This window comes from Diceros bicornis, chromosome 9, assembly GCF_020826845.1.
Source record: "Diceros bicornis minor isolate mBicDic1 chromosome 9, mDicBic1.mat.cur, whole genome shotgun sequence".
NCBI lineage: Eukaryota > Metazoa > Chordata > Mammalia > Perissodactyla > Rhinocerotidae > Diceros > Diceros bicornis.
The window spans coordinates 65390723-65462811 of NC_080748.1; the positions used below are offsets into that span (position 1 = coordinate 65390723).

The following is a 72089-nucleotide window of genomic DNA, read 5'->3' on the forward strand; positions in this document are numbered from 1 at the left end:
GCAAAATTTTTACATTTGCATGTATTCACCACTGAAACTATATTTGGCTTCTACATAGAATGTCTGAATCCTCAACTACTCATTTTCTAGAACTTAGAATAAAAAAAGGAGATAGCCAGAAGACATAGACAGATAATGCACAGATTGTATTGCTAGCTCTGGCTTTGGTCCAAGGCCCAGTGGCTTCATGAGTTGGGTTAGTCTGTATAAAGCTTTCAGAGCTCCTTTTGCCTAGACCACTGGCAAGCTTAAGAACAACACTAAAAGTGGAACTAATGGGTTTCTTGGCCCTTTTTCCACAGCCCTTTGCTCTAATCATGGTTTTTCTAATACTTACTTCAACGGTGAAGAGACAGCAAAGGGAGCTGTTCCTAAGGAAAAACTTATCAAAGACAAAAGGGAAAAAATCCATGTGTCCCTAAGGCCTAGAGCCTCAGACTGTCACATGCTCTCACTCTTCTTAGGCAGAGTCCCTTTCTTGTATTACACAGCCAGCAGTGTGGTCTTGGAGAGAAGTTCACAGAGAAAGAACTCGAAAAAACACACCCAATAGTCATGAATCAAATTTTTGAAGAGTTCCAATTTTGTGCAAAGCAAAAAATTCCTTCTAGGTAGGATAGACATTTTAGTTAATAAATATATTAATTAGGACAAAACTAAAAGTCGTGGTAAATCTTATAGGATAAATAAATAAATTCTATGGGAGAGAATAACAGGGAGATCTTTATGCTGGGTAATCAGTGAAATCCTCTCTGAGAAAGAGATATTTAAACAGAGAACTGGAGAGAACGAGAACAGAGAGGTGGAAGCACAAAATAGAGAATAAATTAAATCAAGAACCTTCTAATACGTTAACCAAATAATATCCTTGCATTATTCATCCAAATTAGCATGCCTAACTCTCTAGTAAGAGAAAAGGAAAAGAGCCTTACAGCATCTGTCTTCTTTTCCTCTTTCACCCTTTTGAGTTTCTACCTCCCGGATGGCTTCCTATAGTCTTTAAACCAATAGCCACTTTGCTGGTTCTCACTTCTCATCATTCTCTTCTTCAGTGATTTTCTCATATCCTGAGTTTCCCAAGGCAAGTTTATAGTTTTTGATATTTCAGCTGAAAGAATTAAAATACTAATGACCTCAAATTAAAAATTCTGTTGGGGACCAGCCTGGTGGCATAGTGGTTAAGTTCACATGCTCTGCTTCTGCAGCCCGGAGTTCACAGGTTCAGATCCTGGACATGAACCTACACACTGCTCATCAAATCATACTATGGTGGCATCCCACATACAAAATGGAGGAAGATTAGCACAGATGTTAGCTCAAGGACAACCTCCTCAAGCAAAAAGGGGAAGATTGGCAACAAATGTTAGCTCAGGGCCAGTCTTGCTCACCAAAAAAAAAAAAAAAAAAAAAAATCTGTCGTGACTTTTTCTATGAGTTATAGATAAATTTAGGCAACTTTCAACTTGCCATTTCCACTTATATGCCAAGGAATCATCAGAATATTAACAAGTAAGAAAACAAAATCTAGATTTCAATTTACCCTACAAGAAAATCTGTTCTCTTTTTCAGCAATCATACCGATATATACCTATTCATTCAATCCAAAAATCTAAGTCAAGGCTCTCCAGCTGCCATTTTGCCCAAGCCATCATCAAATATTCCCTGGACTTTTACAATTGCCTCCTAATACAGGCGTCTGCTCTGCTCTTGCCCATCACCATCCAGTCTATTCTCCCAACAGTACCAAACTTACAATTTGAAGCAAGAATTTGATTACGTTATGTGTGGAAGAACTACTAGTTTTCCAATGACATCTGTTCTTACCTTTGTTAATAACTGAATCGCTAGATTTGAGTTAGACACATGGCTGCCCAGCTAAGGACCACACATTCCATCTTTTCTTGTAGCTTAGTATGACATATGACTCAGTTTTATCTGCTTGTAGGGGAGCTGAAGTGATGTGTGCTACCTCAGGGTTTTGCACTGAGAAGGAATATGACATATCTCCTTCTAGTCTTTTCCCACTGGCAGGGAGGTAGTGTCTCTTAGAGTAGCCCAGAGATAGAAACCACCTTTTGAGAATTCCAAAGTCTTGGTAACAGACCAGGACCTCTCATCTCTGGACTGTTACAGGAGACCAAAAAAAAAAAAAAAAGCCTTCCAACTTTTTTAAACCATTGCCTGTTTGGTTTCTTTGTTATAGCAGTTTAGTCTGAATTTTAAATGTGGCCAGTTGTATTTTCCCAAAAACGACCGCAATCCTATGTCCTATTCTACATGTTCTTCTTACAATGAGACTGTGACACTCCTCCTATCAAGAAGTGAGGTCTATGCTCCCTTTTCTTGAATCCTGGAGGCCTTCTTTCTATGACAGAAACAATGATATGAGACTTCCAAAGGTATGCCATAAAATTCCACATGGTTTTCTTGAAATACTCATTCTTGTACCCAGGCACCACGATGTCACAAAACTCAAACCAGCCCCCATGGAGAGCTCATACCCAGGAGGACTTGAGACTACAAGAAGAAAAACATGGCCAGCACCCGCAGCAGCTCACCTGCTGTACCAACTGCAGTCACATGTGACGGCAAGTGTATGAGAAACCCCAAGCTACATTAGCTGTTGTTATCCCATAGTAGTCTCACAAAGATCTTGTTAGAGTAAAGCTTATCTCAGCAAGATTTGTAGTTGTGGCTTCTACCTAACAGAGTAAATACCCATAAATTTCACAGAAAGCCCACAAAGTCGTTGTGGTGGAAGCACCACCAGATTGGACTGAAAGGAACAGAGACAGTACAAAATGAAAACAGGCCTTTGAACTCCTGAACTTTTATGGGCTGGAAGAGGGCTGACTACTTAGCTACAAACATGAATTACATTTTATGGAAAGGGAAGGATGTTTCAGAAGGCAGAACCAAGATCCCAAAGAGAGAAGCTACAGCCATAAAGAATCATGCCTGGAAAGCAGCACTGTGACCCAATAAATAAACTAGCAACATTTTCTCATCTGGATTTAAAGATTATTATGGACAAGTGACTGCTCTGTGCCTCCTATCCGCCTGACACCCTTCAACAGCTATTGCAGTTTTCCCATGCCTGTATAACCATTGAATGTTGGGCATATGGAGGGCATAATGTGCCTCTTTGTTTCCGAGGGCTTCATGTCAAGGAAAGCTGTATTTGAGGAGATGTAACCAAGGAACAGCACTAAAGAGCCTCATCCACAGCTATACCCTATTTAGATGATGAGATCTGATTCCTTGATCTTGTTCCTGATGCTGTAATGGGATGAAACTTCTGAGGGTTCTTGGACAGGGTGAGTATATATTGCATGTGGGAGGGATGGAAATAATCAGTGGCTCCAAAATTCTTTCTTACTCCTTCCATTAAGAAATAGAGTCTACGCTTCTCCCTGAGATCTGGCCTCTATACACATAACCAATAGTGTATGGTAGAAATGATATTGTGCCAGTTTCCAGAACAAGGCTAAAAGAAACTGGTAGTTTACACTTCCTGTCTCTTGAGACCCTCACCTTATATCCAGCTACCATGTTGTGAAGAAGGCCAAGCAGTCCAGTGGGAAGGCCTGTCCGGAGAAAGTCACATGGAAAAGAACAGAAGCCCCTAGCCCTTAGCATCAGCCGAGCTTCCAGCCAACTGCCAGCATTAACTTGCAGCCATATAAGAGACCATTTTTAAAGCAGATCCTCCAGCTCCCAATTGAGCTGACCCAGATGATGTCATGTAGAGCAAAGACCAGCCTTCCTTTCACAAGATTGCAGATTGGTAAACCAAAGAAAACATTATTGTGGTTTTATGCCAATAAGCTTGCCGTTGTTTGTTAGAAAACAAGAACACTAATTATACTTAATTTCCTTGCTTACAACCCTCCAAAGATTTCACAATGAATCGGAAAAAGCCTCACAAGCCCAGATTACTTACCAGAGCCTAACCAACTCTTGACTTGATCTCTGACCACATCTTCAATCTCATTTCTTTCCACAATTACCATCTCGCATTATTTTGCAGGTCCAAGAGATTTCTTTACGATCTTCAATCAATCCAATATTCTTTCAACTCAAGGCCTTTGTTATTGTTGTCTTTTTCTCTGGAATATACTTTCCCTGATTTATGTGGTCCCTTCTCATTATTCAGCTTAAATGACACCTCTTCAGAAAAAACTTCCCTGATCATCCTAGTTAAATTTGTTTCCCTTACACTTCCTCCCTTTTACAGTGCCCAATTTTATTCCCTTATAGCACTTATTACTGCTGAAATTAACTATATTAATTCATGTGTTTATCTGTCTATACTATCAGATTTCAACCTCCATGAGCCAGAAACATTGTGTTCCCATTCTCTGCAGATTCTCCAAAACCATGTGTGACACATATTAAGGGTTAAAAATATATGTGAAGTGAATACTGAGTGAATAACAACCATAATTTATGTTTTGTTTCTCACTTATTTGTCACCTTTTCCTGTTACCTGGTGACATTAACATCTTACTCAGACTTAACAGTAAGATAAGGATATTCCAGAGTTTTCCACTGTGGCCACATGGTTCCATACATTTACAAAGGCCAAAGAATTGTATTATTTAAGAGAATGATGAGTTGAGTTCTGCCATGTATATGATTTTTAGATATAACTTAAATTGGCTGGAGCACATATAAAGTAATTTCTTTGCCTTTTTCTGTATTTTTCAGAAAAGTGAAACTAGGTACCTCTAAAGCTACAATAATCAAGTCAATGTGGGATTGACCTAAGATAGACGTAGAGGTCAATAGAACAGAATAGAGTCCAAAAATATTTAGGTTCCATAAACCTGCTGATTCATGAGTTTTAGATGGTTAGATTCGCAAATAACTAAATTTTTCTAAAAAGCATGGTAAGGCAGACTTTGAGTCAAATGGACTACAATTTAGTCTTCAGTTCACTTGCTGAATGATTTCAAGCAAATTGTAGACATTCACCCACATTACTGCATTACTCTCTCCCAACAGTTGAGTCCAGGACTTGGCCTTCTCACAAAACAGCTAAACTTATGATAATTTTTCCATCTCCTCCTTACAAACTGCTGCATATCCCTTTAAGACCATCTGCTTCCAGAACAAAGTTAGAACAAAATTTCACCCCAGACAATATGTAAATAGAGATGTCATTTTTTTTGTTGTTTTCGCTAACATTCATTGAGCACATACATTGCAAGAACTATTTTAAGAGCCTTAACTTATTAATGAAGTTAATATTCTTTTTCCATGAGATTTCTAGAATATAAATGAGCAAACTAGAGCATGATGAGGTTAAGTACTATATCTCAAACAAAAAAAAGAATTTAAATGTGACTGAATCGGAATTTCTACATTTTGTTTTTATAGATCTAAACTACTTTCTTAATCTGACATTTCTCCCTTTAATTTCGTTCAGGATATCTCTACTTGTGTGCTCTACAGCCAAAAAAATTTTAAATGTACAAAACTGAGTTCATTTCTATCCCTCAAAATGGATATATCTCTCCCTTTTCTTATATTTCATATGGGGTGAATGTCATAGCCAGAAATCTGTAAGTTCCTCTTTTATGTCCCTCATGTTCAAATCTGCTATCAAATTTTAGTGATTTTTGTCTTCTTAATAGCTCCCTAATGAATTCAATCCAAAGCAGTCCAAGATCTGTCTTAGTTTAGACCCAAGTCATTATGTGTAGAATTACTGTGACATACTCAACTAGTTTTCTTTATTTCCTCTGGATCTGATCTATTTCAGACATTGCTACAAAGTAATCTACTTAAAAATCAGGACTAGATAAAATTTGTCAATGATTCTTCACATTACATTCAATTGTTAATTTATTTTTAATCACTTTGTCTCTCTACTACAATGTGAGCTCTTTAAAGGCAAACTAGTTCTTTAATCTACTCCAGTATCTGATACTAACAAAGAGCTAAAAAAATTGTTTATTAAAACAATTTTAAAAATGAAGAGGGAATATGAATATAAACTTGTTCTTTGTAAACAGTGTAGAAACTGAAAGTAGAAACCTGGCTTATGTTTTCACTACATTTCAATTCTTTTGGGCAGTATCCAGAATGAAATAAAACTTAAAATGAAGGGCACACATGAATTTGAAATGAATATCTTTAAAGGATGAGTGGTGTAAGAATTGATTTTTTTGATTAAATATATTTTTTAAACAAGCCAAGAGATATCAGATGCTGAAGTTACCCCCTGCTTGAAAATCTTACCACTATTTAAATTTTGAAATCAGTAATAATATTTATTAAACATGATTATGATAATCATTATTATCATAAGTTGAGGAAGAGAGTTCTGCTTATTAAAAAAATCAGAAAATAACAGAACTCTAATAGGTATGAAAATCAGTCAGTAAAGGCACTAAGATCATTTAAAAATGAACCAAATATCTTATGAATTTAAGAAAAATCCAACTAGTGTCACTCATTTTGAAGAACTGGTAGAGAAAATTTGTTATCTCAATTGTAAAATGAACAATTTAAATGGCCTAGTTTCTTTTTATTAACTTAGATCTGAAAAGAGATAATGATTTCTTGCTTTGTTTTGTATTGTTTGCTTGCTTTTTATTCTCTCGGTTTCTTTCTTTGCTTCTTTCTTCCTTCTTTTTCTTTAATAAGAAAAACTACTCTGTCCAGGTATTTCATTATGTTAATGACAACTTTTATATAATAAACAATTATTTGATCATGAAAAGAAAGGATAATTTATCTACTTTGATCATTATCACAAAAATTAAAATTATTTGTGAAAACCAGTCCATTAGCATTGAAGTGCTCCATATATTTAAAAAACTTTAATTTTATTACACATAAGCTTAGTATAATAAAAAATAAATTTAACTATACAAATTTAGGAAAAACAAGAAAATGATATAATGTCAATTTTAGTAACATATTATAAAGGCAAACTAAGACTAACAAATGCTTCAGAAATTAAATTTTAATTTCTTTTACAAATTAAAATGAATAGATTAATAGAGTAATGACATTATTTTATATAGCATTCAATGTCAGGTCACATGGATAACTCTCTGAATGGATTATATGTAAAATGATACGCAAAAAGGACTAACATGTATTAACTTTGGTAATAGTCAAGTAGATAGTAATTAAAATAGGTTGCCTGAGAATATATTACTTTACTTAATTTTAAAACTTTTAAAAGTCTTCAATATGAGTCTCTTTTTTTAATGCTTATTCAATGTTTAATTTCAATTAGAATCAGCAATTATACAGCATCAATTTTTCCTGTTTGGGAGGGGCTATTAGTAATCTTTCCTATATATCTAATTTCACACAATTGTTGCCACGGTAATGACTAACTTAATTTTATTCTACCTTAGTTCTCCTTTAAAATCTACATTATTTTTTGTAAAGATTAATAAGAAGAAACAAAAGAGAAATTATTACTTAGAAATATTATGAAGATTAGTGTCCATGATATGCTAAAAGCATTATGCAATATGTAGCCTCCAGAGATAATATGAATAATGTCTTAAATCTCTGTTCCACCAATTGGATGATCTGATGATCCAGTTATTTTTAATGTATATATTCACATATGTAAGCATGTAATTTACATAAGTAATTTACATGTATATGCATACATGTCCATTTTGGAGAAGTACATAGTTTTATCCTCAGCCCTTTGGCTCTAAACGAGAAATTAGGGAATCCTCAAATTCCTAAGCTTTAGTGTTTATGTTCCATGATGTTTCTTAAATTATGTCAAATGTACAAAATCATGAAGAGCATAGAATCTCTTGTTGCTAGCCCATGAGACCACAGAGATAAAGTTCCAACTAGACCAGTCAGAAAAAAAAAAGCACAAAATTTTCCTGAATTTTAAAGCATGAAGTTACATAGGAGACAAGAAGGGACAAATATTCATGTGCAGAGGTGAGAAAGCAGGAAAATGAAAAGTACATTTACACAGTAGTTTGATGGGTTCATATATGAGAGTAGTTGAAAGTAATTGCAGGTATTAACGCCAGATTATGTAAGGTTCCCAATTTCAGAAAATAATTTGGAATTTATTCATTGGTCAAACCAGAGATAACAGGATTTTGGACCCCAAAAGTTGCATGATCAAAATTTTGCTTGAGGAGGATTCTTCTGAAAGCAATATAGTGGATAGATTGAGTGGGAAAACTTTGGAGGCAAATAAATCAGATAAAAATTTACTGTAATTCCCTGGATGAAAGGCCATAGGACCCTCGAGGCTGGTTTGTGGCAGCAGTAATAGAAAGGAAGGGACAGATTTGAGGCATTGTGTAAAATAAATTGAGTGAGCTTCCTAACAATTGAAAATAGAAGTAGAAAGAAAAGTGACATGTACCCGTGATGGCATTCTGGTGTGTGTTCAGATGAGGGATGACAGAAGATTTCAGCTCCTCGTAATATCCATCAGCCTTCACAAGCCGTCCTAAGTACTAATAACATTAATAATACTCCTTATAATAACATAATATTCACTTACATTTTTTTAGCTTTATATAAAGTATGAAAGAAAGAATCTTGTTAAATTTGTATTATCTTTTGTTGTTTTAAAAATAATATATAAAATGGTTGCTATAGAAAACTTTAAGAAAAATTTCCTCTCCGTGCTCCTCCTTCCTCCAATGTCACTGAGCCATGCTCTCTAATGTCCTCCTATACATAAACTCTGCAGCATCCCAGACTGGGACCCAGGCTAAATAACTGTGATCTTAGCGCTAATAATAACAGGACAATCACAGTCTTAAGGGACTTTATATCAAGAGAAATGTAGAATTTTTTCAAAGATATATGGAATTTTGATGCTGGCCCTGATATCAGTTCCCCCATGTTAAACCCAGCATAGATGGGGTTAAAACCAAAAGCACTCATACCCTTTCCCTGCTTATCTAAGTTACATTCATATGTAAATATTAGTTTTTTAAACCTTTGTATCCCTGAACTTCACAAGGCAGATAGAAGTTACAAATTGTTAAGAACCCAGGTGGCCTCACACTGGGCTTACACTGAAGTTTGGTCACTTATGTGTCTTTTGAAGTTTTATTACAGGGAAACTGATATCCAGAGAATATCAAGAGGCTGAAGCTTCCCAGGCCCCAACTCCTTGGCTTCCTGGCACCAGAATCCACCATCCACCATGGAGACAGACAACCAAGGACACCCACCTGCAGATCCCCTTATCTCGCCATCCTCCTCCCTGCCAGCAGCCTCACAAGGCCAAAAGCAGGCTGATGGGAAAGCGCTGACCAGCAAGGTTCCCCTCCCTACAAACAGTTGCATTCATCGCAATCTTTAAAACCCCTTGCTTCCCATCTTTCAGAGAGATGAGAAGAATTTGAGGGCTCACTCTCGTCTCCCAGCTGACGTCACCTAAAATAAAAACCTTTTTCTTGCCGTAAGCCTGGCGTTTCAGTTTTTAATTGGCTCCTCTTGTGTGGCAGGTAAAGAACCTGTGTTTGGGTTCGGTAACAGTTTGAGATGACGAGTCATAGAAATATCTATCAGGCAGCTAGAAATCAGGACCAAAGCTCAATATGAGATCAGAAGAGAACTAAGCAATTAATGAAAGGGTTAAGTGTATGAACTGAATTCAGGGCACAAAAATGTGTAAGAGATGATGGAAGGAATAACGTTTAGCAAGGCAGAGGATAAATATCAGTCATAGCAGCACGAGAAAAAGAATGTTGGTTCTTTTGGTTGGTACTAGAAGAGGCCAAGAAAAGAATTTCAAAATGGGGAGATATTGATCAATGTCAAATGATCAAAGTCAAAGAGAATGGTGATGGCACTCACGATGCCAATGTTCAACAGATATTTATTGAATATGCTGAAGAAGTGAGATCTCATAGAGAATTTTGAGAAATAACTTTCAATAAAAGAGGACAAACAGAAATCAAATTTCAGGTTCTAAACATTGTATAGTAAAGTACAATGAGTCCTTGAGGTCAAGTATATGTCTTGCATTTTAACCGTTGTATTTACTATAGTGTCTGGTGGTTATGGAGGTTAATGAATAATTGTAGATGATGGCAATAAATGAGAAAAACAGAAGAGCATTTTTTTAATTTTATAGAAAATTATCACTTACTAAATGAATGCTATGGACCAGTACTATGGTAGATGTTTTAAACACATTCATTGATTTAATTGTCATGAGTTCCTAAAGCCATTCTATAGAGAAGGAAAAATGGGTTTACACACTAAAGGTGATGGTTCAAGGTTAAAGAGATCATGAATATTAAAATCAAGTTTTAACTTTCCAAGTTTCAATGGCTGTATTCTTTGTATTGTATACGTCATATTTTTCAGGTGCATAGCAAGAACTACAGGAACATATGAACAGAGTCTGGGGAAGGTTTTTGAGCAGGTACTGGTGATAAATCAAGGGTTAAGGAAAAGTATAGCTGTGTAAAGAAGAAAGAGGAGGACTTTTGTTAGTAAGGACACATACAGAGACGTATTTAGAATGGAAGAAAGAGGGAAGAAATGGCAGCTACCTTGTGTGCAACTGTTGTAATTTATAACCTAGAGATGCTGTTGTAATTACAGAATTCTGCACAGAAATTTTTTAAAACCCATGTTTAATCCATGCATATGTGAGCAAGTTTAGGAAGAAAGCAATAAAGTATGGACTCAGAAAATTAGAAGGAACTAGACAGAACAGCTAAAGGAAAAATGTGAGAAATTTTAGAAGGAAAAAAATGTATAACGTGTTCCACATATCCTTTGTCATGTGATTTTCATCAAGTCTAAATTTAAGTTAAACATGTAACTGAAATGTAAAGAAAATGAACAAATATGCCCTTTATGTAAAGAAGAAATTGCACACTTCCTCTCAAATCCAGCTGGCTTGCCCTAAAATGGTGACATGTATGCATGCAATAAGATCTTAGATGACAATATATATTTATATCATTCAGCATAAATATTAATAATGAACTAATTCCAGTATAATTTATTTTTAGTTCAAATGCAGAAATGTTAAAACAGTATATCTGAGATAGGCAGGAAGCTGGATATGAGCTGGGAGCAAGGTCACTCTATCAGGTGCAGTGTCCTAATTACCAGACAGCAGCTCTTTGGATGTGCAGCACTTCCCCTGACCCTGATCAAGAGTAGCCCCAAACCTCATTATACTCTCATTTGCATTGTGGTTTTTGACCCCCCTTGCAGGCCATCACTGCCATAACAGTTCTGGAGATGCCTATGTAAGGAAAAAGTCTCCCCCTCCCGACATGAGGGTAGAGACAATGCCCCAGTGGGTCCATCTTCCAAGACCTTCACCCACCCCCAGGACCCCACATTGCAGAGCCACCGGCAATCACAACTTTGGTGCAGTTGCTCCCCTTGAGCCTGCCCACCCCTCCCCTTGGGGGTGTACTTTCACTTTGCTATGAAATCCTCCTCTGTTAAAACTTCTGCTGTGTGTCTACTCTCAAATTCTTTTGTGTCTGTGGACCAAGAACCTGGCACCTCATCACACCGATCTGACTGATGCCGGTGACGTATCTATTTTAAATATATTGATGAATAAAATATATGCAAATCTGTGACCATTCATTTGTCTATCATTGCTATACCAACAATCATTTCAAATATTTCTAAATATTTTATAAGACTAAACATAATCTACATATAATAATGAAACATGTTTTCATATTATAATTAATTAGAGGAAGTTTACATTGATAAAAAAATATAATTCCTGGAATTATATTATTCAGGTGCAATTACTTTGCCTGAATGAGATGTCATACTATATTCTTCTTCTGTCAGTTCAAAAGTGGATAGCATTTTTCATTTATTCAATGAAGACTATACCGCGAAATGGAAAAGTAGCAAATTGACTGTCATTCAGACTTCTGCCTCTGTAGTGGAAGGTGGATAGAGAAAGAATCAAGTTAAGAAAGGACAACGCATTTTTTCAAATTCTCTTGGATTCAGTGCTTAAACATTATGAATGCCTATTGTATGGATATTTCTTTTCTTTATGGTTGCTGTCAATTCCAATTCCTTTCACAAAATATTATATAAAAGGCCTTCAAAATACCAGAATGGGCTTGCTTAAAGTGTCAATTCTTTTCCACTTCAATGCACTCTAAAGAATTAAGACATATATATAGAAAGAGAGACAAGGAATTAAAAGACAACATATTTATTAAAATATTGCATATAAATATTAAATTGTATATTAAATATTTTGTATTCTTTGGAAAACTAATATCTATATACTGGTCAAGCGTCTTTACCCTTTACATGTAAAACTATTTTTAGAAGTAACTATTCTGGCCCATTTCTTGCAAGTTCTGTGTTCAATACATTTTGACCAAAGAATTATTTCAGAAACTGAACATTGGTATTCATGTTTTACAATGTTTATACTCATCATTGAAAGAGATTGTACGGCTAAAATGTTTATTTATAAAATGAAGAAGTTAACAAGAATATCTTTAAAATTGCTCTTAAGGAAACGGGGTTAATCTTCCGAACATTAAAATTGTCAACTAAGTTTAACAAACTATAAAAAGCTGATGATGTTTTAATAACGGTGGATTGTTAATATTGGGTTCTTGTCAATCTTGCCCAGGAACATGGAAACCAAGTCCTTCTTGACAATTCACACTGGGTTGAGTTCAATGCCAACTCATGATGGATGTTTTCAGTTAGCTGTTTTGAATAATTTTGCATTTTTAAGACACTGCAAAAGAACACCTTAAAGGAATTTATTCTGGGAAAAAGCTCACTATTCTTCCAAGTTTACATTACAATGAATATTTCAGTCCAAAAAAAATCACTAGGAAATATGTAAATAGAAACCACAGTTGCAAGTCTTTGTTAAATCTTCTATTAAGTGACTCTCTCCACCTGAATAATTTAGATTTTGAATCACTTAATACTTTTAAGTTCAAGAATTTGATCCAATAAACTTTTTTTATGTTAATTTTTCTGATGTATCTTAATATAGAGAATTAAACCAAGTTAAAATGAACATTTGGTGGTATACTTACTACAGAGAGAACATGTAAACTTGCCAAAAATGTCATTTCTTTCTGTTTCATTAAGATTAGACACTGGAAATATATTATTGGATATTAACTTAAGAATAATTATATGCATATTGTTATAAGAATATTTGTGTTCATTCAATATTTTTACTGGTTAGGAAGAAAAAAGAAGACACATAAACACCCTAATTATGTCTTTTTTCTCAAAGTTGTTACAGTGAACTTCAAAAGGTTTGACTATCATCTCTTTTGGCAAGGGAAATTTATCTATCTTTCTTTCTACCTACCTATCTATCCATCTATCTGTCTATATCATACTTATAACTACAGAGAGAGAAAGAGAGAGAAATTACCACTTTGAATTTGTTAGTACCGAGGTGAAGATGCCATTTAACTTGAGAAATATTTTTGAGCACTTACGACCAATGTAAGTAGCAGAAAACACAAAAGGAGTTAAGCATAATATTTGACATCAAGTACTTTATAAATTAGCAATAATTAGGCAAGTATACAATAACCATAACACAATGTGGTGTGAGATACATTGCAAAAGAAGTTCAAAATGCAATGATCGTTCAAAAGACAAAGAAGTTACATGCAGCTGAATAATCAAAAAAGGAATGAAGGAGGGTAGAAAGACTGATATGAGCATTGAAAAATAAATAGTTCTCACAATGAGAGATGAAGGGGAATACAAGCAGACAGAGAGAGCAGCGTGGGAGAGGCGTAAGAGAGAACAGGTATCTATTCAAGAACCAATCAACAGTTCAGTTTGGCTGTGCAGCATGATTTGTATAAGGGAAGCTGGGATAAATGCCTGGAAAGAAAGTTGGGTCTATGTTGTAGTTTGGCTTATATTCTAGTAAGGGGAAAGATACAATACAATATTTGATAAATGTAAAACTAGGATAATTTAAGGTAGCGATGGGGTCTATACAGGAAAAACAGAATAATTTAAATAGTAATAAATCCTATAATGGAAAATATTAGAGCATGACTTGGGGAGGACATAGTGGACTAGTTAGGGTGGTTCAGGGAAAATCTCTCTGAGGATTTAACATTTGGCTAAGACACAACTGATGAGAACTAGGAAATTGAATGAATAGCCAACATTAATGAATCAGTATTTAAAAATTATTTTTTGGGCCAGCCCCGGTGGCCTAGTGGTTAAATTTGGTGCACTCTGCTTCAGCGGCCCTTGTTCAGTTCCTGGGCATGGACCTACACCACTTATCTGTTAGTGGCCATGCTGTGGCAGTGGCTCACATAAAAAGAAAAAAAGAGGAAGATTCGTAACAGATGTTAGCTCAGGGCGAATCTTCCTCAGCAAAAAAAATAATAACAATAAAAAAATAAAAATTATTTTTCAATGAGGTTTTGATCATTTCATAATTCAATTTTAAATGTGATAAAGTCCATATGTCTTTTTCTAGAACATACTCAACAATTAATAGAGTTCTTCTGTGACTGAGGTCTAAAGAATCATAAGAATATAATTTATTAAATTACTTTATATTATACTAGGCTTCATTTTTACCTCTTGAAAGTTATGAAAACTCTACTTGACAGAAAACAACTCTCAACTAAGAATGACTAGCATCATATTTGCTCAAGTTCAAACACTGAATGATAAAATTAGGATGGACTCCCCCAATTTTTGATATTCGCCTCTAACTCAACCAAATCAGAGACACAATTTCTTAGAATACAGACATCTGTCCCCACTTCAATGTAAAAGAATCGCCAATAAAGTGAAGGTTTAGACTATCATTCTACTTGGTATATAAAAAATAAACTTTTTTCTTGTCCTCACAAGAAAATAGATTTAATGAACTTCAGGAAACCTTGCAAGAGAAGGAAAAAACATGATTCTCCTTATTTCCCCCTCCCCCAACCCAATAAGACATTCTTAGCATTGAAGGTGCTACTCATTGTCTAGGACATATAATGATGAGTTAGATCTATGAAAATGGAGAGAATGGTCAAAAAAGAAGAAAAAAGTTTTCTAATATTTCTGCAACTATAGTCTGAAAATCTTAATTAAGGGATTTCCTTATATCTTTTTTTGTCACTGTAGCTATGGTAATAGCGAATCAGTTCTCAAACCTGAACTAGTTACAAATGGTATAAAAGAATTGAAGTAAAAGGTTGTAGTTAATAGTAACTATAAGAAGCTTTTATTTTTAATTGCTTCAGGACTCCATTAATATTAGTTAATGTATTAATAATTATTTATGCAAATGGTTAATGAAAGGAGTACTGGATTTAGAATGAGAAGATTCTGGCAATGTCACAAATTAAGATCGATTTCACCAGAAAATAAAAATAGAAATAGAAATAATAACATCTCCTCTGTCTCACAAGGTCTTTGTGGAAAAAAAAAATGAGATAATATATGTCAAAGTTTTGGTTATCTCTAAATCACCATAAAAATGGAAGGAATTGTTACTCTTATTTACATAGGCATAGTTATAATTTTATGACATATTGACATCTTTATTTCGAAAGAATATGATTTCTAGAGGCTTAGAAACAAAGAAATTTTAAGAGCTGAATTAAGTCACAGGACTATGTTATTGAAAGTCCTATAACACTAACAAAACTATTTCTAGATTCATTTTTAATTTATTCATGGAATCAAATGCTCTGATATGCTTGTTATTTTTCCTATTCTCCCTCCTTTAATATTGTGGTTAGGGAAAAATAAAAACTTCTAAGAAGAGTAAACCATTGTGATAAATACTTTATTCAGAATAATTTTTTCTACCAAAAAGGCATTTTTCTATACACTTCCTTTGATCATTTGTCCAATGGTCACACTCTAAAAGGGGCTCAATGTGAATCATGGAGGTATAGGATAAAAACGGAACCCCTATTTATATTTATTTTGTTTGATGTTTTTGAATTTATTTTACAAATACATTTTGTAATATTTACAATATTTTAATTGATTATACTTTATATATGAAATATAAATAATTAACTATATATTAGTAATAAATAATTAAATACATAGCATGAATTTTAATTTATTTTAATAATAATTATGACCCTGGTTTCCAGCATAATTATGGAGTTTAAAAACTACTCAAATCCCAACAAGAGAAACTTTGAGAACTGTAGGTTTTTAAAGTCCAATCCTTAACATGATTGCATGCTCAGGTGCTTTGACCCAATAGCCAGACACTTACTAAAAGTTCTGGTGATGTTCAGACGAATAAGATACAGCTCATCTGATGCTAAAAATATTACATTCTTCTGGTGAAAACAGTCACATAAATTGGCAGTAACAATATGGTTATAAATGCAAGGATAGGAATAAACAGAGGATTCTGTATAGTGCGACCATATAATTTCTTATACAAATTGGGATACTTGAGAGTGAAATAGGTCACTATTAATAATTCACTTAGGAAAACAGATATAAACTGGGACTAAATCTGAAAACATAGGATTTATGTTCACCCTAGTAACGTGGGAGCACACATAATCACCCCAGATGTAACCTAGAGAGGAGTCAGGAAAAGTTTCAGGAAGGGAGTGACATCTACAGTGCACTAAAGGATACATCAACATTTAATCAGGGGAAAAGTGAGTAGGGGAAGGGGAAGAGTATTCCAGGATCTTGCCTCCAACTTTCCATTGATTAGCCTAAAAGCAAGAGAGGGCATCACCAGCCCAGACAACTGCAAGTCATGCTGAAAGACAGTGGCCTAGCGTGTGGTAAATGGCAGGGAGCAAGGAGGGAGATAAACCTGGATAGACAAGCAGGGGAACAAACTTCTCTCTTAGATAGAGCACACAAAACCTCTCACAGTGATCAAGCTATCTCCCCAAAGTCACACAGATCATAGTGATTGACTTGAAACTACAGGCCAAGGATGTATTTTCTATACTATGAGGATCTTGTTTCCCAATTAAACGTCCCGAATAACTGTTAAAAATAAAATATTGTTTTATGTTGAAATTCTAAAGATGGTTATATAAAATACTCACTTGAACTTTATCTGGTAAAAAGCATATGTTAATAGTTGTTCGTTGCCTGAGTATTAGCAAGAAAATGATTTCCAGTTTTTAAGAAATCTTCAGTTAATCATACTGTTTAAACATGGTAGTATCATTACCCAAGTATCCATAGACTTTGTGCAGTTTTTTAAAATAATAAGTACCTTAGATATTGATAAACTATCTCCAGAGTTCTGCCAAGAGTTCTAGAGTTCTGAGGCTTGAAGTGATCTTGGCCTACATAGATACCTTGGGACATTCAGTTAAAACACCGCGGTAATTAACCAGAGCAAGCTGTCGAGGAAGTCAGCTCTGATTAACTCAAGATCCTAGAAAGGTAAAGCCTAGATTTAGATTAAAAATGTTACATAAAGTGGACAAACTTGATAAAAATAACCCCTTTACCTCGTTTTTATAAACTTTTGCCAGCCACTTGGCAATCCTATCTAATTTACCTTATAGACACGCCCTGTGCCATCCAATACCTGAACATCTCTCATACGAACAGGGAGAACTCATATGGTAAGGGCATCTCATTTTTCAGTTCTTTTTGACTTTCTGGGTCCTCAGAGGTAAAATTTGTAATATCTAATAAATCTGAAATATCCTATAAGATTATTGTGATATAAGCAGTGACAAGGAGCTCTAGGCAAATACTTATATTTTAACGAGAGTTTTCTGGAAGCAATACTTTAACATAAATTATTGAATTTTCTGGTCTTACAATCTAAGATGTTGGGGAAAATATCAGGAGGCAATGGTCTTTTTGAACTTTCAAATTCTAGCGTTCACCTTTACAGCAATGGCCTTGACTTACTTGTTTTGTATTCGGTAACACTGGCATGGTATTCTTCACTTGGTGAGAAAGCAGAGATGTTGCAACAACTAGAGGCCACAAAGTGTTTTCAGTTTGCATCCCTCCTTCATGGATAAATGAGGAAAATGGGGTTCCCTAGGGCAGTTTCATGCAATGATATGTCTTAGGATGGCCAACTTTCTGAATGATTCACCAGCTAAGAAAGTTAATCCAATAGGAAATCAAGAAGGAGAAAATCTATAAGCCTTAAGTGACAGTTTTTAACCACTGCATGACATTATACTTAGCACAAACGTTTTCCTGTCATGCATTTAATAAGAGCAGAATGACAGAAACAAAACCTGCACCTAGAACCCTAACTAGCAGCTTTCCCCATAGTACACCTCAAAACCTAACAATTGTTGATTCTCTGGCCTCTCAAGAAATCCCGTTGTAGGAGGTCCTCTGGCTCCTGTTAGATTCAGGAGCCCCCTGAAGCTGCACATCTGACTGACAGTGGTTAAATTCCACCCAGACACCTGGCAGGCCAGATGAACTCACTGCATCCTTTGACAGCCAATTCAATGTTATTTGACTAAATATTTGTATCTCTGTGCTTTTGCTAGGAAACAAAAGTTATAACCATTCTGGTATCTGCTATGGGTTCAGAAAATCAACAACTTGCCTAATGTTACACGGTTAGCATATGGTAAGGAAGACAAAAATCTTCTAACTTGAACTGCTACTTGCTTGCTAATATATCTTATTGCTCTTTGTCAGGTGCAGGGCGCTTTTTGTGTTCTGAAATTTCTATTCCTCTCCTCTCTATTCAGGACACCTAGATTCTATTAGAAACAATGCCATCTACAAGCTTTATGACTTTTGACATATATCTGGATCTCAGTTTCATCACCTATAAAATATGTTAATTGAAATATGCATCTGATTTATATCAAAAAATATTTAAATCTACAGTATTTCTTTTCCTTCCTTCTCTTCATTATATTGGTAGATTTTCAAAATAACCATATCAACCCTTCAATGTAACTATTGATCTATAAAAAATACAAAGAGCATCTTAAATAACACCAGAGGCAATCAGTGCAATCCAGATCAGAAGAATCATCCATATTCGTCATCAGATCTTTTGCAAGGAAAAGACCAGGAAAGAGAGAGGCAAAGAGAGAGACAGACACACAGAAAGAGAGAGAAAAGAGAGAGAAAGAGAGAGACAGAAAGACAAAGGCAGAGAGAGTATACTAGGATAAGGAACATGTAGATTAAAAGAGGCTTAAAATATTAACAAATTGTTATATATGAACACTACTTGGATCTTAATTTGAAAAGCGACAACAAAAATTTGTGAGAAAATCAAGAAAATTTGTATTTTGGTTACTTGATGACATGAAGGAATTATTGCTAATTTTTGTGTGAAATAATTTTGCTGTTATACTTTAAAAAATGAATCTATCTTAGAGATGCATGCTGAAATATTTGTGGGGAAATGAAGTGTTGTGTGATATTTACCACAATATAAATCTGGGGATTGAATAGGTAGGAGTATAGATGAAAAATTAATTATAAAAGTTACAAAAATTATGAAAGGCCATGAGTTACGGTTACATGTTTAAATTTTTCCATAATAAAGGTCAAAATGTGCTTCCATCATTAAAAGTAAAGTATTGTCAATAAAGATAATATATGGAATTTTTACCCTAAATATAATTTTGATCTAGTTTAATAAATGATGAATCTGATTTATATATGCTAAAACTGACAGCTTAAAAAACAAATAAAGCATTCATGTAAGTAGTCAGCATTTTCAGTGCTTCAGATGTCATTGATCATACATCAAACATGACTTTTTACATGTCCTATTTATTTTCCCTTTATTAATCTGTTTATCCTTAATTTATTCCTCTTCTGAAAAGGCCAAGGAATCCTTTACTGCCTTTACAATATAATCAGAGAACTTTTACTAACACCACTTCAGGATGTAAATTGTAATCACAGATTTGTACTTAACCAAACCAAGAAAAGGCTACATACTTTCACTCACATTCATTCAATAAAAATTCATGGATCCCTAGGGGTCCTACATATTTTCTACTACAGAAATGCAAACTGGGTTTCATTTTTATTACTTAAATTCTAGCATAGTTTCCAGAAACATTTTTCACAGGAATATGAAAACTTTCTATTTACAAATAATTAATACTAAAGCTTCACTTTTATATAAAAATCCATCTAAAATATTGTTTTTCTAATTTAATTTAATAGCTTTATTTATACATTTCATTTTGATATGATTTCTTAGATGTAACAAATTGAAAAAAAAGTGAGTCAACATATAACGCGGATAAACAAAATGTGTCACTGATACCAATTACTTGTTCTGGTGATTACATGTTTTTTGTGGCAATAATATATTTTCAAATTTTTAGAAAGATTGCTTTACTCAATTTTTTAAAAATTATACATTAGATACAAAACCTCCAAAATTATAAATTCTAATTAATCTATATTTTTCTGAAACATTTTGCCATGTCATTCTATAGCTTTCATATTAATATTATTGCTCAAACTAATGGTATGACGATGATAATCATGTTGGAAAACGTATTATGGACCCATGTATATTAATTCCTAAAAGACCAGCCAAGCTAATGATGCAACAGTCCCATGGATTGTACCTGCCTGTCTTAAGGAATAATGATGATGGAAGATGTTTATAATTTATATGAAACATCATGAAAGCAAAATTATTTACTTTTTTCTCTAGTAATTTACATGTGTTTCTTATGCAGTTGCAAACCTCAAGAGTTTTCAAAGAGATATTGCCGCTTGCTCAGGAATACAATATTAATCGTAAGATTTTTATGTTATTGACGTACACTATGAGCTAGGAATTTTAACTAAAAACAAGGAGAGAAATTGAGAGGACAGACGCTTATAAATTTGAATAATTTTACATAAATTTTTAACCCAAGGAAATCTTAAATTAAGCCTACGTTAAATTATAGGAAATATATCAAGCAATATCAGGCATTTAGAATTGTTTCAAAATTATTAATGATTACTTTTTTTAAAAAGTTCAAAATCTAGCTGTCAATGTATTCCAATACCTGATTTTTAGGCCCAAAAGGTGTTCTAAAATAAATCTTACATGATGGAATCCACTAAGAGCAACCTCTATAGATCCATCCATTTAAGACTGTACAGGGGCCGGCCAGTGGCTTAGTGGTTAAGTGCGCACGCTCTGCTACTGGCGGCCAGGCTTCAGATCCCTGGCGCGCACCGATGCACAGCTTCTCTGACCATGCTGAGGCCGCGTCCCACATACAGCAACTAGAAGGAAGTGCAACTATGACATACAACTATCTACTCGGGCTTTGGGGGGAAAAAAAAAAGGAGGAGGATTGGTAATAGATGTTAGCTCAGAGCCGGTCTTCCTCAGCAAAAAGAGGAGGATTAGCATGGACGTTAGCTCAGGGCTGATCTTCCTCACAAAAAAATAAATAAATAAATAAAACTGTTTAAAAAAAAAAGACTATACAACAACCAGGTTCGTGGCCATGGCTATTATGGGGGTTCAGGGCAGGTGGCCCCAAAATATGTCATTTGGCATATTGATTATTTTAAATTAAAGTTACTTAAGAAACAGCTGATGCAAGAAGGATACTCTGACCATCCTTTGTCCCTCTGAAGGCAGGAAATCAATTACCATGTGAAGGGTACCCTCCCTGCACCTGGAAGGTAAAAGGCAGAGATAGGGAATTCAGGGCCAAGGGCCCAGAAGGCTATATAAACAAACTTTGTTACTTCTCTAATTTACTAATTTACTACCCCAAGCCCAAAACTCTTTGTTTTGTCAATTCTTCACAAATTATTTCTTTGTCTAAAAGGTATAAAAGCTGCCTGCTTTGGTCACTACTTTTGAGCCTCATACGTTTGGGGCTCCTGTACGTACAAAATTAGTTTTTTTCACCTGTTAATCTGTCTTATGTCACTTTTATTAGACCAACCAAAGAACCTAGAAGGGAGGAAGGGAAAAGTTTTCCTCCCTTATGCTATTGTGTTGGGGATATTTTGTGTTGGGAATATTGTGCTGGGGATGTAATTGTACAACATTCACACACGACTTAATTTGCAAAAACATTAATCCTCAAAATGGTTTCTTCTCTGCCATGATTTGTTCTTAAGCCAATATCTGGTGTGTAATCACCTGGTGTCATCTAATTAGCAAGAGGAAGACACAACATTAGATTTGAACACTGCAGAGAGCTTTTGTGCTAGAATATAGAGGAAGTAGGTTTGAGTCCTGGAACCATTATTGGGCAAATCATTCAACCTCCTTGAGTCTCCAGTTTTCTCTTTCGTGAAATAGCAATAAAAATATTTAACATTCATAGCTTGTCTGCTGATTTATTGAATTTTCCTCCAACAAACATTTATTGATCCTTTATCATAAGCTGCTTATATGACGCTTGATTTTAGAGACACAATTTCCATTAAATTTTAAAGTTCGAAGAATTCATGTTAGAATAAGGCACTAAGACAAATAAATCATTATGTCCTGGTATGATAAGTGCAATCACAGAGGTATGCATGGTTTCTCTAAAGCAAAGGAAAGGCAGATGTAAATTTTATGGCAGGGTAAGAGAAAATCTCTCCAGGGGAGTATCCTTGTAAGTTTTGAAGGACAATTGAGCAGAAGAGTTAGCTAGATAAAGATGAGGAGAGAAGGTGCAGACAAAGCGGAAAGCATGTGCAAAGACAAAGCCTTTCCTTCAGAGCCTGAGTATTAACTCCCAGCCTCAATTTAACTTAGACACTTACATATATATTTTTATCAATTCTAAGACACACATCTTTTTCACATTTTTACATCATGGAAATAAGGGTGCATTTTACAGTCAATGGTGTCTTATAATGACTATCAGTCAGATGACTATTGTTAGAAAGTTGTGTAAAAACTTTCACTGATATTTTCCATTAAGATCAAGCAAGAGCCAAGATCAATACATCTTAGATTTGGTGATATACAAATTTAGATAGAGATGGAGATGGAGATGGGAGAGGAAGATGGAAATGGGAGAGGGAGAGTGGGAGGAAGGGAGGAAGAGAGAGAATAGATATGTGTTGTCTCACAGTGAATTTCTATTGATTCTTTGCTATATTTCTCTTGTTCCTTCTCATTTACACTGGTTTACTTTTCAGCTACCATTCACAAATAACTTTTAACACTTTCTGATGGACTTGTGTGCTATTTTTCACTTTAAATTACTTATGGAGAAGAATTTAGCGTCCCCTCAACATATTATGCTTCTCTATAAAATAAATCACAAATGAATTTAAAATGCAAGCTAAACTTCTGTTCCCTCCCTAATGGTGATTTATAAGTGTATGTATAATCAACAACTGACACATCCTCTGATGCTCACTGCGCATCAAATGCTAGATGGTTCTAATCCTGTTAAAAGCAAGAGTTCTGCTTTCCTAAAATACTCAACCCTAGAATTTATTCTACATTAAATTTATAGCAAAGTAAAATGTAGAATATTCTGGTTCTTCTATTGGTTCATAAATTACCAGAAGACTTTTTTTTAATGATTAGAGGAAGTCTAATCAAGATTTACTTTTAACTCACAGTCTTCTCAAAATTCTGGTCTTTTTTCATATTAATTGAACTGTGAGGACATGGTTCACTACATTTTAAATACTTCTTTTTTTGTATGTTTCTCCAATAGACTGTGAATTCCCTGAGGGAGATATCTTATCCTTCTTGATACCATTTGTTTCTGAAAATTGACAAAGGACCTTTCAACATATTAAGGGACTGGTAAATGATTGTTAAATGTTTATTATATTAGAGAATTTAATTTTTGAAAATATAAACACACGTAAGCAGTGTTACTTGATAAAGAGCATACTGAGAGACTCATAAGTTAAGACTGAGAATAAAGAAATTTCTTCATTCATTTCACACATAAAACTCACAAACACATATTAATACTATACATCTAATCAAATCACCTAATATGGAAGGTATCTAAAGATATCTGACTCAGATGTAGGTAGTAATCAAATACACAGATGTTAAAATATAAAACTTTCACAAATTTTAATTAATTACAAAAAAGGAGTGGAATAAGACAAAATTACAAAAATTAGCACATGAACCATTGATTATGTAGATTTGACATTGTTCTCATGAACAGTTATACATAAAACCTGCTTGTATTATTCACATAAAACATAATTTAAAAGATAAGAAATTGACCTGATAATTTAATATTTACATTGGGGAAATAAAATAATTATACACACAATAATGAAGTACTTATATTTGGGGCGAGGGGGAGGATCCACATGTGTCATTGGACGCTAAGCAAACTTCCTATATAATTTATCCTCAAAAGCAAATGTAGGAAATGAGGTGAGATTAAGGATGAACTGTGAGCTTTGAGGATAAGCCTAGGAACTGCATATTAAAACCAAGATGAAGCGGGGCCGGCCCTGTGGCACAAGCGGTTAAGTGCCTGCGCTCTGCTGTGGTGGCCCCAGGGTTCGCCGGTTCGGATCCCGGCCGCGCACCAACGCACTGCTTGGCAAGCCATGCTGTGGCGGCATCCCATATAAAGTGGAGGAAGATGGGCATGGATATTAGCCCAGGGCTAGCCTTGCTCAGCAAAAAAAAAGAGGAGGATTGGCAGATGTCAGCACAGGGCTGATCTCCTCACAAAAAAAAAAAAAAAAAAAAAAAACAAGATGAAGCAAAAAGTAAAATCTCCCCAGCATGTCCTCTTGTAAGTTAGGCAGTATCATCTCGCACTTTAGGAATATCACGTTAGAAAGAATAAATAGTTATCATCCCTAAAGCAACTAATTTTCAAGCATTTTTCAAATTTGACCAGTAAATTTACCCAAATTTACTTCTTTTATAATCATTTTTACTCTTAAATTGCATTATCTTTTGCTATTATGAGTGCAATAGATTGTTTTAAAATAAAAATACATTTGCCTACTGACTGTACTTGCTCTTCAAGAGTCAATTTCTTTCTATAGGCTGCAAGTGTTGGCAGACACCCAACTCTTATTTTGTATCACACAACCAGAAGAACTTTAAAACAAACAAACAAACCAAAACTCATTTCAGAGTGTTTTATTTTGTGAAAGTATTCATCAGTCTCTCCCAACACTTCACACTGCAAATTCAGGAAATCTGGAGGGCAGAGCACTTTAGAATCACCTATTGCTCTTAGCAGACAAGGAAGGGCTTCTAGAAGTAATTGTTCTAACAGTTGCCAGGAGATTTCTGCAGCCTTTTAAACTAGCATAGAGCAGCTTTAATAGTCGTCTACAACCTGTCTGGTCAACAGATCAGTATTTACATGGCTATATATTTCTGAAGAGTCTCTTCCAGCAGGAGCCCTCTGGACGACTGGAAGAGTCTTTGGGCCCCAAAGGCTACCGCTACTGTGGCCCCAGGCTCTTCTTCTTCATTGCACTCAAGCTCTGAGCCCTGGGTTATTCTGCATTCTGCAAGAATATGGCTGGGGGTGCAGGGAATAAAATTTTAAACAGCAAAATAAAAACACATACACAAATATTTCCACTCAGGTTTTAGAAAATATCAAGGAAGAGATAAAATAGGCTTAGGGACTGTGTCTGAACACGCCATAAGAATATTGCCCCAAAATAGAGCCTTGGTATACATAATCAAAGTAACATAAATATTTATAAACATCTAAACTCCCAAAATGCAATAAAATCTGAATCATTGGATTTTCTCCCAGCAAAACCTGTCTATTAACTAACGTTTGGGTATAATAATAATTGTTATTTGAAAGGACAGGCAGATGTAGCAGATGACCATATTTATGTGAAAGTCAGTCAACAAATGGCTTAGCTGCTGGGACATATAAATATTAGTACAATATAGTTGCTACCTACCATCAAGGAAACTACAGATTAGTGAGAATACATGAAGAGTTTATTTGCATATATGTGGTATCTTTTGAAATTGGCAGCAAAAAAAACAATCACTGTTTTCAGGATGACATTCATGGTGAGTGCATTTTATTATGCTCTGATATTTGAAAATTTGATACTCCACATATGGTATATACATTTATCATTTTCACTCACTCTCTGCTAGTGTGTGTGTGTGTGTGTGTGTGTGTGTGTGTAAACCAGGCCATCCATCTCCACAGCCATGAGAGCAAAGTTATTATACAGCTTGCTGTCATGTGAAAAGCAGTATCTGTAAGTCAAAGGCACCAAAATTAATCTTTGTGGAATCAGACAAAATACCCATGGTCAAAATATTTTCTTCAAGAAGGAACAAGTTTTTTTCTTATATATGACTTTCGAGGTCATAATCTTGGGCTTCAAAATTGCACTTTAACAAAACTACTTCTTTAATAGAGGCATTTACAAAAAAGTAAACATATTAAATAACAGAATTCGAAGTTAGTAAGGTGTGCGCTTAAAATGTAAACTCAGGGATAACAGAAATCTTTTGAAATATACAAGCAAAAAATATACATATGTATATATATATTTTTAAGTAGCAATAAAACTGTAACATTTGTGATATATATTTGCATACGTACTGACAAAAATTAATACGTAATACCATAGACCCATAATTTGAATTAATGGTATGCATATATAATGTCTTATATACATGATAAACTAAGTAATTTACATTAGAATTTAATATCCTTGGTGACTTAAATTGACTGTCCTAAATTTCTCTAAAAAAGTAACCTTCAGGGGCCAGCATGGTGGCATAGTGGTTAAATTCTTGCACTTTACTTTGGTGGCCCGGGGTTCACGGGTTTGGATTCTGGGCACGGAACTATGCATCGCTTATCAAGCCATGCTGTTGCAGGCATCCCACATATAAAGTAGAGGAAGATGAGCACGGATGTTAGCTTGGGGCCAGTCTTCCTCAGGAAAAACAGGAGGATTGCCAATGGAGGTTAGCTCAGGGCTAATCTTCCTCACACACACACACAAAAAAGTAACATTTACTTTCATATCTAAATATTAACTATGGTCCTACAGACTTATTTGAAATATATCCAAATTATATGTTAATCATGAAGAGAGTTATAAGAATTGGTTTATAATTTCTTTAGTGTATCAAAATATTTCACATTCACACCTGACTTAATTTCCCTTACAATATCACTACAGTTTTTCATTATTTATGATGTTGTAAATTTAGGATACAAAACAGTAGTTTCTCCTCTATTCTGTCCTCCAGATCTTTTGGAACAACGTACATGTATGAGTTTTATAAAATTCATCACTAGAAAGTGCTGTCTGGCAAGCACTCCCATTTTTTTATTCCAGCAGCCAAAAAGAGCTGGTGAAATCTGCAAGCCAGCAACCACTTAATCTATGGAAGACTCCTGGTGCTATAAATCTGTAACTAATCAGGATCAGCTGATAATAAATGCAACCTGTCTTGAACAATGTCTATTCTGGGAAAAAACTCCGTTGCCATCCTACGTGGCCTCCTTCAACTCTTTGCTTTACAGCAGAGACTCAAACTATGTTGGGTCCTGTGACAACTAATAATATAACAACAAAACAATAATAATATCTAGCACTTATTTAGTGCTTACAATGTGCTGGGATGTGTGCTAAACATTTTGTATGAATTATCTCATTTAATCCCCACAACAAATGTAGGGATTATCTGATACAAATAAATTAATGAATATTTTAAGCAGTAACTATAAGGCAAAGATGGGACTGGGATCCTAGGCAATGTTTATCCAAACCTCTGTTTTTAATCACTGCACTACCTGTGAAGTCCATCACACACAGTAAAAAGCAACAATGCAATCCAAAAGGACTCATACCTCTGTGTTTGAAAACATTAAATGAATATATTTTAATAAAGAATTATCAGGACTGGCCCGGTGGTATAGTGGTTAAGTTTGTGTGCTCCATTTTGGTGGCCTGGTGTTCACAGGTTCAGATCCCGGGTGTGGTCTACACATCGCTCATCAAGCCATGCTGTGGCAGCGTCCCATATACAAAAGAGAGGAAGATTTGCACAGATGTTAGCTCAGGGACAATCTTCCTCGAGCAAAAAGAGGAAGATTGGCAACAAATGTTTACTCAGGGCCACTATTCCTCACCAGAAAAAAAAACAATTATTGGATAAAAGCCCAATGAAAAATATGTCTCAGTTTAAATCTATTTTTTCCTAAAGGATGATTTGAAAGAAAAAAAAAAACACTATACACTTCAGATTTTTGTTCAATCTCCTTATATAAAGTATCCATCCCAAATGCCATTTGGAAGAAACATTCTGCATTTAAATTATGTCTTCTGTTAAAATGTTATTAAATTCACAAAAAAATTCCAAAATATAATGTCCTTATAGTGCATTTGTTGATATCAGAAATGTACAGACATGAGTCCCCTAATAGAAATAAGGGTTCCCTAAGCATGACCTAACTAACATGCATAAATTAATGTGCATGTAACCAGAACTGCAGGACGCTTTCATCACAGGCCAACTTGATTTATCCCCATAAAGTTAACCAATGTTTTGGCTTGATTTTTTTCTATGGGTGAACACACATGGTAAGACTACAACTTAACAGCTTACCCATTGCTTACCTTGTATATAACAAAGTTCTTCAATAAACCGAGCTGATTTTTTACGATAATCCATTTAGTACATGAAGGTCTTATGCAAATAACATGGAATGCTGCCAAAGTAACATGGAACCTGTGGTTGTTTGTGTTTTATTTTTATTCTACGCTTTTCAGAATAAGTTAATTATCAAGTTAACTCCCCCTTCTGTTCACTCTAATGTCCACTGACCAGGGAGTCAGAAAATTGGGAGACCTGCCTAATTCTCCAATAACCTTTAATCAAAGGTGCACTTTGATTAAAACATTTACACTGTCTACATCCTTTAAATTAAGGTGTAGTACTTCACAATCTCTAAGGTCCTTGCCACTTTTAAAATTTAATGAAACTAGCTTTCCATTTTTCTTCATTATTTCTCATACCCACAACTCCAAAAACATACTCAAAAATTGACATTAAAAAAAGCTTCTAATTGTTTTTGCTTTTAGATGTGATAAAAACAATTTCCCTTGACATGAATCTTCAATAATTGACTAGATTTTAGGAAGCAGATTTTTACATTTAGGGACTATTGATCTGCTAAGTGAGTCAACAATTAAAGACTGAGACATTTCAAATAGGTTTCTTCATCCAACCATAAAGTTGAATAGTTACCCAAAGGTGAGCTAATGCACTTATTTCCATTTGGACCTCACCTAAACCATTACAGAAACAAAGATTTATAACCTTGTTTAGAATTTTTCAGATATTTTCCAAAAGTATATGAAGCTTTTTTTTCTTTAAAGTAATTCAGTCTGAATGACTTGTTATCTCTATATGGGCAGAGAGAGTACTAGAAGGCTAAACATTTTCAGCATAGTAATCATTTGTCCTTAAAACACTTGATAATAAATTGGGCTAGATTACCCCAAATTGAAAACCTTATTTGCAAATGTAGCTTGCTTTTCTATTACTCTGCTCAACAGTATTACACATTTCAGAAAAAAATTCAATCTATTCATTTTATCAAGTATAAATGGAAACACAAAATACCTGTTCATGCACGTATTTCTCCAGTCATGCATGCTCTCACACACTCACTCACACCCAGGACTGCTTTGCAGAGTTTGGTTTGTTCCTGTGGTCCTAAATCTCACACACCCGCTGCTAGCAGGTGTCTGCAGGTGTTTGCCTAGAAGAAGTTCATCGACAGTTTGTTGCAGCAAGAGTACTTTCTCTGGTAGTGAAAATCAGCTGCCAAAGCGCTGCAGGCTCAGTAATGTAGGACAATGATGCTTCATGTGCCGTGAATGCATAATTATTTATTATTGGTCAGGCAAAGATTAATCATGCTTCTGTGATATTTTTTCCATAGAAGAACTAATTATCAAATTGCAGTTTCCACAGATATTGTCAGTGTACTGGAAGCACTGCAGCTGTACTATGAGTCTCACGGACATTTAACTTCTGACAGCTGTGAATGCTTCTTTGTGAATGTAGACGTTGCTCTTTGACTCCGAGTTTCTGGAAGAACTCCAAGACGCATTCTCAAGTGCTGCTGCAGGCTCTCTGAGTGCATATTAGGAGAAGGTGGTCAGAAACCTCAGGAATTGCTAAAGTGGACAGATACTTGTATTTTTTCTCTACACATATTTATTTCATCATAGTTATAAATAGATGAAATGATAGTTAATGATAAAGCTAATACTTATAAACTTTCAATATTTGGAGATTTACAATTATGTCAAACCACTCCATGTATAATTTTACTTTCACTGAGGAAATACTGACATACCCAAACACTCAAATATTTTCTTTGAGTTTTATGGAGATACCTATGTGGCATTCATAGTGAAATTGGACTACTGACATGCATGATCAATAAGATTAAGGGGAGATGTTTAAAAATAATAAAATGTAGCTGTTTGTAGTGGATGTTAGTCAATTGTGAGTAATATTTTCACAAAATACAGTGGTTTATCAATTATTAAGAAATTTAATTCAGTCATGAGATTATTTCTTTTTCCTTTTCTTTTTTTTTCGGTGAGGAAAATTGACCCTGAGCTAACATCTGTTGCCAATATTCCTCTTTTTGCTTGAGGAAGATTGTCACTGAGCTAACATCTGGGCCAATCCTTCTCTATTTTGTACGTGGGACGCTGCTACAACATGGCTTGACAAGCAGTGTGTAGGTCCATACCCGGGATCTGAAACCACGAACCCCAGGTGACCAAAGCAGAGCATGCGAACTTAACCACCACACCACCCAGCCAGCCCTAGTCATGAGATTATTTCATTGAATGTATTCTTTTGAAAAAATTTAGAAAACATGTCTCATGCCATTTTCAATTTTAAATTATTTATATAACAAATTCATATCATAAAGGGCTATGGAGTTGTCTCCATAACCTTATGCATGAAAGGGTTGATATGACTCCTCCTCAAAGGAACCATTTTAGTATTTTACCATTGATTTTTTAGGAGGTATATAATGCTTGGTTTGACTTCTTGTTTATTAAATATAAAATAATTATTAGTCAAAAACTCAAAAATAGAAAAAAACTATTATTAGAGATATTTTCTACTTCAGGTGAAAGTATACTGTTTGTATTCAAAAACCACTGTTTTATGAACCTTATATTTGAGTTGACACTATGACATAATTTCTGGTAGTTAATAATGTCTTTGATACTCTTAAAGTAGATCAATATAGAGACAGTTTATTTAGAAATATTTTTCATGATTACCTTAAGATATCTGTTATTATTATAATATTTAGAAGAGGAGTAACATGTACCAGTAATTTGGAATGTGTTTATACTGTTCAATTTCTCAGAATACCTTTGACATTATAGAAATGATGAATCACTTAGAATGTATCTTTATTGAAGCTAATTACTGAGTATTAATGTGCATTATTTTTGCTTTTCCTTTAAATTGAAGTAAAAGTCCAAAAGTGTGCATTTGAATTAACATAGTTGAGTCAAAAAATGGATACTGAGAGTCCTTGTAACTCATATCATAGTCTGAATGTGCTATGCACTGTCTGTATGAAATATGGAATATCACCAATTGCCTTGAAACTCAGTTTTCTCATTTGTAAGAAAAAAAATAACACCTCATGAAGTCATTGTAGTAACTACATGTAAGAATGAGACAATCTACATAAAGTAGCTAGCAAAAAGTAAATGATTATATGTATGTTGCATGTCTGTTTACATTCTATTTACCTTTGATTTTGAATTATAAATCATGTATAAATCTCCTATTGATGCTGTTAACTGTGGCTGGTAAATCACATTACAAATTGAAAAATCTAGTCAAATATATTCCTATTCTTTGAGACAAATCAATTTAGGCCTTCCTTTCTTTATATACTAGATTACTTCTAAATGCTACCATATCAATACTTTAATGAAATACTTTTAAATGTAAAAATATTTAGAAGTAAATTCATGAGTATCTTCATACAAGTAAGTGGAAGGAAAGTCATTAATCAAAGTCTGTCTGCATAGCAATCATTACTCATATAATAGAGCAATTAAGGACACAGATTGATTGTACAATGAATCCTGCATCTTACACTGGTAATTCAAACCCAAATTGGTTACCTGTTCATTGGAATATGTAACAATCAATGAAAATTGTAGCATACTTTGTATATGTCATATGACAATGACTACAAATCTAGTGTCTTTATAAAACTTCATTAGCTTGGTAGAATGCTTGTGATCACGGGAAAAAAAATGCATCACATAATATTAAACAAAAATGAGCTGCCACAGATCTGTTTTTCATAAAAGGTACACTATTCACAATTTAGCATTTGATTACCAATATTTATTTAAATGAAGATAACTTTACATTTTAGGGTAAAGTGAATAATTTAAAGTCTACAATTTAAGAGTAATAAATATGTTATTTTTCTTCCAAGGAGATGACATTTCAATACTCATCATTTGATTAACCAGTGTGCTAGTCATATGGTTCATAGAAGAAAAAGCACAGTAACTTCTTTATATATGAAATACGTGATCCACCCTGAGAGATGTCTTCACAAATGCAAGTGCACGACTGATGCAAAGCCAGAGTCAAGAACAGAGCTGAGACCTCCGAGAGCTGCTCTGCTGTTCTGGATCACATGGCTTCCTACTTATTCTGGATTTAAGCTCTTAAACAATTAATGCTTCTTTTGAAGCTGTATTGATCTTGCCCATTGAAGAAGTATAATAGTGGAAATATAGGTCAATTTTATTATTAAGATTTTAGATAAATTGATTAAAAACAAAATTTAATCTCAAAAGTTACAAGTAGTTGTAACTGGGACTGGTTACCAACCTATTACATCTTTGTTTTAAAAAAATATAAATATGATCTTATTTCAACTGAGATTTATTCAGATCTTCATGGAAATTAGAGGCCATATTTGCATTCTATAAATTCATTAATTACAGTGTGCTGTCCAAACTCTGCCCACTCTAATTGTACAAAACACCACTAAACTTCAAAATAGAGCCTTTGTATTCAAATAGTGGAACACAAGAGTTCAAGTGCAGTTTTGTTACTGACTGACAGACTTTGCACAAAAAGCCTATTCTAGATAATTCCTGAAGCAAAACACCCATTTAGGACTTTCTTTTCCAGTTCTACTAAGATCCCACTGTGTGATCTGGAGAAAAGCACTTTAGAGAGTACTTCATCGTGCAAAAAAAGGCACTTATCTTCTAATGAAATTCTAAGGATATAAAATAATCTACCTTTCCTTCTTTATACGGGTGTAATGAGGATGTAATAAGGAATTCTGAAATACCTGTAAAATGCCTTGAAATCTTTAAAGAGTGGTAGAGGCCCTCAACCGAAAGCAATTTAAAAGAATTGAATGGAGATCCTCAACAGAATGTAAATCAGGCCCCTTGCCAAATGTGAATCATAATTGCCCTTATTTATTGACGGTGTCATAATCATCATCATTACTTATGAGTGCAGCTGTTCATATTGATTGAATTTCCAAGGTATTGCAGAAATTGCACAAGAAACACAGTTTCAGCCTTCTAGGGATTTATATTCTAGACCTGCACTGTCCAATATGGCAGTCAGTAGCCACATGCGGCTATTTAAATTTAAATAAATTAAAATTCAAAAAATTAAAACCAGCTACATTTCTATTGCTCAATAGTCACATGTGGCTAATGACTATCATATTGGACAATACAGCTAGAGATTACTTCCATCATCACAGAAAGTTCCAGTGGAAAGCACTCTTGGAGAGGCTTGGCAAATATATGCTACAAGAAATATTATTCAAGTATACAATTTATGCAATGGTATTTTTAAATATTATATTCCATTTATTTTGACTAGAGAATGCGAGTGGTTTGCCAGAAAATCAAAATGTCTCTGAAATCATCCAACTACCCTGACATGAATCAACTATCTCAAACATAATAGAGTTTACCACAATACAGGTACTAAATAAATATCTGTTGGATGAACAAATTCATAAATGGCAAGTATTTCTTGTGTATACAAAGAGTTTTTTGGAGATTATTTTTCTCACTATTGAGGGGTAACAAACAGAAAAAAATTCTTTTCTCAATAAGGAATGATAATCTAGTCCAGAAGAAAATGACAACTTTAAGTAGGAAATAGAACACTGTGCTAGGTCAGGTACTAGACAATGTTTACATAAGCAAGTCTTCAATGTTGGTTAGAGTGGATAGGGAAGATTTTTTTTTTTTTTTTTTTGCAAGGAAGATCAGCCCTGAGCTAACATCCATGCCAATCCTCCTCTTTTTGCTGAGGAAAGTCGGCCCTGAGCTAACATCCGTGCCCATCTTCCTCCACTTTTTATGTGGGACGCTCCCAGAGCATGGCCTGACAAGTGGTGCATCAATGCGCACCGGGGATCCAAACCAGGCCGCCAGCAGCGGAGTGCACACACTTAATGGGGGCTCCACGGGGCCTGCCGAGAAGATTTTTTTTTTTTTTGATGAAAAAGGGTTTATGGTGAATTCTCTAGAAAAATAGATAAAATATAAGTGAAAAGCCAGTTAGATGAAAGGGCAGTACAAACTAGTTTTGGAGTTGAGGGAAAGGCTGATTTATTTTGAGGGGATAGAGAGATTATAGGAGTCTCCTGTTGAGTGAAGTGTTCCAGTTGATAAAAGTTGAATAATTTAGACATTCTCGTATAAGCAATGGTCTTTCTGAAAATTTTGTGATGAAACTGTGTTTTAGGATGAGTAACTGTTTATCTTCGAAAAACCACAAAGGGTACAGAAAATATAAGCATAACATAATGCCTGTTGGAACTTGTTTCCTAAAAATGACTAAAGATAAGCAAGAACAAAGAATCAATAGATCCCAAGAGACAAATCATAACTCTAACAGAAAGATACACAGAAGCTAATCTAGCTATGTGCATATTTCCATTGGAATGTGCATATTTCAATGCTAGTATAAACCAGATGGCAGCAGCCTTTGTTCTAACAGGGCTTGATGATAGTTTGTATATTTTAAATATGTCACAATTACACACTCACTCATCTTCCTGCAGATAGCAGTAAAGATCTGCTGCTGACAATTTCAAGTATAATCACTTATCTTCTCTACAGAAACATTTTGATCTTTTCCTTCACCCCCTAGAGTATCAAATAAAACTAATGTTGCCAGTCCACAGTATGGTGTGTGTATAGTGAAAATAATGGAAGTTAGGTTCTATTAATTACTATTCTATTAGACAATATTGGCAGCTAAAAGTGAATGTCATGTATAAGAGTTATGAAGAAAAACCATTTTAACTAACCAATTTACACTCATATATTTAGAAACATATTCAGTGTCTCCATTGAAGGCAATACATCAAAAAAAAAAAAACAGGTTTGAGAACTATGGGACAGAATTATTTTGGTGAAGTCATTTTCAACTCTTCATCACCTCTCATATCATTCTTCCAAATATTATCCTTTTTTCAAGTACCATACATACTTTTTCTTTTTAATTTTTTATTGGAAATGTGCATGCAAGTTGAAAATTTCAAATAGTAAAAAATAGAATGCATGGTGAGAAATAAATCTCCATTCTACTCAAGACGCCCCAGTTTTCTCCCAAGAGGCAACCACTATTACTTGATCTGTGTATCCTTCCAGAAAGATTCTCTCCTTTTTATTCTCTCTCTCTCTAAACAGTGTATATAGATGATGCTATATACGCTATTAATAATGACAGAACCATATTCCTATATACAATGTTATTAAAGGCAGAAGAGTATTCCAAGCTATAGATGGATGCGTACCACTCTTCATTTAGTCAAACATGTAGGCTGTTCTTAGCCATTTACAAATGCAAGCATTTGTTACAATGGATATTTTCTTATACATTGTTTTACACATTTTATTTTGGTACCTCTGTAGGCTACTTTCTGAAAATATAATTGTTCAAAGGATATATGCATTTTAAATTTTGGTAGATATTTCCAAACGATCTTACAAAGAGGATGTTTTAATACATAATTCTGGCAAAAAAATATCAGAGTGCATTTATAAGGAACTGTATGAGGCAAGGAAGAAAATTGTCTATTTTATGCATATCTTTCTTTTATGCCTCTGAGACCATATTTCTAAGACTATAAATAAATAATTAAGTCTATAAGTGAATAAATAATCTTGGTGAAATTAGTTCATTTAGCTGGACATTTTGGATTTGATAAATATTACTGCATGATATGTTTGGCTATTGTAATTCCAAATGTATCAAACTGATCAAAAATATGTTATACAGCTATTTATTTTAGCAATTGTATACGGAAACAATCATAAATAATGACTCATGTTTTCCCCTCCAGGAGAAACTTTTCTCCTTTCAGGGATATGTGGTTTTTATAATTTCGATTTCAAAGACATTAAAAATGTAACTTAGATCTGAAAAATCTGGCATTTACTAAATAGGGTTGTATGGACTTGTTAACTATTACTATCCCAAAAGTTTTGGAGGAGTCTGGAATTTTGGAGGAGTCTGGAATCTGGCATTAGAATTCTATAATCTTAACTCACCAGTTAGGCTAACAAAAAGAAATGCAAGGTCTTCCAGCTTTAGATTTCAATGATGTTGATTAGGACTTATGAAACCTCATAATTAATACCAAAGAATTTCCTTGTTTATAATCTGTTAGTTTGCTTCATGAGGGACTATAATTCTTGACTAAGTATTTTAATATTCTAAAGAAATCCCACAGTGATACACAAATATAATATGATGAGATATTTTAAGAAATGCAATAATAAAAGAACTCCTCCAAAGAGTCCACAAAGCATTAAAACAACAATTCCAGGTAATAATAAATACAAATTCACAAAAATATACAGTCAATTTCAAGTGACAAGTATGCTAACTGCGATTTGAGTTTAAATTTTAATATGCAGGTATCAAATTACATCCATAATTTGCACCAATTATTGCCAAATATATTACCACATATGAAATGTATTTATGATGATACTAGATCATGAGCTAATTATAATACGCATAAATATATTCACAAACATTTGGACAAAGATTCTCAGCTCTCATATCCAACTCAATCAAATAAGGTTCAATTTAGTAATGACCTTAATTCTGGAGAGATCTATTTGATCAATCATTTCATTTTCTAGTTCCTAAGTGTGTTTATGTAATCCTGTATGTTCATTTGAGTATTGTGTGAAAGCATGTATACAAATCACATAACTATATTGTTTAGTATAGACTAAAACATGGATGTGTTTGTTCTTTGTTGTTCTTTGTTACATGATTCATTTATTTCTTTTCTAGGCAAACAGTCAACATTCAAAGCAAATAGGAGTCTACAGACTAATAAACGAGGCTTTTCCTTATTTCTATGATGTTTTCCTTCCCATGTTCTTATGTTCTGGTCTCTTCATGTCACAGTATTTTCTCAAAATTCACTTTCCTGCAGAGCAGCTTATAGAGACACCTAGCGGTACACGGTAATGGTGGCTTCTCAGGCCATCGCTAATATCGAGTTCATGGTAGAAAGTTGTCATCATTTACTTATTTGAACCACAAGAGGTAAACTGAAATATTTTCCGTTTTAGTGTTTCTAACAAAGTTATAATCTAAATTAATTGCAAACATGTTTAATACTTCTTAGCTCAACAAAATTTATTTTAATTAGGCTAATAAATATTTAAAATAAAAATAATACAAAACCAAAAATTAAAATTTGATATTAAATGCAATTGTGAAGATTTAGGAAAATAATAAAATAACGAACATAAATAGCCTTATTTCAGCTATTTTGAGAACCCCAATAATTGATCAAGCCCTGTCATACTCTTTCCAAACTTCTATAGTTTACGAAGAAAAACTATGACAATTATGTTTATGATTGAACTTAATATTTTTATGCCAAAAATTCTAACTATAATGAATATGTAATTTTAAAATTATGACACTTGAACACTTTCATTTTGAAAATATAAAAGTGATTTTATACTTTAAAAAATAAATTTTCTGAAATGTTTATATCATCTTAGAAGATAATGACTAAAAAAAACAAGGTAAAAAGTGAAGTTTAAGTTGTCTGCTTATATAATGTACCTGTAGCAAGTGGCTATCATTCCTAGGCCAAATGTTTCTAAATTTAACACGAAGTTCTATTATAAGATTTCATTTTCATTATCTGATATTACAGATTACTTCTTTTCTCCCTTTCATGTACATACCCTGAATTTAAACAAAACAAACAAAATTGTTTCCAAAGTATGAAGGACTTAACTAAAAAATATTTGCAAAACAGATTTAGAGGAAATTTCAAGAAATATTGCAAAACCTCAGAAGACTGCAATATTCAGTACTTTTAGAAAGCTCCTTCTAATTCAACATATTAGAGGATGTGGGAAGTATTTTGTCGCTGTATATATCAGAATCTATATTAATCCTATGTTTAATCAGGATATTATAACCACAGTATTATCCAAAATGTTACCAAGAAGAAGACAATATCAATTATCTTTAAGACAATTCCAAAAGATACTATATACTTAATTCCAAAACAAAATGGATAAAATATATTTAAGTGGTAAAACTACCCAGTTATCAAAGGAACAGGCACACGTGCACTCAGCCCGCATTGGGCCACTTACTATGATCAACTTTTTTTCTATACCTGGATGGTCTAATATTCCAAACACTGGAAATACAATTTATGAATGTAAAGACCCTCTTTTGGGAAGAGAAGTGTCTGGTTTCATGAAAAGACTCGGGAATACTTACTGTAGAGATGACGCTAGCGGAGTTTAGCAGGTGACTCTTCAAGAAACTCGTTTTCTATCCATACTGCATTTCTTTAGGAGTTTCCAGCTTTTTAATACACACCAAATGTATTCACGAACATTCTCTCTGCAAGTCGTTCACATTCCCTTGTATCGCCCAGACATACCTATAAAACTTAATTCTTAAAAAAAAAAAAAATTAGCGCCCTCGTTTGCGGCTAGGACGAACCACTCCCTCCTCCAGGGTCGGTTGCAGTTAAGTACAAGAGACAGCAGCAGGGGCTGGATTATTTTAAAAGGCAGGAGGAAGGCAGGCGATCAGCACAGGGCTGGAATCACCCGTCCCTGACCACCAACAAGCCTGGCACTGTCTGGGTTATTTCCACTCCTCCCTTTTTCAATCTGAGGATTGCACAGTCCCACGCTCGTGTTACGCACATGGTCCAAGACTCCTCTGTCTCCCACGAATGTGACATCCAAGGGGGGCTCCGGTTGCGCCGCCCGAGCCCAGGGACGCCTTCGCCCTCGGCTGCCATCTATCGGCCACGGAGCGCCCGCTTCGCCCCGGGCCCATCATGTCTGCTGCAGCTTGGCTCGCACCAGCCGCGCGACAATAAACAAGTGCACTGGACGGGGCCCTGCGCCCGCGCCGGAGCAGATGTCTCAGAGACCCCTGAGATGCTTACCGTGCTGCCACGTCCTCAGCGCCCGGGAGGGAAGACGCTACTTTCTCTGAGTTTTTAAGAGCCGCGGGGCTGCCGGGACACGCCACAGGCGTAGAACAACGCTGTTCCTGCCCCCCAGGCCCCCCAGAGGATGTCGGAGATAGAGAGTTCCAAATAATGACGACCGTGCGCAGCATCTGGGGAAGGGATAGAGAAAAACCCCTGCAAACACCGAGAGCGATGTAACCGGCAAGAGGATGCGGGAGCCTTACAAATACTAATTAGGGGCCGCGGCGGCGGGCTCGGCGCGGGGACAGCGGCGCCGGGATCCCAGCGCGGGGGTCGCCGCTGCGCGGGGGGCGGAGGACGGCGCAGGAGCCGCCGCCGCCGCCAGAGCAGCCGAGGGGCCGGTGCCACCTTCGCTCGCCCCCTCACTACCATGTACAGTGTGCGCTGCAAGAAGAAGGCGGGCGATGCATGCACACCCCCGCGCCCCGCTCCCTCTGGCTCGTCCCCGGGCGTGCGCCACTGACCAGGGGGGAATGTGGTGAAGACGGCGAGGAGGAGAGCCGAGGGGGGGAGGGGAGGGCCGGCCGGCGCGAACCCAGGCCGGAGGGTGCGAGGAGCCGGAGGTGGCTGGAGGGGGCGGCGGCCGCTGTTCGCTTGGAGAAAGTTGCCCCCTATGCAGATGGCAACTGTAAGTACTCGCCTGGGGGGTGCGGCGAAGGGTGCCGGGGACCCCGCGATCGCGCGGTGGCGCGGGTGGGAGCGAGTGTGCGAGTGAGTGTGAGCGGGTGAGAGCGCTCGGCGGGGCTGACCATCACGTTGGCTGGGCCGGCGGCGCCAGGCAGCCTTCTCCGCGTCCCCCTCCTCGGGTTCCGCGCCTCCCCGCTCCAACAGCTCCCCCCCCCCGCCCCGCCCGGCTCCGGCTCCTGGCCCCTACCGCGAGGCGCCTCTCCAGCCGGTCCTCCGCCGCCCCCTCCCCCTGCCTTCCCAGCCCGCCGCTCGCGATCGCCCCCCTCTCCCCCCGCAACCCCGCTGCCCGCTCCGACTACCGCGGAGAGCGCCGGGGAGAGCCGTTTGGGGAGCCCCGGAACCCGCGGTCGCCACCGCGGCGGCGGCCCCGGGCTGGCGGCGTCCGGGCGCCTCTTTCTTCCAGGCGCTCGCGCCGCACTGCTCGCAGCCTCCTTGCCCTGCCTGGGCTTCAGAAACCCCGTGCACACCCCAAAGAGGTATTTTTTTTTTAAGGGTGGCTATGATGAGTGGGCTCTGGAGGTGTCAGACGGGGTAAGTCGGTCGTTTACTTTGCAAAAGAGGCTCTTGTGTGTGTGTCTGTGTGTGTGGCGGCGGGGTGGCTTTCTTTCCCTCTCCTCCCTCCCCTCCTTCCTTCCTTTTCTCTCCCTTCGCTCTGGGCGGGGTGGGGGAGGGGGAGCCTCGCGTCCAGGAACTCCGGGTGCTCCTGCCTGGGCCGCTGTGGGAGCAGCTGTGCCCGGAGCCCGGGGTCCGGCCTGGGTGCTGGGCTCCAGCCCGCGCGGCCCCACGCTGCTTAATGCAGGGATGTGCACGCAGGGCGATGATCCAGGGTCTAAATTCTTTGGGAGAAACGAATACAGTTCCCCCGCCCCCGCCCTCCAAAAAAAAAATCTGTTAATCTGAGAATGTGCAGCGCACCGGCTAATTTACATCGGAGGTGCGTTTCCCAGTCAGAATGTCAGCCTTCCCTGGCTCATTCAACTTTTATTTTCTCAAATTTTCGGGCTTCTTTAATGGCAAGGAGGAGGGGAAAGGGAGTGGGGTGAGAGGAAGCTCTTCGACCCTGGCTAACCAGAACTGAATTAAAGTTGTAAACGCTCGAGTTTAATAGTGGCTGGACACAATTTGCCATGGGCTGTCAGAAGGGGTGGGAGGTGAATGGGGGCGGGGAAGCAGAGGGAGAGAGGGGGAGGGGATCCAACCCCCGCTGAATGGCTGTGCAGATTTGATCCAGTGGAGAACCGAAATTTCAAGGTAAACGTTTTGCTTTCATAGGGGATGTTGTTGCCGCTTTGAAGCAGGGAGATGTTTGCCTTGCGTTGGGAGGTCGGGGATACTTGCGAGGTTTATACACTGTGATTCCGACTCGTCTCGACACGTCTGGTTGGCCACACGAGAATGATTCGCAGGCACACTTGCACACGTGCGTGCGAATGCAGGGGTTCTTAATAACGCGCGGGCTGGAGTCGGCTCAGGGATCAAGATCTAGGTCTCCAGGCTTGAACCCGAGACTCAGAAACGTCTTGGCTTTAGTTTTGGGTTGAGATTCGACATCAGACTTCAGTGGTGGTGAGGCAAATGCAAGGTTGACCAGAGAAAAGGCATTGGTTCCCCGAGCCCAGCGTTTCTACCAAGTGTTCCCTCCCCCTCCCCCCAACCAACGCAACGCGCACACACACACACACTCGCTCCATTTATGTCCTTTCCTTTATGAGTGCTGCTGTCGGCGCGAAGTGGGAAGTCGAAGGAAGCCTTTAAGGGGACAAAAAGAAAGCAAGAAAGAAAAGGGGGGAGGGATCAGATTGATTCCTTGGGGAGATGAAATTCGGATATTAAAGCACTGACCTCTGTCACTTGCTGTTCCTCCCTTCCTCCCTTCCACCTTTCTATTTTGCCTCTTAATCAGCCTAAGTGCCCTTTCCCGGAGGAAAAAAAAAAGGGGGAGAGGAGGGGGGTAGTAGAGCATTGACAATTAAATGAAATAAGCAACTCTAAAGATGGGCATGGTGGCGAGGTGGTAGTTCAGTCCAAATCTTGCTAATTCAGTAGGGTTAGTTTTGCATACCGTGGCAAACAGACGCGGAGCCCGAGGTAAGGGAAGCTTTGGCGCTGGTCCTTGGTTTACTTTTAGCTGATTCCGGGTAAGCGGTAGGAACGTCCTCTTTAAACTCCAGGTATCGGGAGGTGTTCCGGGATTGCGGATGCCTTCGCAGAGTTCTTTGTAGTCCATCGTGCAGAACTATTTCAATGGCTTAAAGCTGCGGTTTGGTAGCGTCCCTGACAGGATCAATGAGGAGAAGTGGACGCAGGGCGCTCTCGGGGAAGCGCTGCTAAGTGGCACCGTGCATGCAATTAGGGCGCTGATGTGCTTAATAGCGTGGTAGTGAAGTCCACCATCAAAGCGAGCGCACTCTCCTTTTTCTTCATACTCAAAGCTCCCGAAGACAATTGGTGATTTAAGAGCTTCTTCTGGGTCCTTTTGATGCATTATCTTACATCCTTTTTGCCTCTGAAAAGTATTCTTTGGGTTCCCACCCTAGCATTTCGAGCGACAGTTTAAAATAGCCCAAGTATTGTGGCTCCTTGCTTTTCTGTGAAAATGGGAGACCTTCACGGTGAACTGTTAACTGTGATGAGGTTCTGAAAGAAAGGCAGAGGGGCTGGGTGTAGGTGAGGTGGGGAACGTTGTAAAATGGTGCTTCTTTTCTCTTAAATTAGAACCATGAAACTGAACTGACAGCCATTTTATGTATATTTATGGATTGGTTTTGAAAAGGGGGGGAGCGGGGAAGAACACTAAAATGGGACTTTATCTAACCTGCCTTTATCTTGTAAAGAGCAGCATGTTCCTGTTGTACTCATTAGAAAATGAAATCAACCCTTAAATCAAAACGAATATCAGATTTTAATAAAGTCTGGAGAATGTCAGTGTTCCACTGGGAGGGGGATCATTCATATCCCCTCCTTCTGGATTTCAGAGAAATAGATTTAGGGAAGAGAGAGACTTTCTGACCGGGGTCCGTTAAATTTTTGTCATATTCTGTTGTTTCCTTTTTTCCTCTCTCCTTTGCAGGAGGTAAAATGCACACTTGCTGCCCCCCAATAACTTTGGAACAGGACCTTCACAGAAAAATGCATAGCTGGATGCTGCAGACTCTAGCGTTTGCTCTAACATCTCTCGTCCTTTCGTGTGCAGAAACCATCGATTATTATGGGGAAATCTGTGACAATGCATGTCCTTGTGAGGAAAAGGACGGCATTTTAACTGTGAGCTGTGAAAACCGGGGGATCATCAGCCTCTCTGAAATTAGCCCCCCTCGGTTCCCAATCTACCACCTCTTGCTGTCTGGAAACCTTTTGAACCGTCTCTATCCCAATGAGTTTGTCAATTACACTGGGGCTTCAATTTTGCATCTGGGTAGCAACGTTATCCAGGACATTGAGACCGGGGCTTTCCACGGGCTGCGGGGTTTAAGGAGATTGCATCTAAACAATAATAAGCTGGAAGTTCTGCGCGATGATACCTTCCTTGGCTTGGAGAGCCTGGAGTACCTACAGGTCGATTACAATTACATCAGTGTCATTGAACCCAATGCTTTTGGGAAACTGCATTTGTTGCAGGTGCTTATCCTCAATGACAATCTCTTGTCCAGTTTACCCAACAACCTTTTCCGTTTTGTGCCCTTAACACACTTGGACCTACGGGGGAACCGGCTGAAACTTCTGCCCTATGTGGGGCTGTTGCAACACATGGATAAAGTTGTGGAGTTACAGCTGGAGGAAAACCCCTGGAATTGCTCCTGTGAGCTGATCTCTCTCAAGGATTGGTTGGACAGCATCTCCTACTCGGCCTTGGTGGGGGATGTGGTTTGTGAGACCCCCTTCCGCTTACACGGCCGGGACTTGGACGAGGTGTCCAAACAGGAACTTTGCCCAAGGAAACTTATTTCAGACTACGAGATGAGGCCGCAGACGCCTTTGAGCACCACGGGGTATTTACACACCACCCCAGCCTCGGTGAATTCCGTGGCCACTTCTTCCTCTGCTGTTTACAAACCTCCCTTGAAGTCCCCTAAGGGGACCCGCCAACCCAACAAGCCCAGGGTGCGCCCCACCTCTCGGCAGCCCTCCAAGGACTTGGGCTACAGCAACTATGGCCCCAGCATCGCCTACCAGACCAAATCTCCGGTGCCTTTGGAGTGTCCCACCGCGTGCACTTGCAACTTGCAAATCTCCGATCTGGGCCTCAACGTCAACTGCCAGGAGCGCAAGATCGAGAGCATCGCAGAGCTGCAGCCTAAGCCCTACAACCCCAAGAAAATGTATCTGACGGAGAACTACATCGCCGTCGTGCGCAGGAGCGACTTCCTGGAAGCCACGGGGCTGGACCTCCTACACCTGGGAAACAACCGCATCTCAATGATCCAGGACCGCGCCTTCGGGGATCTCACCAACCTGAGGCGCCTCTACCTAAACGGCAACAGGATCGAGAGGCTGAGCCCGGAGTTGTTCTATGGCCTGCAGAGCCTGCAGTATCTCTTCCTCCAGTACAATCTCATACGCGAGATTCAGTCTGGGACCTTCGATCCGGTCCCAAACCTCCAGCTGCTATTCCTGAATAACAACCTCCTGCAGACCATGCCCTCAGGCGTCTTCTCAGGCCTGACACTCCTCCGGCTGAACCTGAGGAGTAACCACTTCACCTCCTTGCCAGTGAGTGGAATTCTGGACCAGCTGAAGTCACTCATCCAAATCGACCTGCACGACAACCCATGGGATTGTACCTGCGACGTTGTGGGCATGAAGCTGTGGGTCGAGCAGCTCAAAGTGGGCGTCTTGGTGGACGAGGTCATCTGCAAGGCGCCCAAGAAGTTCGCTGAGACGGATATGCGCTCCATTAAGTCGGAGCTGCTGTGCCCAGACTACTCCGACGTGGTGGTTTCCACGCCCACGCCTTCCATCCAGGTCCCAGAGAGGACCAGCGCGGTGACCCTCGCCGTGCGTTTGAACAGCACCGGGGCTCCCGCGGGCTTGGGCGCGGGCGGAGGTGCGTCGTCGGTGCCGCTGTCGGTGCTGATCCTCAGCCTGCTGCTGGTTTTCATCATGTCCGTCTTCGTGGCCGCCGGGCTCTTCGTGCTGGTTATGAAGCGCAGGAAGAAGAACCAGAGTGACCACACCAGCACCAACAATTCCGACGTGAGCTCTTTCAACATGCAGTACAGCGTGTACGGCGGCGGGGGCGGCTCGGGCGGCCACCCGCACGCGCACGTGCACCACCGCGGGCCCGCGCTGCCCAAGGTGAAGACGCCCGCGGGCCACGTGTACGAGTACATCCCCCATCCGCTGGGCCACATGTGCAAAAACCCCATCTACCGCTCCCGCGAGGGCAACTCCGTGGAGGATTACAAAGACCTGCACGAGCTCAAGGTCACTTACAGCAGCAACCACCACCTGCAGCAGCAGCCGCCGCCGCCGCCGCCGCCGCCACCGCAGCCCCAGCAGCAGCCCCCGCCGCAGCTGCAGCTGCCGCTGGGGGAGGAGGAGAGGCGGGAAAGCCACCACTTGCGGAGCCCCGCCTATAGCGTCAGCACCATCGAGCCCCGGGAGGACCTACTGTCGCCGGTGCAGGACGCCGACCGCTTTTACAGGGGCATTTTAGAACCAGACAAACACTGCTCCACCACCCCCGCCGGCAATAGCCTCCCGGAATATCCCAAATTCCCGTGCAGCCCCGCTGCTTACACTTTCTCCCCCAACTATGACCTGAGACGGCCCCATCAGTATTTGCACCCGGGGGCGGGGGACAGCAGGCTGCGGGAACCGGTGCTTTACAGCCCCCCCAGTGCTGTCTTTGTAGAACCCAACCGGAACGAGTATCTGGAGTTAAAAGCAAAACTAAACGTTGAGCCGGACTACCTCGAAGTGCTGGAAAAACAGACCACATTTAGCCAGTTCTAAAAGCAAAGAAACTCCCTTGGAGCTTTTGCGTTTAAAACAGACAAACAAGCAGACACACACGGTGAACACATTTGATTAATTGTGTTGTTTCAACGTTTAGGGTGAAGTGCCTTGGCACGAGATTCTCAGCTTCGGCGGAAGATACTGAAAGGGTGTGCAATTTCCTTTTAATTTTACACGTGGGGAAACATTTGTGTAAACTGGGCACATCACTTTCTCTTCTTGCGTGTGGGGGAGGAGAGGAGAAGGGCTTTATGGAGGGCAATTTGCTGCCCGGGTGATTGTTAAAGGTCGCAGTCATATTTGCAGTGTTGGAAGTGCTAAAAATGAAGGAAGCTGGCAGCCCATGGATTCTATCCTTCCTCTTTTGCTCCCTTCCTCCCTTCTTCTTCTCCCCCTTTAAGCCGTGGGTGGGTCTAAATGGCTTTTGTGGAGAGATTAGCACACCCCAACTTTAATAGAAAGTTTGTTCTCTCTCTCTCTCCCTCTCCCTCCTCCGCCCCTTTCTCTGCCTCCCTGGCTCCCTCCTCGGTCATTCCTTTCCTTTCTTTTTAAAGGATGTGTTTGTATGCATTCTGGACATTTGAATTAAAAAACGAAAGTATTGTGATCTTGAAAAGGATCACCATAGATGTGGACAAATAATTAAAATTACAGAGCTATATGATCCATAATTGATTAGTCAAAATAACTTATTGATGAAATATACAAATATTTTATTGTAGCACCTATTTTTATATGCACATTTAGCATTTCTCTTTCCTTCACTATTTAGCCTATGATTTTCACAGAAGTGTCGCACTATATTAGGAGCTCCATTTCCAAAACTGAAGTGATATCAGGAAGGCATTTGAAATCATTAAAAATATGGAGAACTTAATGGCAAAATCTTAAAGCCAATGCAACCCACCTAATTGGATCTGTAATTAAAAAAAAAAATACAACTGTATCCCAGTGTATAAAACAAAAAAATTTAGGGCAATTAATTGGGCCATTCATTTGAGGGAGAATCATGTGCAAGTTTCGGTTTTCATTAGAGAAAATTTAAAAGTATTTTTATTAGTCAACCAAAATGATGTATTGATTTGACTACTATTGTAGCCTATTTTTGATTGTTTAACCAAACCCAGTTGCATTTGTACAGATCCACGTGTACTGGCACCTCAGAAGACCAAATGATGGACTGTACAAATCTCTATACAATGTCTTTATCCCTCTGAGCAGCAAGCAATGATGATAACCACAAACAGGATCTCTGTAAGATGGGGCTACTGTTGTTACAGTCTCATATGTATTCCAGCACATGTAATTTTTTAAATAGTTTCTGAATAAACACTTGATAACTATGTCAAATATGAGGGACTGAAGTAATGATTGCTTAAGGTGCAAAAGAATTAACTACATGTGATTGACTGAATCTCCGTTACTAACAATTTAGGACATAGTAGCTAACTTTTATTCCTAATAGAAAAAAATTTCCCCTAATTATCAAATTTAAAAAGTATATATATATATATATATATATATATATATATATATATATATATATAATTACGCCTTTGTTGGTTCAGGGAAATATGTCTTTCTAAATGTGTCATTTAATGGGTTTATTAATGAAATTTCAATTGTATACTTCTTTTCCTTACTGAAGTATTCATCTAATACATGGAGCATGGTAAGTAATATATTGCATATTCATTTTTCTCTCAATATTATGTATTTTGTCATGTCAGTATTATTTATTCAGTCTACAATTTTCCATAGTTTCCATATTTTAACTTGTGTAAAACTACCTTTAACAATTATGATGGGTACTTTGTCTCAAGTTGATCTATATTCTAAATGTTCAAAATGTTGGTGGGTATAAGCTGTTCACCTCTGAGTAAGGTTTGCCAGTGAATTCAATTAGTATTTAAGAGTAGGAAATGTTTGAATTAATCTGAAACTTAAAGAGCCATGTGCTTCATTGCTATTGGTGGATCTCCCCATAATCTCACCCAGAATGTGTACAATGTCAAGGGCTGTTCACAAACTTTCTGTTTAAGGAACACTTTCCGTGGCATTCTGCCACAAAGAGGCAGCATTCACCCATAAGTAAATTGACAGTAACTGCTTGAATTCAGATTGAACAGGTAGTAACAGTTTCTCTGAGGAATTAAAAAAAAAAATAGTAATGCTACATGGGCCACATGAAGTAAGCTAGCCCCATTCTGTGCACCATTTTCTCTTCCAAAAGTGTTTTTCAAAGAGAAAAGAAATAAACTTAATGATGCCATGATATTATCATGAAACAAAATGTATCTCTTACTCTTCATCTACCTCCTCCATATTAGACCCAAGATTGGAAAAGAAATATAAATACTAGCATTTGACTTCACAATTGGGGTTGCTATTAATTTTTCTTCACAATGGGAGTTATTTTTCTTTTAAAAATGTCAAAATCACTTCCTCGATATTATTATATGTAAATATGACAGTGTTGTATAAATTATAAAATATTAATGCAAAGTGGAATCCTCCATGTAACTGTTTTACTTCTTAATTGATGCAGAAAAAGTAAGAAATAAGAATTACATGAAATTAAACATGTAGTTCTCGACAATATAAGTAGCTTCCAAAGAAAGTTTGTTGATGTATTTTTCAAAAATTTACAAAATATTATTATTTTCAAACCAGCACTATTTCACATAATCTTGTCACATACTCTCTTTAGGTGGTTCGTTTATACCTCTACTCTTTCGAAGGTGTTCGACATTTTTTATTCTTAAAAATAACTATTATGAGTTATGAAAACAAGTTACTTCTAATTTTTAAATTATATTTTTCCCAAATGTATTAAGAGGATAAAAGTAAACTCATCCTTGCTCTAATAAACTTGAAAAATTTTAATATGTAGAATCATGAAATTGTGTAGAATTAAAAATGAATTTTTTTCTGCTTATACATGGTTTCCTGCCAATACATTAACATATACAACAGAATATAAGTTGTGTGGTTTTGAGTGTTTGATTTTTGTTTTTTCAGGTTGTTCTCTGAGTAAATAAGTTGGGTATATCAGTGGTATATGATTGGTTTAAGGAACCCTGCAAATTCTCTCCATATAATTTTGGAGAACAACAATATGTAATGTTTCAGGCATCAATTAAAATTTGGATGCAAACTAAGCTTACTCTTTGTGCTTGTTCTATTTGATATATTGCATAATCTCATACAAATATATTTCCAAGTGGATATTACAAAATCTTTATCTATATATGATTATAGTGTAAATACTTAAATTATCTCAGAGAAAGTAAATATATTCCATGTAAATGTAGATAATTTGTGTGCTAATATTCAAAATAATTTACAGCTAAACTATTGATTGAAGTTATGAGCTAATCAACTTTAGCATAAATTTCATACTTGGAACACATCTTTTGTTTAGGCAAGATTATCACCTTTACACATGTAAAGTGGGAAATTTTGGTAAATGTATCCGTATCTGTCCCTCACTACTGTTCTTTCAAACTCAGAAGGAAAAGCAAACTAGTGTGTAATGAAAATATCCACACATAATGTAGAAAAGGTTAAACTTAAGAACTTAATCTAAGATACCAGTTTCTTGCCCTATATTATTAATTCTATTCTTATTACTAAGCATATTATTCGAATTAAAAATATATAATTTTCTTTTCCTACTCTATTTTTTCTGACTCTCTTCCTTTTTCCTTCTATCTCCCCCCTTCCTCCTTCCTTCTCTTTTCTTATTCTTTCTCTTTATTCCTTTTCAGTAGGGCAAGGGAAAGAGTGAGAATAGTTCAGTCCTTGTTTGAAATAGCAAAAACTGGCTACTTAATTTCAAGAGCTCAATAGATTGTTCCCAAAGTCACGCAATTCCAAATTAATGAAAATAAAGCAGACCACAAATATGTTTCCAATTCATTTGGAAATACGCTCTTGCTGAACTTTTCAGATGGCTCCCAATTAAGATATTTGCAGGGGTGGCAAAATATTTGGTGTAAGTAATTTTAAGAATAAGTTTTACTCTGAAAAGGAGGAACTAAAAACAACGAAAGAACCAACTTGAATGCTAGAAGACAGAAGCATTTAATTAATTGATTTTTGAAAGGAACAAAACGTTGTGAAAGTGGTAACTAAACTGTTGTCAAATTAACTGTTTAATTTATGGATAATATTCCTCAAACCTCGTGAAGTTCTCTATTTTTTTTGCAACACAAATATATGACAAAATTAAAGTAGTTGGATGGACATTAGTCATGTGCATAAAAATAATTAGCTAACATCTATAACCAAAAGAACTTCATACCAGTTACTATTGCATTTGACAACTGTGCACTTTATCATTAATTTTATTTTAATTCAATTTAATGCCTTTCTATAACTATCCACATATATTTTCATCAATATATGTAGCATATATATGGCATACAAAATATGTGTTATCAAAGAGAGCATTGCATACTCAATTTTCATCTAGAGTTCTTTATATTTCATTTTTTAAAATTATTTCAAACTAGGCTTTCATGTTCTATGCTTTAGGCATGTTAGACTGGGGAAAGGAAAGAATTTTATGCAGTATAATGTTTGAGTGTGACAATAAACATAATACTCTTTTCTTCCTCTGTTCATAGCAGACCATTTGGCTTACAAGATACAGGTCAAATGTGTCTCATGGTAATTGTATCAGTATTATAAAATGAATAGTTTTTGTACTCATTTTTTAAAAGAACAACATTTAAGCTTGATTAAGTTTGAGTAATTTGAATTTCTTATAAAAAGTACTTCTGAAGATCAAAACATAAAGATTTCAGAGAATTGATGCAATGCAAATATGAAATAATTTGACTTTCTCATTTTATATTTACTGTCAAAATAAAAATGCAATGATATATTGCATAATGCTAAGTATATCAGATACATTTTTATTACATATTAGGAAAGTCAATTTATAGAAGAAAGTAATACAATATGTTGAATGAAAGTCTTCCAGAGGTTTTTTTCTTAATTAGGTATCTTTATCAGTGAACTTGAAGAAATATTAGATATTTCTACTATAAAATAAACATGTACATGTTTCAAAATTGCATATGTTTCTAAAAGTGGAAATGATGAAACAATGTTTTCAAGGATAAATTTTTTTTTAATTTCACATAAAGAAATGGAACTGTGGCTTTATCGAACTGAGGACTGATTAATATCTTGGTGTACTTTTGACAAACTTATTTGCAGAGCATTATGTTTTAAGAAATATTTTCAGCATATCACAATCTAAATTCAATTCATATTGAATTGTAATAGTTCAACATGGAATCATATATGTGCACATAGCAAAATTAGGTTACTTTTCAGTGTTCTGGAATATGCATATTTTAGATTTTCTTACAAATTTATTTCAACCAACAATAATTTCTAGCGTTTCCAACTAACACATTTTTTAAGATCTTATTGTGTGGTTCATTAAAACCAATCTTAATATTGGATAGTGAAACCAAAAATTACTGTATATTTTCAATTTGTAATTAGGTACATGCCTATTTAAATAAAACATGACGGATGGCAGTAACTCCGTTTTAATTGATTAGCAAAGTTCTTTGTCAGATACTACCATAAAGACTGACCAGCACATTGTATCCATGAGAGGGTCATCAGATTCATGTAGACCACAAGTTTAAATATTAAATATAAAAATTGATATGTAAAAATGATCAATAAATATATTTTACTTGTAATGCTATATATACATAAATTATCTGTACAAAAATCATGCTTTTTAACATTGCAACAGTAGAATAATTTTCCTATTTTTAAGTCCAAAGTCAAAAGGATGTTTCACTTCTGAAAATCCTAATAATAATGTGAAATTTATAGCTATCAAATTTATTTAAATCCTGAGTTTTAACATCAACTTTGAATCTCCACTCCCCAGTATAAAGTTCATAGTACACGTCTGTCTTAATATTACTGAATTCTTGCCCTTGTTAGAGTCCCCTTAAAGTATACAAATACACATAATATTTTTCTTTCATGTTTTTCTTTTTGTTTGACACTTAGGTAGCAAATATGAAAACAAGCAGTTATGAGCTAGCACTGGTTAAATTGTAAATTAAATTTCGTTTCACTCAAACGGTATCCCTCAATTCTATAATTATTCCAAATTTTTAAGGCTCGTGAAGAGTATATGTACGTCGGTGTCTCCAAATGTGAACATTCAGATCCAGAAATTACTTATAGACGTCAGAGAATATTCAAAATCATTCACCATACTGTCATTTAAACTCATTTGATCAGTATAATGATATATTTGTTACCTGGTTATGATTCAAGACCCTCAAGTCTTAGATGAAAATTAAGTATCTCCTAAGAAATTTAACAAGAAAAAATGTAAAAGATCAATATTGAGTATTCAGATTCTAAATTTAAAATACCTTCTCCAAAGTTAACAAAATTGTATACACAGAAAACCACTTATAAAGGGTCTTTGTATAAAATTATATACATTTTATGAAATTGCTAATTCCATATGGCTTGCATAATCTTTTGACTTTTAAGTTAACAACAAACTCTGTCTTCATTTGGGGATCTTCATCTGAGGGAAGATATTTTTTGCCTAGGATGCCCTTGAGTCATCTTGTTGTCCCATTATGTCTTTGGCCTACACTTGATTTAAAGGCTCTGTGCCCAACTTGAAACATATTGAAAATAGTCTCTACTATTATGTTTAATTCTTGCAACTCAAATCATTTCCCTCCCCCACAAAAACTTGAAAAGAAAAAGTTGATATTTTTCTCCCATTTGCTTACATGAATTTTAAATGTATCCTCAGTCAAATAAATGGCATTCTCTCATATTGTTAAATTAAAAATATGATTATTCCACGTCATTCCTGCTCTAACATTTCAAGTACTGTGTAAGCATGACTTAATGTGAGTGTGAAGATATGGATATTAAATTGTCACTATGGACTTATCACTCATTAATAATTATCCTCAATACACAGCATCTAAATAAAGGGTGAAAATTTCGTTGAATGTTAATGTACTTAAAATTACACACTTTGATTAACTGGGTAGCTCATATAGTTTACAAAATGCCACTAAAATGTGCTTATAAACACTAAAGCAATGCTCGTCAAGTGGTAATCTGCAGGCTAAATTCTGAAAAATCTGCGTTTTATTTGATCAGAACAATTTTATTTCCTTTTTTAAAAAAATAAATTCGAATTTGAATGTCTTTAGGCTGAATAAGCACCTCCCTCCATATTATCTTAACCTAGGAGCTTCATTATCTGCTGGACCATGAGCGTTTGAACTTTCAACTATATTTAAATAAAATTTGTTCCTCCAATACTAAAATTTATGTATCATAATCATGGATTTTTAGGCATTGTTCTCTAAGAGCTCAGAGTTTATTAATGCTTTATATATAATATATGAAGTAGCAGATTCTGTATCAGTTTATATTATAAAGAAATCAAAATTAAATATAAGAAAAATCAGAATGGTTTTACAACCAGAGGAAACTGGTTAACTCTATATGAATGTTCTATTAGAAAAGTAGAGGTAAGCGTTAAAGATTTCTGGTGACTTGGAGTCTCCCAGAACAGATTTTGTAAACTGCCCTGACTGACAGGCCCCTGGACATCCTAAGGGAAGGAGAGCTGAAGTCGTAACTTAAGAAATATGTTCTTACAGAGGGAACTTATAATCACAGCTCACAACAGAAGGTTTTCTGGAATATCTAACTGCTGATGTACTTGAAAGCAGTGCAAAAGGTCAATTCAATGGAAATATTTCGAACATCACCTATTATGAGAATTACTTTCAGTATGGAAGATATAACTTGGAAAATCTGATCCAATAAATTTAAGACCAAAAATTTTTTAAAAGCTGGAGACAGAATTACCAAGACTGTATTTTCAGTGTATTAGGACAAAATAATGAGTAGAGGAAAGATATTCTTCAATATTACTGACTGTGCTAGTGATAAATTGTTCGTAAATTGATGTGTATCTTGAAGAAGTATAATTAACGTATATCTAGAAGAAGTAAGAGATAATGTAATGTGATTCCCAAACTCTCCAAATCTGTTTATTTTCTTTTAAGTTCTTTTTTTCTTTCTTGGGGGGGACTTAACACCAATATACTTTGTAAAGAAATTTTGGATTTTGTCTTCTCTATTATTTTATTAATGAAATGTGAATTAGCTTTGCTATATAAATATAGTATCAGTTGGATTTGTATTTTTACTGTTGATTTGGTTTAGCAATCATGTAATCTTAACTTTTTCCTTCATTAAAAGTTTAATAAGCTGTGCCTGAAATAACAAAATAATAGTTGCATATTATTTGCTGTTATTTTATACCAATGGCCATGGTATAATATAACAGCAATAACATGACAATGGCAACAAGGCAGAAGGATGATTCTAAAATTCCGAATTATGTTCCTTTTTCCATTACAGATGGTGTCCTTTGGCAACTTTCTTTGTGTTTCTGCCTCATTTTCAATTTGTAAAAATTAGTGCAATGCGCATGGTTTGTGAAGAGCTTACAGAAATTTAGATTTCCATTTTCTCTACTGGGTGTATGTCAACTGTGATTCTTTCTAAGATTAGCAACATACTAATTAATTATCATTGCTATTTACACTATATACCTATGAAAGTTATGAGTATATCTTTCGGATGAAAACATCTCTCTCTACATATACATCACATTAGATTGAAATGTATTTTTCAATTTCTCCATTAATTGTTTTTTTATAAAATTAAATGGTCATTTGTAAATACTTTATAGTAAATTTAAAAGTACAACCTCTTAAAAGGAAGAACTTAGTGTAGTTTATTTGACTTTACCATATATACACTTACCCTTCAAAATGATAACATTGAGCTTTCAGTGTACTTTAAAAATATATGATCAGAATTTATTTCTCAAAAAATTGAATGCTGTTTCTAAATTAGCTGGTAGTTTTTTCTTACGTTTGCTTATTTTGTTTGCATTTAACATATTTTGGAATTACGTGTGAGGTAATTTCTGTTTTTTAGTTTTAATTGAAACAATCCTGGGAATACTTATTTTTTGTTAGATAAGATTCCATAATATCATACATAGATGTGTCAATAATCTATACTATAAATAATATTTAAGGATATATGACTTTTTTTTGCAACGTTAATTACAAAAAATAGTATATGTGACATATCATGTATCATTTTCATATTCTAAATTTAGCAACTACTCTCCTACATAATGATTAATAACATAGATAGTACTAATTTCCTTTTATCTGCTGTGCTATAAATTTAGTTGTTAAACCAATAAAAATTATTTCTATTCTCAATATTTTCAAATATCATTACAAATGCTATTTACCAGTGTCAGTAAAAATCTGAGTTCCTCCTCAAATGCTTAAAGGAATCTTTACAGATTATTATAAACAGAGAGCTCTAATGTCTAGAATTTAAGTGGTAGCAATGAGAAATCCACTATAAACATAATAATTAAATCATTACCTTCTCTATTAAGAGAACAGAAACTCAAGTACATTAAAATAATGTCTCAAAAGATTGAAAGGGTAGCAAACTGACAGTCATACCGAATTAAAAGGTCTTAGTAATGACATCTTACAACATTTATATTGTTCTATACAAATATTCTGTTTCTACTCAGTGCAACAGAAAATAAATTAATCCAGAATTATTTTGATCATAATTTTTCTCTCCAATGAAGTTGCTAAAATTCATCTAAATAAAGGTATAGTAGGAAAAAGAGCTATTTGGGATAACGGCTGTATCTATCACCAGATTCTAGAACTAAACCTTGCACTTAGTAGGCACTCCCCTACTGAATTAATAAATATGTATTTACAGATGTCTACAGACTAAGATGAATTCAGTGGATACTATGAACTTCCTAAGTTGCCTATCACAATACCATTTACCTTGGAATAAACTTCAAAGATGGCTAAAATATCAGCAAGAATGTTAGGTGACGGCTTAGTACTTTGGCATGCAAATTTATATTAGAAAACCATCAGGGATGCTATTCCTGATTTTTAAATATACTTATAATAAATACAAGAAATATTTTCCAGATAGCTCCACTTTTAGTCTACTTTTCAAAAAAAAGCTCAGATCATTAAGGAACAATGGAAATAAAACTTGAACACTTAAACATAAAACTTATTCCAATTTTTAATTTTAATTATTAATTTTGCTTTGTAGGTGTAATTGGCTAAGTTTTTAAACAGAAGGAAAATAATGATTGCTGTTTTGCTCTTACATTACTGTTCAGAACCTGCCTTAATTGAGACACTGGTGAAATTTTCAGGTATTTCACAGATGTGCTCCTGGTGTTTTAAGCCTGGTGAGGTGTTTATCTATTTAGGAAGCTTTTCTGGGTACTATGTGCTTTCCCCTGGGTGTGAGAAAATCAGTTCATCCTTTTAATGAGAATGTTATCTCCAGGGAAAAGTAATCCAGAAGGAATAATACATTCCTCAGGGCCGTTGCCTACATAGGGACACATTTTTCTCTGGGATTGATTGCATGTATATTTCAGTGGGAGAGTTTTAATATTTTAAAATGTCATTGCATTTAGTCATAAGGCACCGGGAACACAAGATACAGTATTTTTTGACTATATGTTGACATATTTTTTTAAGCTTTTTTATACATCAATTATAATTTAGGAAATTTTATTTATTGTTAAAATTTTAGCTGTCTTCATATTTGAGGTACATAAAATAAATAATTATTAATATGTATCTTACATATTTTGTTAAACTTAGAGATCTTACATATTTTGTTAAACTTAGAGATTTAAATGAACTGGCTTTAGCATTTCACTAATGAACCCCAAACAACACGATCTTAGAAGTCTTTCAGATGTTTTGATACCAAAATATAAATTCTTTCTCTCCCTCCAAACTTCATTTTAACCGTGACAAACACCTGGATGATGAAGTGTTTACTTCTTGTGGTCACTTCAAATATTTTGGAGAGTTTATGAGTTGAAAATGTGAAGCTGTTTAACTTTGTAACCACATGTTTTAATTCCTCAACATTATAGTTAATATTCATATATTTCAAAATTCTGTTCAGTAACTATTTTGGCCCGTTGAAGAATATTGGAATACAACTACATAACTTATTGGATTTTAAATATTTTGCTATTTTTTTCGTTTACAAGCTCATAATTTTCTTTAAAAAATAAGAATCAATTAGATATTAAATATATAATACTAAGACTTTGTAATATGTTGATATTGTTGTTTTGTTTGTAAAATATACGCTTTCCATGGCCACAAACTATAGTAAATAATTCTTTGTTTCATAAGATATATCAATATTTTCAAAATATTTCAATAGAAATCTGATGATAAATATGAAAATTGTATTTTATTTTAAGAATACTAGCCTTATGTAGAATAATGAGGAATAAAAATCAAAGAAGTGCCTTTGCAAAATTTCTAAAATAATGGAAATGAAAGTTAGATGTTTGCATTTGGGAAAGATCATTTCCTCCCGCTATTTCCTCTCATTTCTTAATGGCAAATCAGTTTCCTGTTATTAATATTCATTAAAAATTGCTTAATTTGAATTGCTATTTATTATGTAAAAAGGAAATAACTATTTGTTATTTAAAATAAAAATAACAGGTTGACTGATTCATAAGTAAATTTGATGTAGCTATTTCTTTGTGCATTCAAATAAGATTTAAAGTAAAATTAATTAATAGCAGCTATTTTTGAAATGAATTTCATAAATAAGAAATGTAAAACCTATTATATATATTGAATGTAAAGCCATTTTATCGTATGCTAGAACAAGGTAAATACTTTTAAAAAGAAAAAATGAATCTTTTTTCAATAATTTGAATCTCTTTTTAAACATTTGAACTGTGATTCTATAAACAATACTGACATGCAGATTTATGTTTACTTGTGTTTTTAAATGGAAATGTGGGTATTCATATGCATGATTTAAATACTGTCTTAACAGTTCAAATTACATTTTTGTTTGTTGAATTGGAAAAAAATGACGTAACATCCAGACAACTAATTGAGAAAATTTAAGGTCTTCGTATTGATATAATATTACATCATAATATATCATATCGTATCATGCACATTTTTATAAACTAACTTGAAAAATTACAACCACATACATATTGGCAGAAATTGAATATTTATATTACAGTTAAAAATGTGAAGATATTTTATTCAAATTTTATATGAGTAAATTTCTATTTGTGAATATTTTTAAAATAAAATTACATTAAAAGTTAGTCTATTATATGTGGTATGAATAATACTAAAGGCAACATTATTTACAATGCCAGAGAATGAAGACAAACATAGTTTAAAGAAAATAATTTTTATTTAAAAGTCATTTGAAAAAATGCATTTATGGGACAAATTTTAACCTAAGTCTGATCTCTAGGTATTTTACATGGTGATTCAATTATTACTATGTAATTTCACATACTCTTTGTATTCACTTATTTGAACTTATGCCAATATCTGACATACATGCTAAAGATAACCCCTTTAATAATGTTATATCAAAGTAGGAAAAAAGAAAAGATATGAGACAATTATTTATGCATACTCTGCACCACAGCTATGACAAATTTGTAAATATGGGAATGGGAGGAGCAATGTTTGGTTTAGTTTTGCTCCCAATTTATTGTATTTACTGGTAATATAGATTCCTCTCCTTTTGAAATCTTTCTGTGAAACAGGAAATTTCCCATGTGGGTGAAATGGGGCTACAATGAAACCAAGGAAAATAAGAATGTGGTTATGATCAAACTAAGAAAACTTTTAAAATAATAAACCTTAAATTAGTTTTAAGAAGTTCTGAATTTAGTATCTATCAGGTAGTAAATAAGTAAATACATAAATATGATAATCACATAAGAATTTTGGATAATTTTAAACTAATTCTTAATCCCACTACATCATAATCTGTTGCGACATTGCTGTTAGATTCATATTCAAAATATTAAAAATATTGGATAAAATTCCATTTGTTGTGATTTTCTTCAAATGAATCATGTTGTTATTGCTGCTGCTATGTGTTCCCCTTAGAATCATTCTGTAATTGCAACCCTATGTAGGTCTTATCATCTGGAACTGTTGTTGCACTGGATTATGGGTGCTATGAAGAAAATTTCCATAAAATAAATAAAAGTCGTTTCTTATATCAAATATTTATTCAGTCATGAACTCTAAATATATCTAAATATATACACACACACACACACACACACACACACATATCACATACATATCTTCTCATATTTGAGTAGTACCGTTGTTTTATAACTGGAATGTCACTATGTATTAACTAGGATTTGGGGTTTGGGGATCTTATATTTTCTCCTTTAATTTTTTTATTTCCCCAATGGATATAGAAGTTTTGGTGCCAAAGTTCCTATATAAGGAATTATTCACATGAACGAGATTAATGTTTTTACATTATTGTTAGACTATATTTCATGATATATTATTATAGTTTCTGTTGTTTCAATTGAATGTGATTCATGGATCTTTAAAATATCTACCTCTGTGTCACGATTACGCTATTCCTTTCATGCACTGTATGTAAAATAGTATTTTTGTTTGATAGTTTTTTGGAATGCAGTGAGCCACATAGAGTTGGTAACTACATTAAACAGAGTGCAAGGATATGGCATCTGTCTATATATGGAAATCAAAGGCATTTTAAAGTGATTATTGATCTTTTTACGTGTTGACAATATTCAGTTCAGTGAAATGCTGTATACTCTGTTCGCTCTCGTTGTTTTACATTACTTGGAGTTTTGAAAATTTTTACATTTATATTATTCCAGTTGTTCGTAACTTTAGGCATTCGCTCAGTCTGCTTGGACTTATCTGCTAGGAAAACTGTGAAGTAGATAACTCATACCTCCCTTTCAGTCTTGTTCTCTATTTTGGCTTTCCTTTTAACCTGCAGTTCACTACGAAAGTTACAATCATGTTGCTTCCAATTTATTCTTTCTAAAGTGTTAATTACTTCACGACATTGTGCTTCATGAGAGTGATATTATGACGAAGGTGCCTCAGAGATCAGAAAGAATTTCAAGGCTATTAAACATACCTCTACCTATGGAACCCCTGGTTCTGTGACAACAATGATAGTAAGAGACTTGAGACAGGAAACCAAACTCAGCACCAAAGACAGAAACTATGCAGATTAGCCCACTTATCCCACTGGGGGCCACGCCTGCCAATCACGTAGAAAATATAGTCACCTAAGAGAATAGCTCATTTGCTTTTTTGTGGTTTATATTTTACATCTTGGGTAAAAAAAAAAAGTTGGGGAGGTACACATGGGACTTAATCAAGAAAAGATATTTTAATCACCAAATCTAATTATTTCTAACTATTGTGTGTCAATGCTTTTAAAAAAGAAACTTTGTTTTAAACGACATTTGCCACATTTTTCATGTGGGATATCAATGGAAAAAGTGGAGTGCGTTTACAACAGTTATTATTTTTTTCATAAATGCAACTAAATTTATCCTGACATTAGTCTATAGTTTTAAAAGTTGTCAAAGAAAATGTACATGGTTTCTTTTGCATTAATTGGCTGATATAGCAATTATGTATATTTATTTAATAAATTACAAACTTAGATGAGGTATATTTTGGTATTATATTATTCAGTTATAATTTTTTCACTGGTACAATGAAATCTTTATTTCTACCTCCACAAATATAATGCAATTTTGTCAAAGCTATGTTCAAATGAACAAACAATTCTTTCCTTTAAAATTTTCCTTTTAATTCTAATTTAAATAGCTTCTGAACTAAAAGCATAACTCTTCAATAGTAATATGATTATGTGATTCTTTCCTGAATAAAACAGAAAGATTTTGTGCTTATCCTTTTTAAATGTAATCTAAACCACAGAAATGCTTTTAGTCTTAAAATTGGGCTTTATAAAAAGAAAACTCAAATTCAGGGCATTAATTATCTTTCCCATAAGATAATCTAACAAGTATGATAAAATGGTTAAGTTCTCCTTGTATTTTCAATATTTCAAGACCATTAGCATCTTTTAACTATGTTAAAACACTCCAACAGATAACCGCTAAGGAGGAATTTGCATGGTCAACAATTTTAAACTGGTGCAGTAAACTTATATTTTATGCCTGCAAACATAAGAGAATTGAAGAAGCAAATGATGTTTCCTTTCAGCGTGTATTTTAGGTTATGATATGTGTATGCGTGTTTGTGTTATGCAAGTTTTACAGGAGGGCTTGCTTGTTTTATTCATTTTTGTTTGTTTCTTTTTTATTTTATATTTTGTAAACCGTCATGAACATTTTCATTACTAAGTGGCACACATAAGTACATGCTGAGGATTTGAAGGAAGGGGCAGCACAGCCTCTTAGCAATCCTTTTATCCTGTCAATCACCAGCAGAAAATGATGCCAAGAAGACTTGGGAGCCATAATCTCCATTGGTCATGTTCTCAAGACAGAGTGGGGCTTACGAATATTGCAGTGGTAGGCTACACGTTGTAAACTACACACGTTTCTGATTTGGGGAATGGTAAACAAGATGTTAGCAATATCCACTCGTCTTGAAATTTCATTGTCAAATATACCAATATTTCAAACAATAGTTTTGGTACAGAAAAAATTTAATAAGATTTTGAGTGAGTAAATATAGCTAATGCATGTCTGCCTTAACTAGAGATTTTTTTAATCTCTCCATTTTTATCCTTTTCACAAATGATGTAAAACTAAGTGTCATGTAATTGAGATGAAGACAAAAGGCAAAGCCATGTGAGGTATTGACTACTGTGGAAGTAGTCTCCCTCTTCTATTTGTTTTGCCTTATTTGACATAGTATATTTCTAGTGTATCACAGCAGGATAATTTTTGACATCCTTTCTTGGAATAGTTATTTATATTCATAATCTCATTTTCTCTACTAATTATCTAAAAAGAGAAATGTTTAAATTATTGAAGCATCCCAAAATTCTCCTTATTATAAAATTCCAGATCATTATTTGTTTTACTTTATACAAATTATGCTATTGTGGATAATGATCCAGTGTGTAAAATACGTCTGTTTTTTTTCTTGTTATGCATTCCACCGTAACATGCATGCCCTACTTGCTATGTACTATTTTAGTTTTCCTTTTCCTTGATATTTTGCTTAATGTAGAGTTCATTTTTATTACAGGATTTACATGACAATCTGAAAGTCTTTACTAAGTTAAAATTGGAAAAGTCATTTTTTGGAAACATGAAGTTTTTAAAAAAAACTTTACTTATTTGTTCGTGTGTGTGTGTAAAACTAAAATTTTGAAAACTGGGAAATTTTATTCTTCATTTAATTTTATTGCTTTGAGTACTCTTGAAGCTTGAAACAATACTTAGGGAAATAATATAAAAGATATCATGTACAAGTGAAAGTTGCATTATATATTATGCAAGAATAATTCATTTGTGTGTTTTTCTTCCCTGGATCCTTTTCTGTAATTTTTTTCCCCTAACCTCCTAAAATTGGTTAAGTTTGGATGACAAATGGCTATTCATTTGAATAAGTGATTTTTAAACTACACTAAACTATGAACTACTTAAGATTATACACCCTGACGATTTCAATATTCTGAGTCACTCAAAGATTTTACTTTGGAATAACCACGTAAGAAGAGTCATCTAAGAAGAGTTCAGTGTTTCTTGAACCCAAGAATTTTTCTGCTGCTGCACGTGAAAGCCCCACCTCCCCTCACTCTCCATTCCCAAGAACGCTGCCTCGGATACTTCTTTCCCTTCCTACACATTCACAGACTCCTTGGGCTGGTGTAATGTGGAGCCATTGGCGGCCAAATGGAGTAACAGAAAAAAAAAATGGAGAGTAAAGAGAGAGAATTGGAGAAGGGAGCCCTTTCTATCACTGTTTTTGCCAGCCCTAGGACTCTGCACAGGCCTGGAGCATTCCAGGGCCTGCTCCGTTTCTTCATTCACAGTTCCCAGAGAGTGCCCTGAGTGAGTGCAAAGCTCTGGGCCTAGTCTCTGTGAATGTATTTCTTTATTTCCTTCTGACACGTAGAAAGTTTTCATTTGTCTGTTGTTTGTTGTTAGTCCATGCATTGGGAACTTGGTTTGTGTGTGTTGTTTGTTTTTACTACTCCTTGTCTGTATAAAAAAGAGACTGTCAGGTGAAGAGGAAAAGGTAAAGATTTAACCCTTTCTCTGTTTCCCTAACATTATCAACAATAGATAGATACATGGATGGATGGATAGATGGATGGAGGGATGGAGGGATGGAGGGATGGAGGGATAGATAGATAGATAGATAGATAGATAGATAGATAGATAGATAGACAGACAGACTGTGGATTTGTTTTAGATGGGGAAGATACTGCATGGTTGTAGTGCTATTCTATTATTTGGTGGACTAGGGAGGAAAGAAACCCTGATTAGAAGTAAAGAATAGTGACAGGGGAAAGTGTCAGTAAAAGGAAAGAAATTGGGCAAATATTAGTTGGCCTAAGATGTGTTGTCTTCAGGAGTCTCATTTTATTCTCTACTACCTGGAGCTCCTGATCTAACCCTAGTCCCTGAGCTAAATATTCATCTCCAGAATTTTCATCTCCACTGCTCAGTATTCACCTGATCTTACCTACCTTGAATTCCTTCTGCAGGCCTTGAAAGGCATAACTACTTTCTTAGAGTTGAAGTCCCTTGTGCCTTTGCATTTGGAGAAGGCAGAAGTTAATAACCTGTAATCTGACTGGAAATATTTCTTGGTAACATAGATTTTTGAATTATTTTGAACATTGTTACATATGGTTCTCTGTTATATTCACATGGTATAATAAATACTTGAGGGGCATTATTTATTAGATTATCTTTGTTGACAGTTATAAAAGTATGTTTTTATAGTTTCATTTATATTAGAAAAAAATTCAACTTCAAAAAGGTACTATCGGGCTGGCCCCGTGGCTTAGTTGTTAAGTGCACGTGCTCTGCTACTGGCGGCCTGGGTTCGGATCCTGGGCGCACAGCGACGCACCGCTTCTCCGGACATGCTGACGCCGTGTCCCACATACAGCAACTGGAAGGATGTGCAGCTATGGCATGCAGCTATCTACTGGGGCTTTGGGGAAAAAAAAGGAGGAGGATTGGCAATAGATGTTAGCTCAGAGCCGGTCTCCTCAGCAAAATAGAGGAGGATTAGCATGGATGTTAGCTCAGGGCTGATCTTCCTCACACACACAAAAAAAAGGTACTATGACTGATAATGTTTTAAAATAACCTATCTATAAATTCATTTTTGCACAATGCACAACTTTGCATTTAATCCAATTTATTAGTGGCAGAAATATACTTTAAGAATATATGCATGTAGAATTAAAATTGTTAATGCTTTTTATTTAGTATTTGAAATGCTGAGGTTTTTGAAAAAATCATTGGTGTCCAGGTAAAGTAAATGATATATTTAAGAATATGCATCCTTGAGGATATTCTGTCGTTGTAAAAAGGCATAGCCACAACCTGTTATGCAGCTATATATAGATTCCACTAGAGCCATTTGGACACTTGCAATGGGTATCTTTATCTTTTTTAAAGCACACTATGAATAATTTGTGTGAATCATTTTCTGTTCAGACTAATACATATACATATAAAGAATACTATATCTCTGAGAATGGCTTTTTAAAAAATTGATTTAATTTTAAAATGAGGGCTATATTATTAAGAATTCATTAAAACAAGCCTCTACCTCATCAGTCCTTAAGAAACCATCATGGCCTTGGACGTTTCTGGTTAGGGAACATTAACTTCATTTGGCCGTCCTCACTATCTAGTGACTTAGTCAATTCAAAAATAAGGCAACGGCCCTTGATAACTGAGCTGGATTGTGAATGGATTTCTAACTAATTATTTAAGAATACCATGGAATTATATTGTTTCTATCATGTGCATGAGTCAGAGAATTTTTATATGAATATTTTTCAGCCTGATTTAAAGCAGAATATTTATACCTATGAAATGACAGCAGCAGACAGATTTTGCTGACAAGAAAGAATAGCTGCATTTTCGAAAAATCACTGTATGAAGACCATGAGGCAAAGAGGAAAAGTGGCAGATAGTGAAATGCCTTCTGAAAATGAGAAGACAGCCACCAAACGGCAGCAAACCGTGTAAAGCAATAAACCATACACGTGACATGTCAGCTGATTGTCATTCTGACCACTTTCAGAAGCAGCAGCACGATAACGCTGTAGGGTATGTTATGTTCAATGATTACCCATTACTTTTATTGTAAAAATATGTAGGTCTTCATCTGCAGCTGGGAAGTGAGGTCGGTGTGGAGTAAAGCAGCCAGCGACATTACATTTGTCACTTCTTGACAACTGACAGTAGTCCTTGTTAGAAATTGGCCAATTTTGATTGACCTTGTACTATAGCCGCCAGATTTTATATTCTTTTTCTTTTTTGAATAAGCAAATGAAGGAACAGGTCTTGTCTTACTAGATTAATACTCATTCGTAGAGCACCAAGGACACACTCTACAGGCAATGCATATTAAAAAACGATAAAATAGAACCAGTCATTTCTCTCAGTACACTAGCTGTCTGGACAGAGAAACATATAGACAGATAATTTCAATATACTAGGATATAAATTTATAATTTCTTATCATCACTTTAATTTGGGAATTTGGCCAAAAGATTTACTTTTAAAATATTGATAGAATGTTGATTTGAAGATTGATCCCTTTGAATTATTTTTATTTTAATGATTCTGTTAATCACATTTCTATCACTATATATTGCTGAAATAATTTTATATATATATATATTTCTTAATTTTCTTCCCATCCCCTGTTTAAATTCATATTTGCTAAAAATTTGAGTCGCTTGATTAGTTCTACTACTAAAACCATTAAAGAAACATTTTTTATTTATTTACTTGAATCCATTATTTATCATAGGAATCATGGCTCTTGTGTACCTTTTAATTTTCTTTCTTTTCAACATAAAGAATTCAATTGATTTGGAATGCGGTGTGTTTGGGTACTCAAAAAGTGATTACTGCAAACAGAAATGATCCTAGAAGTTGTGACCTGGATCTCATGCTAAGTTAACCACTATCTGGAAATCAACTAATTATCTAAGTGAAATAAATTAGTGTCTGTGAGGCACTAGAGTAGAAGTACTCATTCTTCTCTTTCCTTCTCCTTTTCCTTCTTCTACACCCACTAAGTGATTGCAAATAATTAGTTGATTCCAGTTACAGGAACAGTTTGCAACCAGATAAGACTTCACCAATTGTTAGATCAGGCTTAATAAAAATGATTTACTAACATTTTACTGTAGCTAAACTATTCAGACTAAAGATGTTCTATGTTCTTTGGAATGAATTTTCATTTGTAATTTCAGACATGTCTCTGACTTTAGCTACATGAGTATAGCAGATAGATACCTTTTTAAACAAAATTTACCAAAAAGTATTTGTTTGCTCAAATATGTATGATTATACCATTCAATTCAATGAACATTAAGATACTGGAAAATTTTCAATTCCCTCTAAACCTGAGGAAAACTTAAAATTTCAGTTTTGTAAATTTGTGGAGATTCAGCCTAAATCTATTTCAAAATTCATAATGGTTAAAATTCAAGTCATCCTGGAAATTTTATTTAAAAGTAGATGAAAAATGCAAAATGTATTAACACAATTGACAGAATTTTAGAATTGTCCTCTGTATGTGTTTGGTATTCTAGAAAGAGGTAAACTGCATATATAAAATATTCAATATTGCAATTTTGACTAAACTCAAATTAAAATAAACATATTTTTTGAGAATTATGAGTTACTAGGAACTGTGCTAAACTATTTATCTTTTTTTGATAGTTTCTATCCAAAATTGTGTATGTTTATAATAAGTGCAGACTACAATTTCTTGTAGATATAATTAGAACACTACTTTCTTTTGCCAAAAAATGTTCACTCTCTTAACTCCTCCTAAAAATACTACACATTAATGCACTTGTTGGCAGTGAAAATCAGTAAAGTAGCATAAAGTGATATTGCAGTAAGTTGAATTTTTATATTTATTAACATTCATCTATACTCAAAGTCTTATTTCCTTCGGATTTGGACAATTTCTTTTTATGAGATAAAAGAAAATGTGTCATAAAGTTAATTTCCCCATCTAAATTGCAGAACTGTTGGTTCCTGAAAAATAAGATTTTTTTAATAGGAAATTTACCTATAGTAATAAAGCCTTAAAACTTTCATTGCAACTAATTTTTGGAAAGTCAACAATGAAGAAAATGATTATGGTACAGCAGTAAGAAAATACACTGTATAGGTTTAGTGAATATATAATGCAATATGATATAGCTTACTTTTTTATAGATTAATATAATACACCTCTTCCTAGGAAGGGGAAACAAAAGGAACAAATGGAGAAAAAATTAATCAAAACAAAATTCTCAGTTTACAAGCATCTAGATTCCAAATTTTATGTAGATTTGAACTTGAAATCTTCAGATTTTATTGTAATACCCAATATTTGGTAGTCATGATATACATTGGAAATAGTGATGTAAATCAATACATTATTACATACCTAATATGAGCCAGGCACTGTGAATACAGGCATGAAAAATTCTAGCATTGTCTATTCTCCTAGCGTATACAGCCATCATCTCTCAAACTGTACTCTGCATGTGGATTCGAATGCCTTCTAGATTTCTGCATGCATGAGCTCTCCTAATTCTATCAGTAACCTATTCTCACTTTGCAGTGGGAAAATGAGTCATAGAGAAGTTAAATTTCTCACAGTCACCAAGTAAATGATGAAGTTGGGATTAAGAGGTGATCCCCTCTGCCTCTGAATTCTTTTTCTTATCCCATGAATACTAAAACATAAAAATACGCAAAAAAGTAGATATACGAAAAGATAACTGTGAGATCTCTTATAGAAATGGAAGGGGAGTTTGTGAGAATACAAATGAGGGAAGATATACTACATTGGGGCCAGAAAAGTATCATGGAAGAGGTAGTCTCCTCAAATGCTTCAATAATAAAGTTGAGATTTTGACAGGGAAAAGTGGGAATTTCTGATGTGCAGTAGCAGCCAAGGTGTGGAAGCCATAAATCCCAGGGACAGGGAAGAAGTCCTGTTTAACATTAGTATTAGTATTAGTTCAGTGGTGTAATTGGTAGGATACTCTGGAAAATCAAGTTTTTTCCCCCAAATGAAGAGCCTTAAAGCAATATTGGGAAATTTCCAGACGATGGGGAGCAATTGAAAGTTTTTGAGCAGGGTTCTGACGTAATTAAAATTTTCATTTGGAAAAAATAACTCTTGTAGAAGAGGGTAGACTGGCTAAAAAAGGAGAAACATTGGAGAAAAGAACACTGCTTGGGTAGGCATTTCAGTAACCCAAGTGTGAAATAGAGAAAAAGAGAGCCAGTGGAAAGGAAATGAGGAAGCATTTAACAAAGACAGTATATAGAAAGAATTGTCAGATTTGGGGAATAGAGTACATTTACTAGAACTTAAACTCCAAGAACATAGAGGTTTTTTTTTTGTTTTGTCTTTGTCTCTCTTATATCCCTAGCACTCAGATAGGAATCTGGCACAAAGGAGGCAATCAGAAAACATTTTTGAATTAATAAATATAGTATGTGAAGGAAAGAAACTAGTTAAATATAAATGAACTTGGATGACAATTTTTGACAGAAGGGTGAGATGTTTTTGAAATTTACTTTTATGACTCCAAATTTTGGTGTCAATAATATTCTTATCACTCCTATTGTTTTAAAAACTGCTTTGAATCTTACAGGGTGTGTGTAAATCTAGCAAAAATAGAGAACGAAGAGTAGTAAATATTTTTATGTGTTATTTTTGTAGTTTTTACATAATTAACTATTAACTAAAATATTTCATTGTTGTGAATTGCAGACCAGCAGAGTGGATTTTAAAAATACGGCTTGGATATGCTTGCAGTCTTAATCACTGGTAAAGACGTAAATGATTTTTTCATGTGCTTTCTTTATCAAGAAAAGCACATTAAAAAATAAGTATTTTCCAGTGAATGGAAAATACACTAAACATGTTCAATATAAGGACCACTTTGATAAACCACTCTGTTACTTTTGTGTGTGTGCATGTGAATCCTTGTAGAAAATGTATATTTCATTTTCCTACTCACAGTAATTAGCTTAATTACTTGAATCTCCCAATCCTCCAGTTGTATTAGCCTGAGCAGGATTCCCATTTTTCATATGGGGAAAATCGTTTCTAAATTTCTCTAAGACTTTCAAAAGTGTTAACGTACAACCTTGGGTTAGCATGATTCCTTTGGTGTCCTTTTGGCTCTTATGGTTTAATGATTTCATTCCACAGAAGACTTCAGGTAACATAATCCATGTTTTTCTAGTAATATAATAGACTTCTTGCATCGAATTTTCAAAAGCTAATTTCCTAGAGCATATTTTATAGTCTAAGTTGGATGGGTCCTTACTTCAATTGCTCCTTTTCCTGAAGAGGAACTGAACACACAATGGCATAATTTGTTCATGGTGCTGGAGGTGAGATTTTCCTTGCAGGGTGCTCTTTCACATTTCTATTACTCCTGAAGCATTCCTTAATCTCTTGTGCAACTTATGTGTTAAAAATGAAATGACAGTGGGATCAGGATTTAGCACCTGAAAATGAAGCTGTCTCTGCAAAGACGTTATGATGTCTTGCAGGAGGTAACTGCTATAATAGCTGTGCTCTGGCCAGCTGGTCCTGTTTTAACTCCTCACTTGGAGGAGAGCCCATATGCAGCATTTCCTCTTTAAGTGTATGTATAGATGTGCCCCCAGGCACTCAGCCTGAGAGAGGAAACAAAATTGAAAAAGGAATGTAAATTTTCCTAGGCTTCCATTTGAGCCTCAAACTCAGGCAGAAAAGACAGCAAACTCTGGGATGATTAGAAATGTTTAGATTTTGAATTTCTGGAACATCTACCTAAAATTTGAAGCACAGTGTAAGTGTTGTCATAGTTTCTTGGGAAAGAAAATAATTATGAGCTAAAAGATTTTCATTTTTGACTGAGAAAAATGTGTGGCTTGGTCATACAGTGAACAGGATTTGGAAATCCAGGGGAGGATTTTTTTTTAACTAGACTCCTCCAGTTCAAGGTCATCAAGTCTGCCTTATTCCTTGGCTGTAATCTTCATGTTTCTTCTCTCTTCTCCTTTCTCTTCTATGTATCTTTTTACTTATTCTAGTGGATTTCTATTTCAGTCTATAAACAGGCTCACATCCCATTTACCTGAATTAAAAAAGCTTTATTTTATCTAAAGAGTCCTCTAGCTATTGTGTCTCTTCTCTTCTGTTTCCTCTCCTTCTAACTAAACCTTATTTTTAAACCATGATCTGCTATTCACTTCTTAACTCATATCAAGTGATGTGATTTTTTTCCTAACCCACGTCAATTGGATTTATGATTCCACAACTATTTTGACAATGCCTCTGCTAACGTCACTAGTAATAGCATATATTTTTAACCCAGTAAACATGGTTTTTATCTAGTGGACTTCCCTGCTGCATTTGACACAGTTAATTGCTCCTGTATTTCAGGAACATGTCTGGTTAGTTTCCAACTACCTCTCATGATTCATCTTGCATCTGTTTGATCATTTCTTCTATCTCCATATTGAGTACTACTTGTTCCTCTTAATGTTGATGTTCTCCAGATGTCTAAATTCATTCTCCTAATATTTCTTTTCTCTTCAGTTTTATCGTTCTAAAGCTTTTGAGTCATTTAGGGAGCTTATTAAAACTTGAAATGCTTTGGAGATACCCCCCACCCCCTGTCATTCTGATTCATCTGGTCTGCAGCTCCTGCCATATGAAAGAGAACCCTACACACCCTCTGGTATATGTAGACCACTACTGCTGAAAATTTACAGGCAGGCAGGAAACGTAGAATCAACCCACACTAGATACTTTTGTTCACCCTTCTCTTTCCTCTTTTGCAGCATTTTACCTTTTGGATATTTCTCAAATAGTTCACTTTTATCCCTGATAAAACTGTTCTAATTTAGGTCATGATTTGTTTTTTTAATTGTAGTAAAATATATACATAACATAAAATTTACCATTTAATCACTTTAAAGTATACAGTTCACTGGCATTAAATACAGTCACATTATTGTGCAACCATCACCACCATCTGTCTTCAGAACACTTTTTATCTCCCCAAACTTAAACTCTATATCCATTAAACAATAATTCTCTATTTCCTCTTTCCCCCAGCCCCTGACAACCATCATTCCACTTTCTGTCTCTATGAATTTGACTACTCTGAGTAACTCATATAAATGGAATCACACAGTATTTCTCCTTTTGTGACTGGTTTATTTTCTTTAGTATAATATGTTCAAGGCTCATCCACGCTGTAGCATATGTCAGAATTTCCTTCTTTGTTAAGGTTAAATGATATTCCATTGTATATATATAACACATTTCGTTTATCCATTCATCTATCGATAGACACTTGATTTGCTTCCACCTTTTGGCTACAATGAATAATGCTGCTATGAATGTAGATGTACAGATATATATTTGAGTCTCTGAATATATAATATATAATTTCAATTATTTTGGGCATATGCCCACTAGGATTGCGGGATCACGTGGTAATTCTATTTTTTATTTTTGAGGAAATGCCATACTGTTTCCATATCAGCGACACCATTTTACATTCCCACCAGCAACGCACAGGGGATCCAGTTTCTCCGCATCCTCACCATCATTTATTTTCTTTTTTGTTTTGTTTTGTTTTTTGTGTTTTTTTCATTTTTGATAATAGCCATCTTAATGGATATGAAGTGCTATATCGTTGTGGTTTTGATTTGCTTCGTCTCCCTAATGATTACTGATGTTGAACATATTTTCACATGCTTAGTGGTCATATGTATATTTTCTTTGC

General features: G+C 35.5%; 1 protein-coding gene across 2 annotated transcripts; it reads left to right on the forward strand.

The window, feature by feature from the left end:
• The first annotated feature begins 40015 nt into the window (after nucleotides 1-40015).
• SLITRK5 (SLIT and NTRK like family member 5) lies at nucleotides 40016-47567 on the forward strand. Of its 2 annotated transcripts, none has more exons than XM_058548366.1 (2): nucleotides 40016-40077; nucleotides 43207-47567. In XM_058548366.1, exon 2 carries the CDS (start codon nucleotides 43215-43217, stop codon nucleotides 46089-46091), a length of 2877 nt encoding a protein of 958 aa, XP_058404349.1. In that variant the 5' UTR covers nucleotides 40016-40077; nucleotides 43207-43214; the 3' UTR covers nucleotides 46092-47567. The 2 variants fall into 2 exon arrangements, with proteins under 2 accessions (XP_058404349.1, XP_058404350.1); XM_058548367.1 differs by lacking the exon at nucleotides 40016-40077 and adding an exon at nucleotides 40404-40612.
• Nucleotides 47568-72089: the final 24522 nt, after the last annotated feature.

Excerpts from the sequence above, each read along its gene's own strand:
- SLITRK5 (XM_058548366.1), top strand. The coding sequence starts at position 43,215 with ATGCACACTTGCTGCCCCCCAATAACTTTGGAACAGGACCTTCACAGA.